The 72,089-nt window shown below is 42.2% G+C and overlaps 1 protein-coding gene and 1 pseudogene across 1 annotated transcript; one reads left to right on the forward strand and one right to left on the reverse strand.

Moving 5' to 3' along the window:
* Nucleotides 1–19,029: 19,029 nt before the first annotated feature.
* On the reverse strand, nt 19,030–33,432 carry SPINK2 (serine peptidase inhibitor Kazal type 2). Its single transcript, XM_036241312.1, has 4 exons — nt 33,324–33,432; nt 32,496–32,539; nt 20,597–20,706; nt 19,030–19,342 (listed from the first exon to the last, which is right to left on the reverse strand). Exons 1-4 carry the CDS (start codon nt 33,376–33,378, stop codon nt 19,297–19,299), a joined length of 255 nt encoding a protein of 84 aa, XP_036097205.1. The 5' UTR covers nt 33,379–33,432; the 3' UTR covers nt 19,030–19,296.
* Nucleotides 33,433–34,787: 1,355 nt separating this feature from the next.
* On the forward strand, nt 34,788–57,185 carry LOC118624480 (annotated as a pseudogene).
* Nucleotides 57,186–72,089: the final 14,904 nt, after the last annotated feature.

Genomic DNA, 72,089 nt, shown 5'->3' on the forward strand with positions numbered 1-72,089 from the left:
TTCCCATAAAATTATCCATTTATTCTGATTCTATTTTCAACAAGTCACCTCCAAATTGGTCATTCTTGGTCCAATAAATCTTTTGTTGTTGTTGTTAATCCTCACCAGAGGATATTTTTCCATTGATTTTTAGAGAGCATAGAAGGGGTGGGGGAGAAGAGAGAGAAACATTGATGTGAGAGAGACACATTGATTGGTTGCCTCCCACACAACCCTGGCTGGGGCTGGGGATCAAACCTACAACCCAGGTATGTGCCCTTGACCGGGAATTGAACCCACGACCCTTCGGTACGAAGGCTGACACTCTAAACACTGAGCCACACTGGCCAGGGCCAGCTGCTACTCCCTTAAAATAACTTCTCTCTTTCTATATGATTTTTCTCTGCTTTTCTATTATGTCATTTCAACTGACTTTTGTTAGGAAGAGAGCAATTCTAGGTAGTTCTTCAAACAACACCAAAGAATCTGAATAGTCTCCCCCACTGGCAGGATATATTGACGTAATAGTTATTTTCTGGGTGACACTATCAAACCCCACCTTGGCAGTAGCTGCTCAACATTTTCCATTAATGATTTCAAACCCATCATGTGTGGGCTTCCTTTGGCTTAGGGATAGGAGAATAACTGTATCCAAGTCTTGATGAATGAGCTACTTGGAGATGAGTAGTCACACATTTAGAGAGATCTGAAAATATTCCACTATTGTAAAGTAAATGTTGCTAAAAGTATTATTTTGTAGATCAGCCACCCTGATTTCTTACTTCTGCCATTAAAATAGTACTGGGCAAAGAGCCTGAGGTGAAAATGTGACGTCAAACAAGCTTGCCAATAGCTCCTCTCCTTATGACCAGATCATCCACAGATTTCTGGTTTGTAGAAGCCTAACCAAAGGGTTATTATCAACTCATTCAGATTATACTGCCAAGACAGAGATGCCACAGGGGCTTTAACGCATGTGGTAACATTGATCAACCTGTATAGACTGCCAGCCACACAAGGTCATCTAACTGATTTCAGACTGTTTCCTAAACCATAAAATAGGGACCGAAGAGCCTCCCACTTTATAACCGAATCATTTTTGGTCGACAGTCTGAAGAGAAGCCATCATAAATTGACCCTTGATCTCCTATAAGGACAATGGTATTTCAAAAATTCAATGTTACAAATATTATAACATTGATCACAAAAAGTAGAACTAAAAAATTTCAAATATATTTAAAAGCAGTATGTATGTAAAATCACACAACCCTTAAAACAATGTAGTAAATGCTCCTTTTGAAAAATGTTTCTGCTTGGCTGAGCCTTGTTGCACTTATCAAAATATATGGCTTATGAGGACAACTTTTCCTAATGAATCACCCTCTGGCTAACACAGGATTTCTTTATTCCTCCAAGACTAACATACCACATTGGAAATCAGGGGCATCCATCTCACAAGTGTTCATTGCCAATATCATGTGCAGGGATGCCTCCGAAAGCATCTGGGTGGTAAGTGCTTCCCCAGTGCCGCCTTGCTTTCCCTTTTCACATAGGAACTCATCGCTGAGCTGGATAGCCGGGATTCGAAAACTTCCATTCTGCCCACATCAGGACCTTTAACCAGCAGCTTGGTCTGTGTTGCCTGGCCAATGCGATGTCCTTGGCACTTGGTCCCAGTCATTCACTGGTTTATCATATTAGCTTCGGTTTCTATGGTAGAGTTCTTATTTTCAGTCATAATTGTCTTTAGAGTCACGCGGGGTGTTAGCCTGGCCAGTGTGGCTCAGTTGGTTGAGCATTGTCCCACGTACTGAAAGGTGGAAGGTTCAATTCCCAGTCAGAGCACATGCCCAGGTTTCAGGTTCAATCCCCAGTAGGTGGTATGAGGGAGGCAGCCAATCAATATTTCTCTCTCACTGATGTTTCTCTCTCTCTCTCCTTCTCCTTTCCTCTCTCTCTAAAATCAATATATATATTTTAAAGTATGTGGGGAGGTTAAATGTCAAAGTATTTTAAAACCATGGATACAAAATATACATGAAAGTGATTTATAAAGCATAAAAAACTTTTTGAACTGTAAATAGCCAAGCAAATAGTGGCTATCGTGCGTTATCTGAAGTAATGCATGATTTCACCAGGGCAGAAGTTTTAGGGTGAAAAGCAATGAACCAGAGGGAAATAGGAGGCAGAAAATCTGGACAGGGAAAGTTGGAAGCTTCCTCATAAACTTGCCCACTACATAGAAGCGTTCTTTCCTTAGGCTGGTCGTTGGTCCCTGCATCAGAACTGTTTGCTCAGGTCAGCAAAGCTCGAACCCTCTCTCTAGCAGCTTTTCGAATTCTAGTTTTTCCAGCCACAACAAAAGAGCATTTACCTAATCCCCACTCCAGAGGGTCAAATTGTTTCTATTTCTTCATTTCCCATTTGTTCACCTACATCCTTTCCCCCATATTAACTCCAGCTGGGCCATTCGTTCAGTTTTATTCATAGAAATAGTGTCTTCAAAGAATCGAAGCATAAGAGCCTTTATTTAAGAAGCAGTTCACAAGTGAAATGGGACTCTCCCAGGTTTGGGACAGTGCCCATGAATTAGAGACATGTCACTTAGCTGGTTTCAGGCTGAGTCAAGTTCCCAGGGAGCCACTGCCCCCTTGTGTCTCAGACTTGGCCAAGAACTCTCCCATGACAGGGAAGAACATTTGGCACCAGTCTGTAAAAGATTATTGGTGGGCTATTTCTGGCTCTTAGATTTGTTGGTTCAAATAAGATTTTGTTTCATCTCAAGGCTTTTTAAATTATAACTATTCTTCCCACTGATTTCTAAAAAGGCATATTTTATTATAATTATCAAATCAATGTATAGTTCTTGAAGAAAAACTTGTGTTCAATTTTTTAGTTTTGTTAATGTATTGATGTATTTCCTCCCTAATTTTTTTCTTTCTCCTTATAAGGAAACATAATTTTACTTGGAGTCAGGACAAAAAAGCCACACGAACTATGAAATCTAATTTTATCATAAATGTCATGTAAACATAATCTCTTCTCCACAATAGGAAAATTAACTTTTGAATTTGCTAGCGAACTAACAAAGTGGCCTTTCTCTCTTAAAAAATATAAAACAAAGGATAGCACTTTAGAGCATAGAACCTCATAAAATTTGCCTGTAACTTCAATTCTGGAGAGCAAGAATACTGTAGTGAATGCAACTATTAGACAAATTTAGTTGAGTATCTCATTTTCAAGACAGAAAAATAAAACTTCCTGCTCTAAAGATGGCCTGTGGAAGTTAGGAAATTGGGTAGTCTCATGATACAGTTATTGGCAACTGCTTTCAAATGTGATTAGTCCTATTTCTAAATGTTGTGTAGATAAGTCGCCCCCCACCCCCAACTATGGAGAATATAAAAACAAAGGCTTAGATCTGGGCTTTATTTTATTTTATTTTTTTATTAATTAATTTTTGTTACAGATGTTTCTCCTTTTTCCCCCACTTATTCCCCCCTCCCCCTCCCTCCCTGCCCTGTCCCCAATCAATATTTCTCTCCATGTCCACTGTTCATGCATACATGAATATAAGTTCTGTGGTTTATCTCTCCCCCACCACCCCCTCTTCTGGGGATTGTCAGTCTGTACCCCATTTCCATGTCTCTGAGACTACCCCATTCCTCAGACTGTTATGTTCATTATATTCCACAAATAAGTGAGATCATATGATACTTGTCTTTCTCTGTTTGGCTTGTTTCACTTCGGATGATACTTTCCAGGTCCCTCCATGTCGTCTCAAAGGATAAGAGATCTTTCTTTCTTACAGCTGCGTAGTACTCCATTGTGTATATGTACCACTGCTTTTTTATCCATTCGTCTACTGATGGACACTTGGGCTGTTTCCAGATCTTAGCTATTGTAAATAGTGCTGCTACAAACATGGGGGTACATATATTCTTCCTGATTGGTGTTTCAGGCTTCTTAGGGTATATTCCTAGAAGTGGGATCACTGGGTCAAGTGGCAGTTCAATTTTTAATTTTTTGAGGTAACACCATATTGTTTTCCATAGTGGCTGTACCAGTCTGCATTCCCACCAGCAGTGTACTAGAGTCCCCTTTTCTCCACACCCTCACCAACACTTGTTGTTTGATGATTTGTTGATGGTGGCCATTCTGACAGGTGTGAGGTGATACCTCATTGTTGTTTTAATTGCATTAGATCTGGGCATTTTAGGAAGAGCTGAGAAGGAATCATTTATTTATCCAAGTTCCTTTTCTTCTATATCTTGTTGGTTGTCTGTGCCATCTATATGCGTTTTATAATACAGTATAAATATGGATGTACGGTGTCAAAGAGGGTCTGTGGATAAAAACTGGAATGGGCTGGAAGAAAGTTGAATGTAGCATTAGCTGCTTTATCTGAGCTGTTATTTTCTTGCAAAACCTTATGACTAAGAGGTTATTTCAGTGTGAGCCAGGATCTGATTCTGACCGGGGATTTGGGGAGCAACAGGTAAAAGGAGCTCTCAACTGTTTTGATCCTCAAAATCACTTAATTCTCCATGAAAAAAGTTCCATAGACCACCTACTTCCTGTATATCACTTTTTAAAAATGTATATAGAGACATGGCTGGTATGGCTCAGTTGTTGGAGTGTTGTCCCATGAACCGAGAAGTCACAGGTTCAATCCCCTGGTCTCCTGGGTTTCTCTCAGTCCCCACCCATTAAGGGGGTGCAGGAGGCAGCCGGGGACCAACCGATGTCTTTCCCTCCCGTTTTAAAATCCATAAAAACAGCCCTGGCCAGTTTGGCTCAGTGGTTGAGCGTCGGCCTGCAGACCAGAGAGTCCCGGGTTCGGTTCCCACTAGGGGCACATATCACCAAAAAAAAAAAAATCCATAAAAACACATTTTTTAAAAAACTGTGTATGGACATTTTACCATTTTCAACACAGAAAAATAAAACTTCCTACTATAAAGATGGCCTATGGGAATTACATAATTTAGTCATTTAAGTAATCAAGTTATTGGCCTGGCTGGGAAGCTCAGCTGGTTAGAGCATCATCTGGACATGGCAAGGTTTGGGGTTTGATCCCTGGTCAGGGCACATACAAGAATCAACCAGCGACTTCCAATCAAGATGGCAGCATAGGTAAACGCGGTATCACCTCCTCCCACAACCACATCAAAGTTACAACTAAACTACAGAACAACCATCATTCAAAACCACCGGAAATCAAGCTGAATGGAAGCCCTACAACTACGGAATTAAAGAAGCCACATTGAGACTGGTAGGAGGGGCGGAGGCGCGACGTGTGGCGGATAAAATCAGGAGGATACCTCGGCTGGGAAGGTCCTCCCTGAGGACTGAGGGGTCCTCATTTCACACCAGGAGCCCAGCTCAGGGTTCCAGTGCCAGGAAGAGAAGTCCCCATAACTTCTGGCTGAAAAAACCAGCGGGAACGGAGACTGAGGCGGCTGGAGCCACTGGCAGCTCCTCTTAAAAGGCCTGCGCACGACTTACTCAGACTTGCTCCCTCCAGGCTCCAGTGTGGTGGAGGCAGCTCGAGGGGCACCAGAGACATATGGAGAAGAACTGACTTGTTTGGCACTGGAGCAAGGGCTGGAGAGGCAGCTTTCTCCTGGATAGACGTGCTGTCAGAGGCCTTTGTTCCTTTGGTGAGCCCTTCCCTAAGGTGGCAGACAGCCGCCATATCTGGGACTCCAGCAGCCTGGCTCATACTATTTGCCCAGCCCTGGAGATTCCTTGAGGTCCCGCCCCACCCAACTTTCAGACCCACCCAAGCTGTTGCCAGTTGCTTAACCATAGGATTGGCCTGTCTTAGATCCTGCTTCAGGTTTTCCTAAATTCTTTCAAACAAGCAGCATCTGGTCTCAGCTAGCCCCATACCTCTCTTTAAGTAATACATAGAAACAAACACAGGGAGGCAGTCAAAATGAGGAGACAAAGAAACAAGTTCCAAATGAAAGAACAGAACAAAACCCCAAGAAAAGAACTAAGTGAATGGAGATAAGCAACCTAACAGATACAGAGTTGAAAACACTGCTTATAAGGATGCTCAGTGAACTTAGTGAGGGTCTCAAGAGCATAAAAAAGGAGCAGTCAGAAATGAAGGATGCACAGTCAGAAATGAAAGAGGCACTAACTGTAATAAAGAATAATTTACACAGATTCAATAGTAGAGTAGGTAAAACCAAGAAATAAATCATCAATTTGGAATGTAAGGTAGCAAAAAACACCCAATCAGAACAGCAAAAAGAAAAAGGAATCCAAAAACATGAGGATAGTGTAAGGAGCCTCTGGGACAACTTCAAGCATGCCAACATTTGCATCTTGGGGGTGCCAGAAGGAGAAGAGAGAGAACAAGAAGTTGAAAACCTATTTGAAACAATAATGGCAGAAAACTTCCCTAACTTGGTGAAGGAAACAGACATACAAGTCCAGGAAGTACAGAGTCACAAATAAGATGAACCCCAAGAGGCCCAAAACAAGACACATCATCATCAAAATGCAAAAGGTTCAAGACAAAGAGAGAATCTTAAAAGCAGCAAGAGAAAAGCAGTTAGTTACCTACAAGGGAGTTCCCATTAGGCTGTCAGCTGATTTCTCAAAAGAAACTTTGCAGCCCAGAAGGGAGTGGCAAGAAATATTCAGAGTGATCAAAAGCAAGAACCTACAACCAAGATTACTCTATCCTGCAAAGCTGTCATTTAAAATCGATGGCCACATAAAGAGTTTCCCAGACAAGAAAAAGCTAAAGGAGTTCTTCACCAAAACAATATTATATGAAATGATGAAGGGTCTTTTTGAAGAAAAAGATAAAAAATATGAACAAACAAAATGGCAATGAATACATATCTCTTGACAACTGAATCAACAAACAAAATGAACAAGTAGAACAGAAACATTCTCATAGATACAGAGAACATTTTGTTGGCTGCCAGATGGGAGGGGGGTTGAGGGAATGAGTGAAAAAGGTGAAGGGATTAAGAAGTACAAATTGGTTGTTAGACTGACAAACCTCAAAGGGAAGGGGAATTGGGGGGTGGGAAGAAATAAACCAAAGAACTTATATGTATATATGCATAACCAATGGACACAGACAACAGTGTGGGGAAAGGCAGGAGGGGAGCGAGAATAGGGAGAAGGGGGTCAATGGGGAAAATGAGGAACATCTGTAATACATTCAACAATAAAGATAAATTTAAAAAAGAAGAATCAACCAATGAACCCTGGCCAGTTTGGCTCAGCAGTTAGAGCATTGGCCTGCAGACCAGAGAGACCCAGGTTCAATTCCCACTTGGGGCATGTACCTCAGTTGCAGTTTTTTCCTGGCCCCGGTTGAGGTTGTGTGGGTGGCAACCAGTCAATGTGTCTCTCTCACATCAATGTTTCTCTCTCTCTTCCTCCCTCTCTCCCTCCCGCTCTGTCTGAAGATGAATGCAAAAATGTCCTCTGGTGAGGATTAAAAAAGAAAGAAGAAGAATCAACCAATGAATGCCTGAACGAGTGAAACAACAAATCAGTGTTTCTCTCTCTCTCTCTCAAAAAATCAATAAAATAAAATAAATGTTTAAATAAGTTATTGGCAATTGTAAATGACCATTATTATATATGCATTCAAAATAATGCTGTATAAACTTAAACAACTTTACCCCACAAAAATCTATTGAATATTAAACTATTAATTATAATACCTCAAATTCTCCTATCATTATTACACATTTCCGTATATTATTTTTTGTGCTCTATTTTATTAATCCATTTTTATTCTTTGAAATATATAAGATTTAATCTATGTCATGGTAGAAAATATATATCCCACATATTTAGTGGGATTTTATTTTAGACCAGTCTATGAAGGTGACCTGAAGGGTCCAGAGAAATCAGCCCTTGGACCAAAGAATCACGGGTTTGATTCCAGTCAAGGGCATGAACCTTGGTTGTAGTTTGGTCCCCAGCTCTGGATGGGGTCATATGGAAGGCAACCAGTTGATGTGTCCCTCTCACATTGATGTTTCTCTCTCTCTCTCTCTCTCTCTCTCTCTCTCTCTCTCTCTCTCTCTCTTCCTCTCCCTCCCTCCCTCTCTCCCTCCCACTCTAGCTGAAGATAAATAAAAAAATATCCTCGGGTGAGGGTTAAAAAAAAAAAAGTAACATAGAGCGCTCTACTCTAGGGCATTTGAGGACAGAGGAAAAGATGGACCCACATTTCTCAACAGACAGCTCAGCAGAGCTGAGCATACAGAAAGCCAACCCAGGCCACTGGTACCTGCATCGGGTTTACAGTTCTAGTTGTTCTGAGCTGTGGTTTCTCTTGCCGTCTCAGCTGAGTACCTCCACACTGAGAGATTGTTAGAAAGAATGCCTCATGCCCCAAGACTTTCATAAAAATAGTAGGCTCCCATAGGCCTCCTCGAGCTCTCTACCATCTTTGCCTGTTTCTAAACAGGGATAGAGGGAATTTAAAAGCTGAAAGCTAAAGCCAAGACAGTGATTAGCAATAATTATCATCTAGATTGTTGCCAATCAGACCCAGAGACACAGTGTAATTTGGGGCAAGTCTCAACCCAATTGTTCCTTACTCAGTTCACTCATCTGTAGAATGATATTAGACTAGTTAACTTCAGTCTGTCCCAATTCAAACACTAGGAGTCTGTATGTATGTTATAATTGGTCTCATAAACAGAAAAGATGCCTGGTCTAGCCAAGATAAAGAGAAAAAAAACCACCCTGGACAGTGTGGTTCAGTTGGTTGGAGCATCATCCCATAGACCACAAGGTCTTGGGATCAATTCCAGTGAGGGCACATACCCAGGTTGCAGGTTCTATCACTGGTCAGGGCAAGTATGGGAGGCAATCATCAGTGATCATCAGTTTCTCTCTCATATGGCTGTTTCTCTCTCTCCCTCTGTCTCCCTCTCCCTGCCTCTCTCTCTAAAATCAATAAAAATATATCCTCGTGTAAGGATTTTAGAAAATCTAGTCTGTCAAAATAATTTTATACCTTAATAAAAATAAAAAACAAAACATAGTGCTTCCTTAAAAAGCAGATATTATTCAACAACTATTCCAATAAACTAGATCCCCTTATTCCAAGATGCGTGGCCTGGATGAACCACCTCCATAACCCTGTGAGAAAGGAGCTGTGCCTGGAGGCTGAATGAGAACAATTTATATCTAACTGTTCAACCTGCTTCTCTGCCTGGATTTTAGATCCTCCTGTTCAAAATACACTTGACATCCTATATCTGGCATAGGATAAGAAGCCAACAGAATGGAACTGACTTCAGCTAGCCAGCCCACAAATATTTATTAAGCACCTACTGTTTGCCAGGCTGGGACCACAATATAGTTCTATATCATATGTATACCATATTTACATTATATAGCAGACATCTGGCTCCTGGTTTCCAGAAATGAGAGTTGTTCTGATTTTCAGAGAAACTTAAAAGAATGATCTTTTAAGTTCTGCATGGACAGATCTGTGCTGCACTCATCACTGTATGACTAATGCTCAGCACATAGTAAGGTATCCACGTATGTTCACAGCATAAATGAATGAATGATCAGATATAAAGTGGATACTTAATAAAAAATCTAAACCAAGTGTAAAGCATGCTCCTAGAGTTGTTTAAGATCACATAGGCTTTCAGCTTTGTTCTCTTTTTCAGAGTAACATAGAAAAAAAGGAAATTCACTGCTGGGCAAGAGTCAAAACCTTATTTCCCTTGTGGTGTGTGGGCTGGGTGTCTGAGTTAGCTTGCCTGTTTTGGAGAAGGAAAAAAATTCAGGGAAGTTGGTGGTTTTGCCATTCTTTTATGAGGCTTAGGCATCGCTTCAATCAACAAAGATGTACTGAGCCCTGGCCAGTTTGGCTCAGCGGTTAGAGCGTCGGCCTGCGGTCCGGAGAGACCCGGGTTCGGTTCCCGCTAAGGGCACATACCTTGGTTGCAGTTTGTCCCCAGCCCTGGTTGGGTTGTGTGGGTGGCAACCACTCGATGTGTCGCTTTCACGTCGATGTTTCTCTCTCTCTCTCTCTCTCTCCCTCTCACTCTATCTGAACAAAAATATCAAAAAATGTCCTCGGGTGAGGATAAAAAAAAACCCACAAACATGTACTGGGCTAAGCACTGTCCCAGGCATTGAAGATGCCATGATGAGTAAGTCTGGCAAGATCTCTATCCTATGAGAACTTCTATTCTAGAACTCTCCATAGAACATTGAACTATTATTTTTACCATTTACTTTGGGTGATTATAATTACTACATATTGCCTTGGCCGGTTTTGCTCAGTGGTTAGTTCATCAGCCTGTAGATCGAAGGGTCTTGGGTTTGATTCCCAGTCAAGAGCACGTACCTGGGTTACAGGTTTGATCCCTGGCCCTGGTCAGAGTCATATTGGAGGCAACCAATTAATGCATCTCTCTCACATCAATGTTTCTTTGTCTCTCTCTCCCTTCCTCCCTGCCTTCCACTCTCTCTAAAAATCAATGGAAAGCCAGACTGGTGTGGCTCAGTGATTGAGCCTTGACCCATGCACCAAGAGGTTGGTGGTTTGATTCCCAGTCAGGGCACATGCCCAGGTTGTGGGCTCAGTTCCCAGTGGGAATCATGCAGGTGTCAGCCTACTGATGTTCTTCTTGCATCAATGTTTCTATCTCTCCCTCTCCCTTCCTTTCTCTCTAAAAAAATAAAAATAAAAACATATTTTTAAAAATATTTTTAAATTTTAAAATAAAGTAAAAAAGCAATGGGAATATCCTAGAGTGAGGATTAAGAAGTAATAATAATAATAATTACTACATATCACTTTTATAATGAGAATATTTTTAAGAAGGGAGAAACATGGAATTCTTTAATAAAGGGTGGAAATCTGAGTTTGCCATACAGCCCTGAGTGAGCAGATAGTTTTGCCCCTATTACACAGCAATGTAGTAAAAAGACCAGGTACTCATTTACCAGAGAGTACATAAATAGATAAAACCTTTTCAGAAAGAATTTTTTTAGTCCTTTTTAACATTTTAAATATGTTTCTCTTCTAACCTAGTAGTTCCAATCTTATGAATGTATCCTACAGAATGCTTACACAAATAAAGAATATATGTACAAAGATGTTATTTAACATTATTTGTGATAGAGGAAAATGAGAAATAAACTAAATGAGCATCACTAGAGAATTGCATAAATAAATTGTTATGTTTATATAATAGAATACAATGCAGTTCTTTTTCAAATGAAATAAGTCTGTATGTACTGACAAGGAAAAATATTCATGATATATTGTTATAGGGTCAGGGATAAGTAAAAAAAGCACATTATTTTATTTCATTTATTTTATCCTCACCTGAGGACATTTTTGCATTTATCTTCAGATAGAGCAGGAGGGAGAGAGGGAGGAAGAGAGAGAGAAACATCAATGTGAGAGACACATCGAGTGGTTGCCACCCACACGACCCCAACCAGGGCCAGGCATGAACTGCAGCTGAGGTATGTTCCCTTAGTGGGAACCGAACACGAGACTCTCCGGTCCATGGGCTGATGCTCTAACTGCTGAGCCAAACCGGCCAGGGCAAGGCAGGTTATTATTATTTTTTAATGCATTTTATTATAATTCCTTATGAAGTTAAAACAGAGGCAGACTCTTCTAAATAAAGGTTTGTAAAACAACAAAGGTCCATTCCACTGAAAATCAAATCATCTAAAATATTTAAAAATTTAAGGTAATAAACAGGATTCTGAGACAGCATTCCAGCTTCTGGCATGCAATCCTCCTACAATCACAGCTATAGGGATTATATCAGCTTCTGAATTCTCAGGTGGAGAAAGATGAGCCAAGTGATTTCTTAAAGTAGCAAAACTAATCATTACTCTTAACTTTCTGGTTAATTGTCTCTCCAATGTATAAATTTGCTATTTTTAGTTTTGGGGGGGCTACCTTGTTTATTTGCATCATTTTCTATGCTTATTCTTACAGGAGTTGGATGTTGGGGGACAACACAGGCCACAGGTATTGAAGCTTCAAGAATGGAAAATATTGACTTAAAGATGATTTCAGATATAAAAAGGAGACGATCCCCCGGAGGACCTCAACCCTAATGTTACAATCAGTGGGATGGTATCGAAACTCATAAAATCCTTGATACGCCAAAGTTACAGGACACTGATCTCCTAGAAACACTTCTTCAGGGGCCATAGGTAGATTATTATCAAATGCAGTTGACTTGACTCTGACCAGGAACAGAGAGGGGCTGCATCGTACATACACTGATTGTTCTCCAGAGCAAGTCCAAAATCAGTGAAAAAAAGGAGGTGCATGGCCTGTTTGGCTCAGCGGTTAGAGCATCAGCCTGCGGTCTGGAGAGACCCAGGTTTGGTTCCTGCTAAGAGCGCGTACCTCGGTTGCAGTTTGTCCCCGGCCCTGGTTGGGTCGTGTGAGTCACAACCACTCAATGTGTCCCTTGCACGTCGATGTTTCTCTCTCTCTCTCTCTCCCTCCCATTCTATCTGAACAAAATATCGAAAAAAATGTCTTCGGGTGTGGATAAAAAATAAATAAAAATAGAGGTGCAGCCCTCTAAACACCAGAAAAACCTTCATCTGGCCAGATCTCAAGGCAACATCCATTCAGAAAACAGGAAGTTCACAGGTTTTGTTTATTTTTTTGTTAATCCTCACCCGAGGACATTTTTCCATTTTTTGTTCAGATAGAGTGAGAGGGAGAGAGAGAGAAACATCGACGTGAAAGGAACACATCGAGTGGCTGCCACCCACGCGACCCAACCAGGGCCAGGGACAAACTGCAACCGAGGTACATGCCCTTAGTGGGAACCGAACCTGGGTCTCTCTGGACTGTAGGCCGATGCTCTAACCGGTGAGCAAAACTGGCCAGGGCGCAGGTTATTATTATTATTTTTTTTTTATCCTCACCCGAGGACATTTTTTGTTCAGGTAGAGTGGGAGGGAGAGAGAGAGAGAGAAACATCGACGTGAAAGGGACACATCGAGTGGCTGCCACCCGCACAACCGACCAGGGCCGGGGACAAACTGCAACCAAGGTACATGCCCTTAGCAGGAACCGAACCCGGGTCTCTCGGGACCGCAGGCTGATGCTCTAACCGCTGAGCCAAACCGGCCAGGGCAAGGGCGCAAGTTATTTTTTTAAAGGTAGAGTTTTCTATTGATAAAGCCAACATTTCAAGTGTTCTAAGCCCCTTATATGTGTTACCTCATTTACTCCTGACAAGAACCCTAGGAAATAGGTATTATCATCATCCTTACTTTATAGTTGAGGAAACTGAGTCAAATCCTAACTTGCTCAATTAATACATAGATGTGACTTTGAGCTCATGTGCTTAGTTACTCTGTATAATCAGGAAGCAATTAACTCTCCCTTTAGCTTAGACTAGTTTGACTTGGGATTTTCCCACTTTCAGCTAAGAGAACCCTAACAATGCAAATATATATCAATAGAGACTAAATAACTTACAGCATAATAATACTGAGTAGGTTTTTAAAAGAAACTACATCTCAGGGGATCAAAAACTGGCAGCAGAGTTAATGAAAGTTACACAGACCATCTCCCAAGACCAAACTGGAATTACAACTAAAATAAAGACAAATCATCAGGAAAAAACAACAGAAAGGCAGCTGAAAAGAATCCGTATAACCAGAGATGGAAAGAGGACACTTAATCTAGCCTGGCAGACACTGTGGAGGCCCAAGAGGGTGGGCTGGGAGCCTACGGTCATCAGCTGACGGCTGTTGTAGCTGTGAGCAGTTCCCTCAGGGTTAGAACCCCAAGCTGGCTCCACAGCATAGAGTGTTGGGACAGGGAAAGACACCCACATAAAACCTGGCTTCAGTCACCAGAGTGGAGGTTTTAACTGGCAAGAGAGGTACAAGGGGGAAAATGGCAGTGCACTAAATTAGCTACAGCCACTCACCTTGGGCTCCAGCAGAGGGAGGGTGGACTGGACTGGTACTGTGTGGAGAGACCCAGAAGTTTGGAGAGCTGGGAGTGCTCCAGGAGTTTTATGTTGAATCTCTCCCTCATAGAACAGTAGCCATATTACTCAAAGAGCCCCTTCCCAGAGCCCTGGAAGAAGCAACTTCCCCTCCCTCAGGAACTTAATACGACCAGGCCAGGCCAGAGAAGTGCAAATTGAGGCTCATTAACAGCCAGAGATAACCAGCAAGCATCCACCCCACCCTTTGGAAATCCTCTTAGCCTGAACACCTGAGGGATTTTTTCATTCAGCTGAGGGCTCATCAAATAACTGAGACTAAAAACCAGCAGGCAAAAGCTAGAGGAAAACTGAACCTTTGATTGGCCTGCAAATCTACCCAGGAAAGTAAGACTTGATGGTGGTATTTAACGTGGGGCCTCCCACACTCATCCAAACCCAGTAGAGGAAGCCACAATTTTCAGAAGACCAACATCCACAGGGGAAATTTGACAGACTCCAAAACCCACTGAGACAGCCAAAATGATGAACCAAAGAAACAAATCCCAAGTGAAAGAACAAGAGAATTCTATAGAAGAGATAAATGAAATGCAATTAAGCAAGTTTTCAGAGGTAGAGTTCAGAGTAATGATCATGTGAAAGTTCAACAGCAAGAGTAAAGGTATAGAAATATTGGAAGTCAACCAATTGGAAGTGAAAAACCACCAAGCGGAAATGAAGAATAACATAGCAGAAATAAAGAACACATTGGAAGAAATAACCAGCAGAGTAGAGAAAGCCAAGGATCGGATCAGTGAATTAGAAGACAGGGTAGAAAAAAATCACCCAAACAGAGAACCAAAAAGAAAAAACAGGAAGACAGCCCTGTATTTGGCTCAGCAGTTAGAGCATCGGCCCATAGATCAAAGAGTCTTGGGTTCGAATCTGGTCAAGGGATGTACCTGGGTTGCAGGTTCGGTCCCCAGCCCCTGTTGGGGTAGTGCAACCAATAGATGTATCTCTCTTACATCAGTATTTCCCTGTCTGTCTCTCTCTTCCTCCCTTCCACTCTATCTGAAAATAAATGGAAAAATATCCTAGGGTGAGGATTTTTTTTTTAATTATTTTTTTAAACAGGAAGACAGCTTAAGAGAACTGTGGGACAACTGCAAACATGACAACATCCGCATGATAGGAGTTCCAGAAGAAGAAAATGAACAAGGGTTAGAGAATATATTTGAAGGAATACTGACAGAAAACTTCCTTAACTTGGTGGGGGGAAAAAAAAAGCATACAAGTTCGAGAAGCACAGAGAGCCCCAAGTAAGAAGAACCCAAACATGATTCATATATATATTGTTTACAAGAGACCCATCTCACAACAAAAGACTCACATCAGCCTGGCTGGTTTGGCTTAGTGGTTAGAGCATCAGTTCATAGAACAATGAGATGTGGGTTCAATTCCAGTCAAGGGCACATACCTCAGTTGCAATTACTCCCCAGCCCCAGTCAGGGTCACGTGGGAAGCAACCAGTCAATGTGTCCTTTGGTTGATGTTTCTTTCTCTCTCCCTCTCCCTCTCTCCCTCCCTCCCTCTCTATCTGAAGATAAATGGAAAAATATTCTCAGGTGAGGATTAAAAAACAAAGACTCACATAAGTTGAAAGTCAAGGGATGGAAAAAAATTTTTCCAAGCAAATAGAAAGGGAAAAAAAACTAGGGTAGCAATACTCATATGCAATAAAACAGAATTCAAACTGAAGGCCATAACTGGAGACAAAGAAGGCCATTACATAATATTGAAAGTATCTATCCAACAGGAGAATATAACCTTGGTAAACATATATGCACCCAATATAGGAGCACCAAATACATTTAAAAACTTCTGGAGGACTTCAAAGGAGAAATTGACAGCAATACAATTATAGCAGGAGACTTTAACACCCTGCCAACATCACTGGATAGATTCTCTAGACAAAAAATTAAAAAGGCAACAGAGACTCTAAACGATGCACTAGATCAAATGAATTTAATGGATATCCACAAAGAATTACATCCCCAAACTGCAGATTTCATATTCTTCTCCACTGCACGTGGGACATTCTCAAAGATAGACCACATGTTAGAACAGAAAGTAAGTCTCTACAAGTTCAAGAAGACTGAAATCACATCAAGCATCTTCTCAGATCACAATGGCATGAAATCTAGAAATCAATTACAATAAAAACATTCAAAAATATTCAAACACATGGAGGCTAAATAGCATGTTATTAAACAATGAATGGGTTACAAGGAGATCAAGGAAGAAATTAAAAACTTTCTGGAAACCAAGGAAAACAAACACACAACACAAAATTTATGGGAAGTAGCAAAAGCAGTCCTGAGAGGGAAGTTCATAGCACTGCAGGCCTATCTCAAGAAACAAGAAAAATTTCTAATTGACTATCTAACCTCACAACTTAAAAAACTAGAAAGCAGCCCTGGCCAGTTTGGCTCAGCGGTTAGAGCATCGGCCTGCGGTCCGGAGAGACCCGGGTTTGGTTCCCGCTAAGGGCACGTACTTCGGTTGCAGTTTGTCCCCGGCCCTGGTTGGTCGTGCAGGTGGCAGCCACTCGATGTGTCCCTTCATGTCGATGTTTCTCTCTCTCTCTCCCTTCCTCTCTTTCCCTCCCATTCTATCTGTATAAAAAATGGAAAAATATCCTCGGGTGAGGATAAAAAAAAAAAAAAAAACTAGAAAGCAAACAAAAAGAAAAACCCAGAGCAAGTGGAAGAAAAGAAATAGAAAAGGTCAGAGCAGAAATAAATGACATAGAGACCAAAAAAACAATTCTAAAGATCAATGAAATAAAGAGCTGGTTCTTTGAAAAGAGAAACAAGATTGATGGACCCTTAGCTAGACTCACCAAGAAACAAAAAGAGAGGACCCAAATAAACAAAATCAGAAATAAAAGAGAAGTAACAACTGACACCACAGAAATACAAAAGATTGTTAAAGATACTATGAACAATTATATGCCAACAAAATTGGACAATCTAAGTGAAATGGACAAATTTCTAGAATCACATAGTCTCCCAAAACTGAACCTGGAAGAGACAGAAAATTTGAACAGACCAATAACAACTAAGGAAATTGAAGATGTAATCAAGAATCTCCCAGCAAACAAAAGCCCAGGCCCAGACTGCTTCATAGGGGAGTTTTACTGAAAATTCCATCAATATAGATGAGTGGATAAAAAAGCTGTGGTACATATACTGAATGGAATACTATGCAGCTGTAAGAAAGAAAGATCTCTTATCCTTTGAGACAACAGGGAAGGATCTGGAGAGTATTATCCTAAGAGAAACAAGCCAAGCAGAAAAAGATAAATACCACATGATCTCACTTATTTGTGGAATATAATGAACAAAATAAGCTGATGAACAAAATAGACACAGAGACATCAAAAGTAGTAGGATTGAGACTGATAAACCTTAAAGGAGGGGCGCAGGGACGAGGAAAGAGATAAACCAAAGAACTTATATGCATATATGCATAACCAATGGACATAGACAACAATGATGGGGGTGCAGAATCAGGAGGAGGATGTCTAGGGGGTAAAAAGGAGAAACATCTGTAACATAAAGAAAGAAACTACATCTCTTCATGTGAAAACCCAAGTACAGGAAGAAAAGTAAGTTTACAAGGCAGGTGAGAGAGAGAGAGAGAGAGAGAGAGAGAGAGAGAGTTTTTATACACACACACATTCTAAGGAAGAGCGAAAAAGAGACTATGCTCCAAAAGCTTACTATTGGTCACCTCTGGAGGCCAGAAGGGGCAAGACTTTCACCTTTTATTTTTGTATACTTCTGTTTATTTTTTAATTTTCCAAAAAAGCATATCCTACTTTGTAAAACTTTTAAGCCAAAAACAACTACAGGAACCTGAAACCAATATAAAATAATATTGACAGTAAACTATAATTGAAAAATAAAAATAAATAACTGCAGGACATTAATTTGACACATTTATGTTATACAACTTCCTACTTCATTGCCTCTATTCCCTGTAAGAACAGAGGTCTGGGAATTTGGAGACCCAGGCTCTAGTCCAGGCTACTTCAAATGTGTTCCATAAGCTTGGGGGAGTTGGTTTGTCTCTGTGGGCTTCAGCTTCTTTCTAAGAAGGGTGCATAAAATCACAGTAGGTACTATTTCAGTGATTTCTATGTGCTAAGCACTGTGCTAAGCAGTTTCTTCACGACAGCTCCATGAGTTGAGTATTATCCCCATTTTCCAGAGAAGAAAACTGAAACACAAGTGTTGGAATCAGAATTCGAACTCAAGTTTAGGTGACCCCCAAAGCCATGTTGTTTCCACTGCACACTCTCCCAGACACCTCTTACCTCCTGTCTCATGGTTTCCTGGGGCTATAATACACTCAAACCCAGGACTGGACTCAAAATCCTCTACCTGAAACACATTAGTATTAATCCCTGGTTACTTCTATTATTGTTTTGTTTATTCTCTATGTTGTATCGAGCTCTATAACAGGGTGTCTCAACCTCAGCACTACTGACACTTTAGACAGAAAAGTGCGTTTGGAGCAGTCCCGTATGTTGTGGGATGTCTGGCAGTGTCAGCGGCCTCCACCCACTAGACGCCAGTGGCATCCACCCTCCAGATGTGACACCAAAAAGGCCTCCAGACACACTGCCAAATGTCCCCTGGGGGCAAGGTCACCCTGGGGTTAAGAAGCACTGCTCTAAAGAGGACAAGCCAAATGCCTGCAATAGCCCAGAAGGGACGCTGTATGGAAAGGAGATATTGAATCTGGTAAATATTTTTACTTGCATAGTTCTCTGACTTGACCAGCTCAGGCTAAAGTCACCTCCAAGTATTTCACAGTCATTCGCCATATGCAGAACACTGCACTGGTTACATATACCTGTCCAAGATCCAGGGAAATAGTGGATTAGAATAAGTCTTGGCTCTTAATAATGACTCCACTTCTCCCAAAGTGAAATTCACCTTTGCCTGAGAGGAAAAAAGCCATCCAGAGGCTGCTGAGTGAGGATGGATATTTAACAGAGAACAGCAGTAATTGAACAATGCTTGTTTTATTCCAACTAAATAAAGTAATGCACAAGTCATCTGGGCAATAAGCTTAACTCAAGGGGCAAAAGCCAAGAAATAAGAATTTTGTTTTGTTTTTTGTTTTAATCATCAGTTACTGCACATGGTTGTCTTCCACATCTTCTCTCAGAAAAAGTGGATTAACAAATCTCATGCAAACAAACATTGGAAAAGAGAAAAAGGGAAAGTTAAATTCATCTAGTGTGTAGTTGAAGGTGGTTTCTCCAATTTCTCTTCTGTAAACTGCACAATCAGCACGGTCCATCTCGGATTATTTTTATATCATGCCCATCTTCCCTGCAAATTGAACAAAGACAAAAACACATTTATTACCCACCATACTGACACTGTCCCAGTATTTGTATCAAAAAGAGCCATGTCATTGTATATTACATTCCTTCTTGAGTGATGTTTATTTAATCATTTTTAAAGCTAAATGAAGAGCCTGGCTGGTGTGGCTCAGTGGTTGAGCATCAACCCATGCACCAAGAGGCTGCCAGTTCGATTCCCGGTCAGGGCACATGCCCAGGTTGTGGGCCAAATTCCTACTGGGGGGCGTGCAGGAGGTGGCCAATCGAAGTTGTCTTTCATCGATGTTTCTCTCTCTCCTCTCCCTTCCTCTCTCTCTAAAATCAATAAAGAAAAAAAAAAAAGCTAAATGAAGAAAACAATGACGGTGAAGGCCCCAACTCTGCCACATTTTCTCTAACCATAGGGCACAGGGCGCTAGCCCCAAAGAATCACTTGAGAAGATCTAGGTAGCTCACTGAACACTGAGGTCCGAGAATGGACCCTGGAATACAAGACAGCATACCTGGATGAGGAGTCACAATCACTTAGCCAGGTGTGGCATATGAAAGGCATCAGGTGTAATACATTTATTATTTAGCATCCTCTAGGTAGAGTTATTACGATGTAGTTCCCAACTAATGCTGCAGAGTATACAGGCCACCACCAGCACATGCCCTCTGAATTTAAAACATTTAATATTTCACAGAGTTTAACTATTAAATATACTTTTTTGTTGTTGTTAATCCTGAGGATATTTTTTTCATTAATTTTTAGAGAGAGTGGAAGGGAGGGAAGAAGGGTGTGAGAGAGAGAGAGAGAGAGAGAAAACCATCGATGTGTTCCCACATTGATTGGTTGCCTCCCATGCTCACCCCAACCGGGGCCAGGGATTGAACCTGCAACCCAGGTACATGCCCTTGACCGGGAATCAAGCCTGTGACCCTTCAGTGCATAGGCAGACACTCTAACTACTGAGCCACATGGGCCAGGGCTAAATATACTCTTAATTTCAGATAACTGCCCATCCATGGAGAATAACAAAACTCAATTATGTGGTCCACAGTTGCACACGTCATTCTTCAACTTTAACCTGAAAAATGCATTGAAGGATTCTGTGCATTCTTAAATGTCAGTCTGAAAACAGAACTATTTGTATCGTATGTGATTCTTATATGCAAGAAAAGAGCCACTACTTCTTAAATAATCAAAATTCAAGGACTAAAGGAAATGTGGCTATTCTACACTGTAAAAATCTGTTACCTGATTTTCATGCACAGAGTACACTCGTTGGGATAAGTGGACATGTCGCTTCCACATACAGGGCTAAAGTCTCTTGGACATCCTGGTAATTTATATTGATCACACTTTGGCTAGAAAGGGAAAAGGAAGGCAGAAATTAGAGAACAACTTGAAACACCTAGATTTCCTAGAAACGCCCTAGAAAAATGTTTCCATTTTACACACACACAGATGATTTTTCTAATGCAAAAAAATCAGATGCAATGTTAAAACAGTGGTTCAATACTTACTGTGTAAGAAAAGGTTCTCCGAGGAAGATTCGTTCTGCTGATTTTTAAATGAAAGTCCACCTTGTCTACTTTATTATCCTCTGGCTTCATAATTTTCACTTCAAACTACCTCCATGTGGATGTTTATTACATTCCACCTTAATCCCTTGGCATAACGCTGAGACACTCTCAGGAATCAAATCTTTTAGTCCAGACTTTTTTAGAAACTGGCGTTTAACCACCAGCACTAAAGAAAGCATCAGGTTCAAAACTGGACCTTAGGAGTTATTATGGTTGAATTGTGTCCTCCCCAAAAAGATACATTAAAGTTCTAACGCCAGTACCTCAGAATGTGACCTTATTTGGAAATAGGGTCTTTATCCAGTAATCAACTTAAAATGAGGTCATTAGAGTGGCCCAATCCAACATGATGATGCCCTTATAAAAAGGGAAAATTTGGACAGAGTCACGAACCAAGGGAAAATCACGTGAAGCCTGAGAGGACACCATTTACAAGCAAAGGGATGCCTGAGGCTACAGATACTGGGAGAGACGTGGAACAGATTCTCCCTCACAGCCCTTGGAAGGAACCAACCCTGCCAACACCTTGATTTTGGACTTCTAGCCTCTAGAACCCTGAGACAAGCCATTTCTGTTGTTTAAACCACCCCAGTTTGTGGTACTTGATCACAGCGGCCTGAAGAAATTGATATAGGATCATGAACTCAAGCCTCTGATTTGATGGAATTGAGGCCAGAAAGGTGATATGTCTTGCTTTTAGCAACTAGTGTCCAGCAAGGTCAGGACTAGAACTGGTCACAGTGATCTGAGTATAGTGTGCAGAATCCCACTTTAACAAAAGGTTGAATATATGGCCTGCTGCATTTCTGTTTTATAGTCATACAGGTATATACACAGTTGACCCTTGGACAATGCACGGGGGTTAGGGTCACAAACCCTGCATGCAGTAAAACATCCACATAAAACTTCTGATTCCCCAAAACTTAAGGTATTTTGTTTGTTTAGTAAATGATGGGATCACTTTTTCTTACTTCAGAGTAAAATAAATCACCCATTTTAACACTGAATAAATGACATGTACCTTTCTATTGATGCTATCTGGATTTATAAAGACCTAAGCAGGGCTGGCCATGGGCCAAACTTTGAAGTCCAAGAGGTTTCGTTGGCCTTTTCTATCCCCTGTTCAGCATGTCATGCTTCACTGAGGAACATGCTGTGTTCTTGCTGTGCCCAGCTCACTAAGATGATGCCGTCTGAGCTGCTCTCATAGGCAGAGCAGATGCCCTTTTGTCCAATGAGATTGGCACAAGGGGTAGCTGGTCATTTAATTGAAAAAGTAAATTATAGCAAGGAAGCAATAACAAAAAACAATACATACTCTAAACATTGTATCCTAAAACCTAAATGGAAACAAAACCGCCCATCTTTTGATGTAAAACAATAAATAGCAATGCATTTGGTCATCTGTAATGCTAGGTATGGCCATATGATTAAGGTCAGGCCAATAGGATATTTGTGAAATTATTGTGCAGTAGCTGCTGGGAACCTCAGTAGTATGTATGTATGTATTTTTATCCTCATCCAAGGACATTTTTGCATTTATCTTCAGATAGAGCAGGAGGGAGAGAGGGAGGATGAGAGAGAAACATCAATGTGAGAGAGACACATCGAGTGACTGCCACCCACACGACCCCAACCGGGGCCAGGGACAAACTGCAACCGAGGTACGTGCCCTTAGCAGGAACCAAACCCGGGTCTCTGGTTCGTGGGCCGACGCTCAAACTGCTGAGCCAAACCGGCCAGGGCAGAAACCTTAGGTTTTTTTTAAAAAAACTGTTACCTGTCTTCTGCTCCCCCCACCCCAATTTGTATTCTTCTTTGTCCATTCCTTCATCCTGCTCCTGAGCACACGGAGCACTAACCTTCAGACCAGGACAAAGGCCACATCCCAGGAAGGCAGCACTAGGCACTGTTATTTTGAGTCTTCGTTACTTGTAGCTGAATCTAACCTTAATACAAGAGATAAGACCTTTTCTTTGAAAGTTTCAACTAATTAGAATTCTGTGGGTTATTACTGCAAAACTCATAAATAAATCTCCTGGGATTTCCTGTGATGGTTTCTTTAAAGTAGGATTTTTCAACCTCTATTTACATTTGGGACCAGATCATTCTTTGCTATTGTCTGTAGGATGTTTAGCAGCATCCATATTATCTCTCCATTGGCCAAAAATGACAGTCTAAATGTCTTCTGGGGGGCAAAACCACGCCCAGTTGAGAACCACTGTTTTTAAATACACTGAGAATTTAAAGACACTTGCAAAAACAACATAATATACAATGTTAAAAACATTTTTTCGCCCTGGCTGGTTTGGCTCAGCAGTTAGAGTGTCGGCCTGCGGTCCCAAGAGACCTTGGTTCAGTCCCCACTACGGGCATGTACCTCGGTTGCAGTTTGTCCCCAGCCCTGCTTGGGTCGTGCAGGTGGCAGCCACTTGATGTGTCCCTTTCACATCAATGTTTCTCTCCCTCTCTCTCCCTCCCACTCTGTCTGAACAAAAAAAAAGGGGGGAAAAATGTCCTCAGGTAAGGATAAAAAAATTTTTTAAATAAAGATAAAAACAAACAAAAAACTTTTTTTCCAGTTGTTTTGCCTACACCTAATTCAACAGCAACGTTTTATTTTATTTTTAGCAATTTGTCTTTTAGCAAGTCTTTCAAAAGCATTCAACACAGTTCTCATTTGAACTACAATTTTATTTCTTTACACTCATGTTTATGTTGTCTGCACATTTTTAATTAAAATAAAACTGGTGACTGGCCTAACAGGCTTGTGAACACACACACTTGAGTCTTGGTACTACAACTCCACTGGTGGGAAATGAGGTCTACCGGCACACAGAGCACGGTCTATCTGCAACCAGGGAGTGATCGGCATGCTGTGGGAACTGTTCAGAGAGAGGAGAGGATCATCTATTTGTGAGGTACTTAAATGGAGGGTGCTTGAGTGAGTTTTCAATTGTTCACAAGTAGCCCTCGGTGGATCCACACAGGGCTGCCCATGCATGCAACCTTGGAAGCATGTTAAAAATACAGATTTGGGACCACACCCCAAGGTACTCAATCAGAATCGCCAGGGGTAGGATCTGTGTGTTTAAAGGCCCCTGAATTCTGATTCAGCTAAGACTGGGTTAAGGAACCGCTGTTCCCAGCCATCTTGACATTCAGCCCACTCTGACTGCTTGGTGAAAGCTAAGGAAAATGCACAAAGACATGCAATTTGATGCACAATTTCAGAGAACTTGCGCGAGACCAGTGGTTCTCAACCTTCCTAATGCTGCAAACCTTTAATACAGTTACTCATGTTGTGGTGACCCCCAACTATAAAATTGTTTTCATTGCTACTTCATAACTGTAATTTTGCTACCGTTATGAATCGCCATTGGAAATATGTGTTTTCCGATAGTCTTAGGTGACCCCTGTGAAAAGGTCATTCGACCCCCAAAGGGGTCACGGCCCACAGGTTGAGAACCGCTGCTCTAGACCTTTCCTGCTTCCTCTTTATAATCAAAACACATATTGCCTATGTCCCACTGTCTCAGAGATGACCACGTGAACAACTAGCTAATCAAAATGAATCTATGCCTGAAAGACTTAGGTTTTTTAAAAATGTTCAACAGGAGTTATTAAATACTTAGATTTTTGATGTTCCTCAGATCTTTGAGGAACCTGCCCAGCGGGAAAGTAGTGTTGGTGTTCCAGTCTGTTTCCAGTCTGCCTGATTCTCCTGACTTCAAAGCTAGGTTTGGCTCCCTACCATGTAACTTTATAACATTTGGGTTACTCTCTTCCTAGATTTTCTCTGATCTGAGACATAAGGCTGTATGAACAAACACTTTTCACCCTCATCAATGAGGTCAAATAATTCCATTAATAAATTATTCCCCCAATAAACCCTTAGTTTATTCACTGACCCAAACTTGTGCCAAAGGAAAAAAATTCAGAATAGGTTTGTCATCTAGAGAGGCTCTACATTATACCCACAAAGTGCCAACTATAGGACGTTGTCCCTGGCAAATAGGAAGTTGCCTCTGGTAGACTATTCCTCAGAGCTTCAGAAGGTTCTCTCTCTCTCTCTCTCTCTCTCTCTCTCTCTCTCTGAAAGAGGGCCACCTGGCAAATCAATTTATTCCTTAGAATCATTTTAATTTTTATAGAAGGATGTGATATGCTTTTAAGTAATTCTCTGAGCTTTACACTCTGAAGCTTCTCTTCTGAAAGGTTGTTATATACTTTACCAAGTACATTCCCTTATTTATTCATTCAATAAATGAATACTCTAAGATTTGAAGATAGATGTTATAAGAAATACAAAGACAAACTGAGTCCTTCTTATAAGAATTTTAGCATCTAGCCCGGCTAGTATGGCTTAGTGGATTGAGTGTCGTCCAGTGGTTCTATTCCTGATCAGGGCACATGCCCAGGTTTCAAGCTCAATCCCCAGTGGGGGACATGCAGGAGACAGCTGGTTGATGTATCTCTCTCACATCAATTTTTTTTGTTATTTAATTAAATTAATTAATTAAATTTTGTTACAGATGTTTCTCCTTTTTCCCTCACCGATTCCCCCCTCCTCCTACCTCCCCGCCCTGTCCCCAGCTTTGTTGTCCATGTCCATTGTTCATGCACACATGCATATAAGTTCTGTGGTTTATCTGTCCCCCACCACCCTCTTCACATCGATGTTTCAATCTCTCTCTCCCTTCCTCTCTCTCAAAAAAAATCAATAAAAACATATTTAAAAAGAAATACACATGGTGGTCTTACCGGATAGGCAGAATTTAGAGAGTTTTGGGAGAATGTCCTCAAGGAAATAGAACAGACTAAGAAAAGGCACAGTGGTGAAGGAAGTGTCTGGCCTGAGAGCAAAGCAGTTTAATTTAAAGGAGCATCTCACACCCATTCATTATGAAAACACTCAACAAACTAGAAACAGAAAAGAATTTCTTCAAGGTTTCATAAAGGAAACCTAAAAAAAACCCACAGCTAACATTATACTTAATGGTGAATGACTCAATACTTTTACCTAGAATCAGGAACAAACAAGAATGTCCACTTTCATTTTTTCTATTCAACATTATATGGAAGGTTCTAGCGAAGGCAATTAGGAAAATAAAATAAATAAAAGCCACCCAGATTGGAAAGGAAGAAATAAAGCTTTCTCTAATCAAAGATGATGTAATCTTTTTATATAGAAAGTCCTAAGGAATCCAGACACACACACACACACAAACTATTAGAACTAAAAAACAAATTCAACAAGATTAGAGGATACAAGATCAATGTATAAAAATTAGTTGTATTTCTATACACTTGAAATGAACAATCTAAAAATAAAATTTAAAAATAATTCCACTTACAATACTATCAAAAAGAATAAAATACATCTCTTCCGGTCAAGATGGCAGCGTAGGTAAACACGTTATCGCCACCTCTAACAACCACATCAAAATTACAACTAAACTACAGAACAACGATCATTCAGAACCACCTGACATCGAGCTGAATGGAAGTCCTACAACTACGGAATTAAAGCAGCAGCCACATCAACACTGGTAGGAGGGGAAGCAGCTCTGACAGGCTGGTCCCACACGCACCTGTGGCGGATAAAAATCAGGAGAACACCTCAGCTGGGAAGCCCTCCCTGAGGAGTGAGGGGTCCCCATCCCACACCAGTCGCCCAGCTCAGGGTTCCAGTGCCAGGAAGAGAATCCCCATAACTTCTGGCTGGAAAATCCAGTGGGAACTGAGGCTGAGGGAGCCTGCAGTTGTGGAAGCCCCAAGCAGATCCTCTTAAAGGGCCCGTGCACAAACTTACTCAGACTTGCTTCCTCTAAGCTTGGAGGGGAGGCAGCTTGAGGGGCGCCAGAGACATACAAGGAAGAACTAAGCTGTTAGCCTCTGGATGAGGGCTGGAGAAGCAGCTTTCTCCTGAACAGGCATGCTGGCGGAGGCTGCTGTTTCTTTGGTGAGCCCTTCCCTGGGGCAGCAGACAGCTGCCACATCTGGGATTCCAGCAACCTGGCTCACACTGTTTGTGACTCCCTGAGGCCCTGCCCCACCCAACTTTCAGACCCACCCAAGCTGTTTCCAGTGGCTTTACATTGGATTGGCCTGTCTTGGATCCTGCTTCAGACTTTCCTAAAATCTCTCAAACAAGCAGCATCTGGTCTCAGCAAGCCCCATACCTCTCGTTAAGTGGCCCCAGGCCTGGCACTAGAAGCAGCAAGCCTTGGTTCAAAACTTTTCTAGGCACCTCCAAGCCCAGCACAAGAAGCAGCCATCTGCAGATCACTTTATAGCTTATGCCTGGTGGCCCTGGGTAGAACACAGGCAGAGGCTGACCTTGCCCCAGAGCCAGCACACCCAGTGGACAGCTTCAGACAATGTCAAAGCACCACCACCCAACCACCTCCACAAGTGACACATTCAAAGAGCGGACTCAGTGGATACCAGAGCCCTGCTAAAGTAAGTCTTGCTCTGTGTGGTGGGCCCCGACACAGCTGATCCTCCAAGGTAGTCAGAGGCCAGTGGTCAGTGGGCACAGCCAGTCCTCGCAACTGATCAACCTGAGTAAATTCCTCCCATTGATGTGCCAACAGCAATCAAGACTCAATTACAACAGAAAGGTGTACAGTCCACACTTGAGTGCACCATGAGCACCCAGATGGGGAGATCAGGGAGGCTGTGCCACTGGATCCTACAGGACACCTACAACAATAGGCCACCCTACGATGCCTCGAAGACATAGCAACTCTACCTAATACATAGAAACAATCACAGGAAGCAGCCAAAATGAGGAGACAAAGAAACATTCTGAATAAAAGAAAAGAACAACACTCCAGGAAAATAATTAAACAAAATGGAGATAAGCAATCAATCAGATGCAGAATTCAAAACACTGGTTATAAGGCTGCTCAAAGAACTTGGTGAGACCTTGAAGGAACTTAGGAGACCTCCAAGGAACTTATTGAAAACATCAACAACATCAAAAAGGACCAGTCAGAAATGAAGGATGCACTAACTGAAATAAAGAATAATTTACACAGAATCAATAGTAAAATAGGTAAAACCAAGAAGCAAACCATAAATTTGGAATATAAGGAAGCAAAAAATGCCCAATCAGAACAGCAAAAAGAAATAGGAATGCAAAAAAATGAGGATAGGGTAAGGAGCCTCTGGGACAACTTCAAGCATGCCAACATTCACATCATAGGGGTGCCAGAAGCAGAAAAGAGAGAACAAGAAATTGAAAACCATCTGAAAAAATGACAGAAAACTTCCCTAATTTGGTGAAGGAAACAGACACAAGTCCAGGAAGCACAGAGAGTCTCAAACAAGATGAACCCAAAGCGGTCCCCACCAAGACACATCATTATCAAAATGCCAAAGGTTAAATGCAGAGAGAGAATCTTAAAAGAAGCAAGAGAAAAGTAGTTCATTACCTACAAAGGAGCTCCCATAAGACTGTCAGCTGATTTCTCAAAAGAAACTTTGCAGGCCAGAAAGGAGTGCCAAGAGATATTCAAGGTGATGAAAAGCAATGACCTACAACCACAATTACTCTATCCAGCAAAGCTATCATTTGGAATCAATGACCATATAAAGAGTTTCCCAGACAAGAAAAAGCTAAAGGAGTTCATCAGCACCAAACCAGGATTATAGGAAATGTTAAAGGGTCTTCTTGAAGGAGAATAGAAACAAAATATGAACAATAAAATGGTAATTAATATCTATCAACAATTGAATCTACAAACAAAATGAGCAAGCAGAACAGAAACAGACTCCTAGATACAGAGAACTTTTTGGTTTTTTTTCAAATGTGTGAGGGCTGGAGGGATGGGTGAAAAAGATGAAGAAATTAAGAAGTACAAATTGGTTGTTAGATTGATGAACCTCAAAGGGAAGGGGGGAGAGAGGGTGAGATGAGATAAACCAAAGAACTTCTATGCACATACGCATAACCACTGGACACCGACAATAGTGTGGGGAAGGCAGGAGGGGGGCAGGATTGGGGAGGAGGAGGTCAACAATAAAGATGAGTTAAAATAAAAAATAAAAATAAATTTTAAAAAATGAATAAAATATTTAGAACTAAAATTTAACAAAAGAAGTTTAAGAATTATAGATTGAAAAATACAAAATATTATTCAAAGAAATTAAAGACCTAAATAAATAAAAACACATCCCATACTCATGGATCTAAAGACTTAACTTTTTAAAGATGGCAATATTCCTCAAATTGATCTATAGGTTCAATGCAATCCCTATCAAGATTTCAATTGCCTTTTTTCTTTTTTTTTTTTAGAGCAGAAATTGGCAAACTGGTCTTAAAATTCATATAGGAATGCAAGAGTCCCAGAAGAGCCAAAACAATCATGAAGAAAAAGTTGGAGGATTCACATTTCGCCATTTCAGAACTGACTACAAAGTTACAGTGATTAAAACGGTGTGGCACTAGCATAAGAATAGAGGGGCATAAGCTATGGGAAAGCAGAGAAAGGTCCAGGTAGAAAGGTGGTTGCAATAAGGACATGAAACATTCTCTAGGGACACTGGGAAGTCTCTAGATTTAGCACAGAGACACACTGTACTCAGAGTAAAGATTCTGAAGAGTAATTGCAGCAGCAGTGTGTAACAGGAGCTACAAAATGGAGCTGCTAAAGGTTAAATAAAATCGCTAGGGGCTATTATGCTAGTCTGTGTAAGAGGTAATGGGGGCCCTAAACTGGAGCAGTGGCAGGGAAAATAGGAAAGAAAAAACAAAGATCTCTTGCATGATTCAACCTTTTTTTTTATCCTCACCTGAGGACACTTTTCCATCTTTTGTTCAGATAGAGTGGGGAGGGAGGGAGAGAGAGAAAGAGAAACATTGACGTGAAAGGGACACATAGAGTGGTTGCCACCCGCATGACCCAACCAGGGCTGGGGACAAACTGCAACCAAGGTACATGCCCTTAGCAGGAACCGAACCCGGGTCTCTCTGGACTGCAGGTCGATGCTCTACCACTGAGCCAAACCGGCCAGGGCTGATTCATCCTTTTTTTTTTTTTTTTTTTTTAATCCTCACCCGAGGACATTTTTCCAATTTTTTGTTCAGGTAGAGTGGGAGGGAGAGAGAGGAACAGAGAGAGAGAAACATCGATGTGAAAGGAACACATCGAGTGGCTGCCACCCGCACAACTGACCAGGGCCGGGGACAAACTGCAACCGAGGTACGCGCCCTTAGCGGGAACCAAACCTGGGCCTCTCAGGACCGCAGGCCAACGCTCTAACCGCTGAGCCAAACCGGCCAGGGCTGATTCATCCTTTTAATAATCCTGTACAAATAAGAGCAGGGTCCTGTGTCATTTGCCTCCTGAGAGTGAGTGCCTCCTTACATTTTACACCCTAGGCACCTCACTTCCTTACCCTAATCCCAGCCCTCAGACGGAGGTGAAATTATCCTAATTTTCTGAAAGAAAATCAAACCAAGAAAATTGAATCCTCTGATCAAGTAATATTAATGGGCACCCACTAAGTGCTTAAGATTGGGCACTAAGTAACAAGACATTATCCTTGACTACAGGAGTGTACAGTTTACGGGGGGGGGGGGGGCAGGCAATTACAATTCAAAGCTATGATCAGGTAATTAAGAGTGCTGGATCTGGAGTCAGACTGTTTGGGTTGGAACCATAGTTCCACCATTTCCATGTGATCATGGCCAAAGGGATAATAATGACACCTACTTCATAGTGTTATAAAAGGTAGAGTTATTATATATATATAACACTAAGAGCAGTGCTTGGCACATAGTAAGTGGTATCTAAGCATTTCCTGTTGAAGGAACCCAGAATATGTTACCTCCAAAATATGACTCTTTGACATAAAAATTATTTTGACCTTAAGGCAGTTTAAAAAACCTCAAACCCAGAAGTTCTTTGTACCCTTTCTCCCTTTCTGCCTAAAGGCAGAATAAAAATTCTCCTTAACTTGATAGGCTCTAGACTCTTATCAGTCCAGAAATGTCACCAGAGAGATCTGCAAACAAACCTTACCCCATTAGTTTCCTCCCATACATTTACTGTCCCATTGTTTGCCACTGTTGGAAGCTTAAACCATTTCTCTTACTGTTCTTTGTCAAAGAAGATACATGAGCTGAAGTTCGAAGCCACCTCTTCGAGTCTCTCTCTAATTGCTCCTAGGTGTATGTGCAAACGCACATGTTAATAAACTTCTGTCTGTTTTTCTCTTGGTAATTTGTCTTTTGTTATAAGGACCCAAATGAGAACTTAGAAGGGTAGAGGAGAAATTTTTTTCCTCCCCTGCACTATCATAGTGATGATGATGAAGTATAGGTTGAAAGGAAGCATAAAGTACATTTATATCTGCTTTGAAGGAAGCAAATAGGGTGGGAAGGCTTCCTTTGAATACTTGAGTTTACTTAGCCCAAGAGGTCAATATCCTCCATATGTAAAACAATAACATCTCTCTTACAAGGTCATTGTGAGAATTAGCTGAACATACAAATGAACAATGTCAGACCAGATATTAAAATAGAAATCTGTCCCAGTGGAAGTGGCTCAGTGGTTGAGCATCAACCCATGCACCAAGAGGTCTCTGGTTCGATTCCCAGTAAAGGCACATGCCTAGGTTGTGGGCCAAATCCCCAGTAGGGGGCATGCAGGAGGCGGCCAATTGATGTTCTCTCTCAGTGATGTTTCTATCTCTCTCTCCCTCTCCCTTCCTCTCTCTCTAAAATCAATAGAGAAAAAAAATTTAATAAAATAGAAATCTCACCCATAGCCTGCAGCTACCTTCTATGAAACCAACTCATTATGTAGAATAACCAACCCAGGAAGCCAGCCTGCTATAAATTAGACTAGTAAAACGTCAGATGGTTATCTATAGTGACAGTCCAGGAAGCTAAACAGTAATCTCTGTAACTATTGGCCCCAAATGGCCAGGATTTGATTAATAACTGACAGCTTCCTTAATTTTTGTTCCCGCTTCCAACTTAGGACCAATCAGAGAAAGCCAAATATGCACTCCTAACCAATCACTTGTCCAAACCATGCACTACTAGCTTCTAGTTGTCCAGTCTCCAGCTTTCCCATGCCAACAGCCTCGAATCAGGGCACACCTGAAGCCTTCCTTTCTCCTACCATAAGGCTTTCCCACTTCTCCACCTGTATTTGAGTCTCTGCCAAAATACGAGAGACATGGCTGACTCCCTTGTTACAGCAAGTTCTGAACAAACAGCTTTATTTTTATCTCATTTGTCTGGTCTTTGTTTACTTCCACAGAATTTAATTTGATAATGTACTGTACAAAAAATGTCCAATACAAGGTATAACTATTAAGCCAAGGGCTTTCTGAATCATTAAAGGAATCAAAGCCCCAAGGCCTTCAGAAACTGACATATTTTCAACCAAAATTTACATTTTTTTTATCTGAAAGCTTCCCCGAAGCTCTGGTTTCCAAAGCAGGCAACAGTTTCCAAAGTGGCAAGGTCAGAACTGAAAACTAGCCTCCAACTCAAACTGTTGTGGGCTTCACTATATTAGAAACAGTACAAGTGGTTTCCTACTTACTGTTATATAATCTGCATGTGCACCAAATTGATTGTTCACAGAGACTGAAAGAAAAAACAACAACAGACATTTTAAAGTATGTGATTAAGGTCAATTCTTGTTCATAAGGGCTTTTTAAATCCAGCTTGTGATTTATCCAGGCCACACCTCCCTTTCCCTTGGATGTCTAACTTCTCTGAACCACCCTCTGACGCGCACCCACCTCCAGAGGACTTTGAGTGGTTTCCTGACACCTCTCCCAGCAGGCACACACTAAGAACACTTGGTACAGGTTCCACAACTGACCACCCTAATAGGTTTGCTTGAGAAAGGACTATGGAGCTATGGAATAAAAGTCAGAGAAGTAACTCCTAATAATTCACAATATTCTGTTCCTCTGCCGCTCAGGGTAATGAACGCAAAACTTAGGTGCTACCATTTTAACTCCATTTCAAAAAGGGCGTCACGTCTGGCTGAACTGAAGCCCCTTTCTCATAAACCCCAGAGTTCCCGATGCACTTGGCATTCACCATTCCTAATTCCCATACATCTGCTGAGATTCAGCAGAGCCACTGTATACATATAATCCCAGCTCCTTATCTTGGGCTCCAGAAATCAGCTTTAAGGGAGAAGGAGCTGGGAATGAGGCCCAAGCAAGAACTAAAGGCTCCCCGGTTCCTCCGCCACCCCCCACGCCGACGTTCCTCAAGGACCGAAGCGGGCCCAGGAACCGCCAGTAACGGGTGCAGAGGACACCAGGGCCGCGGGGATCCGGGCAATCGGCCAACGAGACTCTCTTCATTACTGCTCCACGGTTCCTGGGCCGACCAGCTTGCTGGTGAGCGTTACCTGCCAAGTCCATGGCCAGGAGCAACAGCAGCCAGCTCATCGCCGCGAGCGCCATCCTTCGCCACCTCCCGCGGTCCCGTGTCTGCGCACTTTAGTGCCCGCGAGACGCAGGGCGTGCCCAGGTCGGACCTGCCGCGGAGAGGGGTGAGGGAGGGGCCGGAGAGGATGGGTAGACGGGGGAGCCGCGGAGGAATGGGGGAGGGGAAGTAGAGGATGCGCATATGCTAGCCCTCTCCACCCCACTCCCCACCCTGCTGAGCATGGGAGTAAATGGTTAAAGGACGATCTCTCCCTGCCGCAAACAAGACCCTTGTAATAGCCCTGGGAAACAACTTTGTGGGCTCCATCAGTCACCCCCATTTCTTCAGCATCTACTCTGACCCAGGCAGTGTTTTGGAGGCTGAACTCAGCAAAAGAATCCCTGCTCTCAGGAAGCTTTCTAGTGTAGGTATTGGGAATGGGGTGACACAGGGAACTCCAAAACAACGAAATAAATGCAATAATTTCGAAAATGGGGTGGCTTTCCATTGGGAGGTCAGGAATGGCCTTTCAGAGGTGAAATTCCAGGCTGAAAGAAAGCACGTGTGGAGATCCCAGGCAGGAGCCAGGTCAGTGTTTCAGCTGGAGCCCTGCGTGGAGGGGCAAAGGGAGCAGGAGAGGGAACTGCAAGGCTGGGTAGGCGGTGATAACGTCTTTGGATTTTTCCTGGTTGTAATAATAAGCCAGCGGAGCACTTTAAGCTAGGGAATGCCCTGATCTGACGTATGTTTTAATAGATTGGATAACGAATGGGCAGGAGATAGATTTGTCAGGGAGCGGTGGCTTTTGCTATGATCAGACAAGAGATGAGGACGTGTAAAGAGGGCAGTTATTCTGTTCCTAAGCAACTAGGCACTTGCTGCTAACTGAGGTCACACTAGCCCTTGTATTGTCACAGAGCTCAAGGTCTCCACCCTATAGGCAGTAGCATTGTCTATTTCTCTGACTTCTGTGTCATGGGTGCCTAGCACTGTGCCTGACACAAGCTCAATAACTGCTGGCTGAATAAGCAAATCCGTAAGATGATAAATTGACATCACAGTAAGGAAGTAGACCAAAAGAGGAAGACATGGGATTCGGGAAATAGGAACTCCAAACCAAGGGAGAAGCAAAGGGAATTAGTAGGCAGCAGTACAACAGTCCCAGAGTTCAGCTGATCCAGATTGGAACAAGCAAGAGACCCCAGGAGAGTGTCTAGAGGATGACATAGAATATGAAGTGTGTCTTACAGTAACTGAGATGAGACTTACACCAAAAGAGTTGATTAGTAACAAGTACAAAGAAAACTATGTAGGCTGGGGGCATCTGCACTGACAAATGGAAGCGTAGATGATGGTCTGAGACTTCACCACCAAGCTGGGAACCAAGGAGATGGCTGAGACTGAGGCAGGATCTCACCCTCGGTGGTGCAGACATGCCTGCAACATGCAAGATAAATTTCAGACCATGTCCGACCAGATCATTGGAAGAATTGATGACATGAGTCGTTGCATTGATGATCTGGAGAAAAATATTGCAGATCTCATGACACAGGCTGGGGTAGAACAACTGGTAGGTGAAACAAGATACCTGCTACACAAGAGTAGAAGGTTGCCAATTTACACTGAAATCTGGAACATGGTTTTTACAAGCCAAGAGAAGACCAAATGGCTTTTTGCAACTAACTACTATGTACAGACAGGCTTTATTCTATAAAATGTTCATTCTTATCATATACTATATAGTCAGTTTATAGAGTGATTTTCCCCACAGTTTCTTTCTCTGGCAGGGGGAGGGGAGTTAATCCTCACCCAAGAATATTTTTTCACTGATTTTTATTTTTTTTAAATATGTTTTTATTGATTTGAGAAAGAGAGGAAGGGTGAGGGAGAGAGATCCATCAGCTACCTCCTGATTCCACCAGGGTCTTAAAATTCCTTATTCCAGCCCTGGCCCGTTCGGCTAAGCGGTTAGAGTGTCGGCCTGCAGTCCGAAGAGACCCGGGTTCAGTTCCCGCTAAGGGCATGTACCTCGGTTGCAGTTTGTCCCTGGCCCTGGTTGGGTAGTGTGGGTGGCAACTACTCAATGTGTCCCTTTCACGTCGATGTTTCTCTTTCTCTCTCCCTCCCACTCTATCTGAACAAAATATCAAAAAATGTCCTCGGGTGAGGATAAAAATAAATAAAATAAAATAAAATAAAATAAAATAAAATAAAATAAAATAAAATTCCTTATTCCAAAATACCTGGCACTACTATGTTGCAAAAACTCAGACTTGAACAGCAATTTTATGTCTAAGTCCCCTGAGGTCAGATGATAAAGTAGTGAAGAGTAATCACTGCCACTTCAGTGTGAGAATTTTTAAGTACAGAAGATGACAGAATTGCCTAATGTAATGAGGCATTCATTAGAGTTTTGCATGAGCTCTGAATACTTCAATAGGACTCTACATTGTTCATCTAAAATAATTACCATAGAAAATCTGGCAGGATTTTAAAACTCAATTACTCCATCTTTTCTTTGAGCAGTTGATTGAGAAAAGAAACAGAAGAGACCATATTAAGTCTGTGCCAATTGCTTCGCTCAAAAATAATTAGTGACCTGTAGTAGGCTCAAGTTTTTAGAAATTCTGTTTCTTTAAACTATTTCTTACCCAAATTCTTGCAGAGTAATGGTTTTATAATTGATTATAGAAGACAAGGATAATAACTCTTGCCACTCAAAAATGCAGTGTCAGGAGTGCTAAGGATTGAGTATGAAGGAGGAGAGCCGCCCTGGCCCGTTTTGCTCAGCGGTTAGAGCGTTGGCCTGCGGTCCGGAGAGACCCGGGTTTGGTTCCCGCTAAGGGCACGTGCTTCGGTTGCAGTTTGTCCCCGGCCCTGGTTGGTCGTGCGGGTGGCAGCCACTCGATGTGTCCCTTCACGTCGATGTTTCTCTCTCTCTCTCCCTTCCTCTCTCTCCCTCCCACTCTATCTGTACAAAAAAATGGAAAAATATCCTTAGGTGAGGATAAAAAAAAAATTAAATAAATAAAATAAAAAAAATAAAAAAAAAAGAAGGAGGAGAGCCATGTGAGTACCACAGCAAAGTGACTTTGTATGGAAACAAATGAAAACATAAAGGATTGGTATTGGGCTTCATAGAGAAAAACACTTAATAAACACAGCATGTTTTTTATATAAATCCTCTATATCACCAATCTTGATTATTTGTATTGCAAATATATAATAATATTAAGGGGGAAAAGAAAACTAAGAAAAAATTAAAAAGACAGTTATTGGCTTCAGGAAAAACAAAGTTGTTTAATAATGTAAATATCAATCACTGAACTAACCAAAATTAGGATTAATTATTTGAGAAGAATGGGAGAGGAGACGCTCATATGGGTGGTGGGACAAGTGAAAGAGTTTAATCTTTCTTAGTGAAAACTAAGGGATGAAAATCTAACCTGAACAACCAAGAAGAGGCATTAATACATGTTATTTAGAGATGTGAGGATAAATATCCAAATAATCAAAACAGTGCAAATTGGTTTCTTCCAGAAATTGGGGAATGAGACAGGAGGGCGAGAGTAGGAACAGCCCACTACTTTTCTTCTTAACAAACTTTGCATGTATTAGGGGCTGAATTGTGTCTCTCACCAAAGTCATGTTGAAGTCCTAACCCCCAGTACCTCAGAATATAACTACATTTTGAGATAGGGCCTTTAAAGAGGTAATTAAATTAAAATGGAGTCAGACAAAATGGCCATCTGCAACCCAAGGATAAAGGCCTCGGGGAAGAAAACAAAACAAAACATAAAACAGCTGACACATTAACCTTGGATTTCTAGACTCTATAACTGTGAGGAAAATACATTTCTGTTGCTTAAGCCACCTGGTCTGTGGTATTTTGTTATAGCAGTGCTAGCAAACTAATAGAGCATGTACAAGTTTGGGGGGGGCTCTTTAGAGAGAGAGGTAGAGAGAGATAGAAACATCGATGAGAGAGAACATCCATTGACCACCTCCTGCATGCCCCCCATGGGGATTGGGCCCACAACCTGGGCATGGGCCCTGACTAGGAATCGAACCAGCGACCTCTTGGTGCATGGGTCGACGCTCAACCACTGAGCCACACCGGCTGGGCTGTACAAGTGATTTTTTAAAATTAAGGTTATATCTATGTATCATTTTTTATTAAAATAATTGAATTTTAAGAAATTTTTTTTTTTTTTTTTTTTTATCCTCACCCGAGGACATTTTTCCATTTTTTTGTACAGATAGAGTGGGAGGGAGAGAGAGAGAGAAACATCGACGTGAAGGGACACATCGAGTGGCTGCCACCCGCACAACCGACCAGGGCCGGGGACAAACTGCAACCGAAGTACGTGCCCTTAGCGGGAACCGAACCCGGGTCTCTCCGGACCACAGGCCGACGCTCTAACCACTGAGCCAAACCGGCCAGGGCGAATTTTAAGAAATTTAACAAAAGTTATTTCAAGATACTACATCAGTGCCCTCTGACAGTACCTCATATTGTATTTGAGAATATCTATTCACTGATTTTTTTTTTCCCTCTTAAGAAGCTCCCTTTGCCCTGGCCGGTTTGGCTCAGCGGTTAGAGCGTCAGCCTGCGGTCCAGAGAGACCCGGGTTCAGTTCCCACTAAGGGCACGTACCTTGGTTGCAGTTTGTCCCCGGTCCTGATTGCTCGTGCGGGTGGCAACCACTCGATGTGTCCCTTTCACGTCGATGTTTCTCTCTCTCTCTCTCTCCCTCCCACTCTATCTGAACAAAAATGGAAAAATGTCCTTGGGTGAGGATAAAAAAAAAAAGAAAAAGAAGCTCCCTTTGACATATTTATTAATTCTGAATACAAGTTTTGGTAACTATTCAGCAAACTTTAATGAGAGGGTTAGAGAAGAGAAACAATTTTGTCCAAGACGCACAGAAAGTTAGTGCACTGGTGGATCCACTTTCTTTCTGCCTCTTATGCCAATGTGTCTGTCAAACGCTGATTCTGTGACTCCTCCCTGTATGAGTCAGGGTCTAGTCTGGAAAACAAAAGACTCTCTAGGTATTGCACCAAAGAGAATTTAATATAAGAAATTGGTCAAATCAGTATTGGAGAACTGAAAAGCAAAAAGGGAACAGTAAGGTAACACAGAGATGGTAACTTCAGGATGTAGGTATCACCCCTAGGTCAGGGAGAACAAAGGACCAGCATGGTCAGAACCTAGTAGTTGGGAGGAAAGGCCCTGGAAAACTGGGGCTCAAACCTCTGAGCAGGAGTGGCGCCCAGCTGGTGCTGGTGGGTCTGAGGGTGCACAACGGGGCAGTTCTGAGAAAGTGTGACAAAGTGGAGACTGACACCTCCTGCTGCTGACAGGTGAGGAGATATTGGTGGGGCACTGCTGGAAGGAACAGCAGGCAACCAGGAGCAGGTCCCTCCTCCATGTTCCCGCCTTGCAGTGTCTTCTTAACACATCTCATTGGCAGAACCTTCAGGAAGCCAGCTGGCAAAGTAGAAATGAGTTTCAGCATCACAGAGTCTGGAAGGCTAGCCTCAGAGCTGACTAGCATGGTCACATACCCCACCCCTTGACTTTAGCAACCTCAAAAACTAGGGCAAGACCACATACAGTTTTCGACTCCAGCTGGCACCATGCACAGCTGAGTTCTGGCTAGTGTCCTATTTGAGGCCAAAGGGTACGTTTGGAATGAGTGTTAATACTTTTCTGAGTCATGTAATGGAAGTTCTTTGAACAAAGGTCATAAAGTACTGATGGCTTATTTTGCTGAAGACTTTCATCAAGGATTGATCTATAGATATACACAAAAATATTTCCTCAACTTTGTTAGATTTCTGTTACCGAATAACCTACACACTTGCTTGTAAACATCTTCACCTCTGATGCTTCAGAAACACGAACTAGCCCTGGCCGTTTTGGCTCAGCGGTTAGAGTGTCGGCCTGCGGTCCGGAGAGACCCGGATTCGGTTCCCGCTAAGGGCATGTACTTCGGTTGCAGTTTGTCCCCGGCCCTGGTTGGTCGTGCGGGTGGCAGCCACTCGATGTGTCCCTTCAAGTCGATGTTTCTGTCTCTCTCTCCCTTCCTCTCTCTCCCTCCCACTCTATCTGTACAAAAAAAAAAAAAAAAAGGAAAAATATCCTCGGGTGAGGATTAGAAACACGAACTAAAATCTGACACAGACTCAGGGACAATGCTTAGAGTTGGGTTCATAGGAATTGCAGCTTAGAAAAGAAAGCCATTTCTGCCCTGGCCTGTGGGGCTCAGTTAGTTGGGTGTGTCCTATACACTGAAAGGTTGCCGATTCCGCTCAGGGCACATGCCCAGGTTGTGGGCTAGTTCCCCAGTAGGGGACGTGCAGGGGGCAGCTGACTGATGTTTCTCTCTCTATCTCTCCCTCTTCTCTCTAAAAAAAGAAATCAATAAAAAAATTTTTAGAAAGAGAAAAAGAAAAAGCCATTTACTCCACAAGATATATTTGCTGTAAGTATATGTGGGTGGATGTTGCTGCCTTTGTATTATTTTGTTCCAAACAGTTAATATTACACCGTAGAAATGTTTTGTACCATGTTGCTTTCCCAGCAGTTGTCTCAGCATTTGTCAGCCATGTAGAACAAGGATGAACAAATGTTTTCTGTAAAGGGCCAGAGAGTCATATAGTCTGTCACTGTCATGCAAAAATGGCACAGACCACCAGTCTATGAATGGGCATGGCTGTGTTCTAGGACAACTCTACAAACAGGCAGTGGGCCACATTTAGACTAGTTTACTGACCCCTGGCCAAACATGCCAAACAAAATGACCAGTGCTGATCATCGGCATGTTTGCTAAAGGGAACACCAAGAGCTAGCTGGAAGATATGTTCCTGCGGTTAGTCCCATGGTTGTGTTTTCAGTCCTTTTATAGGTACATACTGCTGCCTTAGGTCTCCACAGATCAAAATGAATGAAAATTTCATAACATGTCCAGGCATTTTAGGCAAAATAAAATTTTTTTGACCCTATTATCTGGTCACTTCATTCAAAATCATTGTCCTTTTATGCTAAATTATCTTACTGATTGTGCCTATAGAGGTCTGAATTTTTTTTTAATGTTTTTATTGATTTTTAGGTGGGGGTGGGGGAGAGACATCGATGTGAAAGAGAAACATCAAACATCTGCCTCCTGCACGCCCCCTCCTGAGGATCGAGCCTGAAACCCAGGCACGTGCCCTGACAGAGTATCTAACTGGTGACCTTTGGTGCATGGAATGACATTCAACCAACTGAGACACACCAGCCAGGGCTAGAGGTCTGACTTTTAACTTCCGTTTTCTGTCACTTGCTGCTGGTCTGCCTGTGATTACAGGTGCCAGTGAATCTTTATAAATTTCCAGAGATAACTATTATCTGAATGAGCAGGGCAAACATCTAATTACCAAACATCTGCTTTTCTTGTTGTCCTGTGAACTTCCCTCCTCCCCTTGGAAGCCCCATGCCCCTGTCCCATTCTTCACAATAGCATATAAGCCTAAACTGGCCAACTTACTCTTGGGCCTCATATTTTTTATGGGGCTCCTGTGTATATGTAATTAAATTTGTTTTTCTCCTGTTAATCTGCTTATGTCAATTTAATTATTAGACAAGCCAAAAGAACTAAAAGGTTAGAGGAGTCCAGCTGGTGTGGATCAGTGGTTGAGAGTCCACCCATGCACCAAGAGGTTTCCGGTTCAATTCCTGGTTGGGACACATGCCCAGGTTGTGGGCCCGAACCCCAGTGGGGAACATGCAGGAGGTTACCGATCAATGTTCTCGCTCATCAGTGTTTCTATCTCTCCCTCTCACTTCCTCTCTCTCTCAAATCAATAAAGGAAAAAAAAATTTTTTTAATAAAAAAATAGAAGGGTAGAGGAAAATTTTTCTTACCCAACAGAACTCTCTTTGAAATATCAGTAGGTACTTTTCAGGGTCACAATTTAAAAGTTAATGGTGGAAAAAAAATTAAAAGAAAAGCAAAAAAAAAAAAAAAATGCCCTGGCCAGTTTGGCTCAGCAGTTGGAGCATTGGCCTGTGGTCCAGAGAGACCCGGGTTCGGTTCCCGCTAAGGGCACGTACCTCGGTTGCAGTTTGTCCCCGGCCCTGGTCGGTTGTGTGGGTGGCAGCCACTCGATGTGTTCCTTTCACATCGATGTTTCTCTCTCTCCCTCCCACTCTACCTGAACAAAAAATGGAAAAATGTCTTCGGGTGAGGAAAAAAAAGAAAGAAAAGAAAAGCAGTTATTTTATTTTATTTTATTTTATTTTTTATCCTCACCCAAGGACATTTTTCTATTTATCTAAAAGTAGAAAGAGAGGGAGAGAAAGGAAGAGAGAGAAATATCAACATGAGAGGGACACAATGACTGGTTGCCTCCCGCATGACTCTGAGCAGGGCCTGGGATGAACCAAAACAAAGGTACGTGCCCTTGGCTGGAATTGAACCCGGACTCATTGGTCGGCGGGCTGACGTTCTACTGCTAAGCCAAACCGGCCAGGGTGATGTTATTTTATTTTATTTATTTATATTTTTTTATCCTTACCTGAGGACATTTTTGCCTTTTTTTTTTTTTTTTTATCTTGAGAGAGAGCTGGAGGGAGAGAGGGAGGAAGGAAGAGAGAGAAACATCAACATGAGAGAGACACATCAAGTGGTTGCCACCTACACTACCTCAACCGGGGCCAGGGATATACAACAATCGAACCCGAGACTCTCTGGTCAGTGGGCTGATGCTGTAACCGCTGAGCCAAACTGGCCAGGACAGTTATTATTTTTTAATCATCCTTACTCTCCAGAAGGATCTATGATCCAATAAATTTTATTTATTCATCTGTTCCACAAATAATTATAAAATGTTATATATACACTGTCCTAGGAATTAGATTTAACAGGGAACAAACATAGTAAAACTCCCTGTCCTCAAGTTTACATACTAGTGATATTACTATAATAAAAAGCCCAATTGCAACAACTAGTACAAAGTATTCAGATTATGGTCACAATCAGTATAAAACCTACTGTTAATTGATTACATAAGACTGATGGACAAACAATTATTTTCCTAAATCAGTATAGTAAATCAGGCCATACATATGTATGTTGTCACTCCTAGGCTCATCTTAGCTCAGCACGTTATCAAATCTCATCTAGATGGAAGTTACAGAAGCGTCAAGACACTATGGAAAACTTTAACTGGGTCCTGAATCAAAGCCAGCCTTTGTGCAGTTTTGGAAAATATAGTTTCTTTCCATAAAAATTACGATAATAAGTAATGAGTTTTTTTAATATTATTTAATGAGTTAATATTTTCTAAATTCTCGGTTTTAATTTCTTCTATTAAATACTGATGGACATAACAGAAAACACTCTTTAGGGGATCTTCAGTAATTCATAGGAGCATAAAAATTTGGTCCTAAAATAAAATAAATGTTATTCCCATGTTATGGCTAGTGTAGTGGGGCTCAAAGAAGCTCAGGAAGATATCTTTGAAAGACAAGCCTCGGACTTCCGGTCAAGATGGCGGCGTACGTAAACGCGGTATCGCGTCCTCCCACAACCACATCAAAGTTACAACTAAACTATAGAACAACCATCACTCAAAACCACCTGAAATCAAGCTGAATGGAAGTCCTACAACTACGGAATTAACGCAGCAGCCACATCCAGACTGGTAGGAGGGCAGAGGCACAGGGGCTGGTCCCACACCCACGTGTGGCAGATAAAAATCAGGAGGGCCCTGGCCGGTTTGGCTCAGCGGTTAGAGCATTGGCCTGTGGTCCTGTGAGACCCAGGTTCGGTTCCTGCTAAGGGCGCATACCTCAGTTGCAGTTTGTCCCCAGCCCTGGTCGGTTGTGCGGGTGGCAGCCACTCGATGTGTTCCTTTCACATCGATGTTTCTCTCTCTCTCTCTGTTCCTCTCTCTCCCTCCCAATCTACCTGAACAAAAAATGGAAAAATGTCCTCAGGTGAGGATAAAAAAAAAAAAATCAGGAAGACACCTCGGCTGGGAAGGTCCTCCCTGAGGACTGAGGGGTCCCCGTCCCACACCAGGTGTTCCGCTCAGGGTTCCAGTGCCAGGAAGAGAAGTCCCCATAACTTCTGGCTGGAAAAACCAGCGGGAACTGAGACTCAGGAAGGCCTAGGTGGCTGGAGCCCCAGGCAGCTCCTTAAAGGACCCACACATGGATTTATCGAACTCACTCCCTCTAAGCTTGGAGGGGAGGCAGCTCGTGGGGCACCAGAGACATACAGGGAAGAACTGAGCTGTTCGGCATTGGAGCGAGGGCTGGAATGGAGGCTTTCTCAGGGACAGACATGCTGTCAGAGGCCTTTCTTCCTCTGGTGAGCCCTTCCCTGGGGCGGCAGACAGTCGCCATATCTGGGACTCCAGCAACCTGGCTCACACTGGTAGCCCCGCCCTGGTGATTCCCTGAGGCTTCGCCCCACCCAGCTTTCAGGCCCACCCAAGCTGTTGCCAGTTGCTTAACCATAGGATTGGCCTGTCTTGGATCCTGCTTCAGGTTTTCCTAAATTCTTTCAAACAAGCAGCATCTGGTCTCAGCTAGCCCCATACCTCTCATTAAGTAATACATAGAAACAAACACAGGGAGGCAGCCAAAATGAGGAGACAAAGAAACAGGTCCCAGATGGAAAGTACAGAAAAAAATCTCCAGAAAAAGAACTAAGTGAAATGGAGATAAGCAACCTAACAGATGGTGAGTTCAAAATACTGCTTATAAGGATGCTCAATGAACTTAGTGAGAACCTCAGCGAACTTAGTGAGGGCCTCAAGAGCATAAAAAGGGACCAGTCAGAAATGAAGGATGCACAGTCAGAAATGAAGGAGGCACTAATTGAAATAAAGAATAATTTACACAGATTCAATAGTAGAGTAGGTAAAGCCAAGAAGTAAATCATCAATTTGGAATGTAAGGTAGCAAAAAACACCCAATCAGAACAGCTAAAAGAAAAAAGAATCCAAAAAAATGAGGATAGTGTAAGGAGCCTCTGGGACAACTTCAAGTGTGCCAACATTCGCATCTGGGGGGTGCCAGAAGGAGAAGAGAGAGAACAAGAAGTTGAAAACCTATTTGAAACAATAATGGCAGAAAACTTCCCTAACTTGGTGAAGGAAACAGACATACAAGTTCAGGAAGCACAGAGAGTCCCAAACGAGATGAACCCCAAGAAGCCCACACCAAGATACATCATCATCAAAATGCAAAAGGTTCAAGACAAAGAGAGAATCTTAAAAGCAGCAAGAGAAAAGCAGTTAGTTACCTACAAGGGAGTTCCCATAGGACTGTCAGCTGATTTCTCAAAAGAAACTTTGCAGGCCAGAAGGGAGTGGCAAGAAATATTCAGAGTGATGAAACGCAAGAACCTACAACCAAGATTACTCTATCCTGCAAAGCTGTCATTTAGAATCAATGGACATATAAAGACTTTCCCAGACAAGAAAAAGTTAAAGGAGTTCATCACCACCAAACTGTTATTATGTGAAATGTTTAAGGGTCTTTTTGAAGAAAAAGATAAAATATGTGAACAAACAAAATGGCAATGAATACATATCTATTGACAATGGAATCTACAAACAAAATGAACAGGCAGAACAGAAACATTCTCATAGATACAGAGAACATTTTGTTGGTTGCCAGATGGGAGGGGTTTAGGGGAATGGGTAAAAAAGATGAAGGGATTAAGGAGTACAGATTGCTTTCTGGACTGACAGACCTCAGAGAGAAAGGCGTTGGTGGTTGGGAAGAAATAAACCAAAGAACTTATATGCATAACCAATGGACACAGACAACAATGTGGGAAAAGGTAGGAGTGGGACGGGAGTGGGGAGGAGGAGGTCAATGGGGGGGGGGAAATGAAGTACATCTGTAATACATTAAACAATAAAGATAAAAAAGAAAAAAGAAAAGACAAGCCTCATCTGGCAGGTGTGGTTCAGTGGACTGAGCGTCATCCCATGGACTGAGAGGTCCCGGTTCGATTCCTGGTCAGGGCACATGCCTGGATTTCTGGCTCGATCCCCAGTAGGAAGTGTGCAGGAGGCAGCCCATCAACGTTTCTATCTCTCTCTCACTTCCTCTCTCTCTGAAAAATCAATAAAAACATATTTTATTTTATTTTTCCTCACCTGAGGACATTTTTGCAATTTTTTTTTTTTTAATCTTGAGAGAGAGCAGGAGGGAGAGAAGAAGGAAGGGAGAGAGAGAAACATCAACATGAGAGAGACACATCAAGTGGTTGCCACCCACATGACCCTAACCGGGGCCAGGGACATACAGCAACCAAGGTACGTGCCCTTAGTGGCAATCGAACCTGAGACTCTCTGGTTCGTGGGCTGATGCTGTAACCGCTGAACCAAACCGGCCAGGACAGTTATTATTTTTTAATCATCCTTACTCTCCAGAAGGATCTATGGTCCAATAAATTTTATTTATTCATCTATTCCACAAATAATTATAAAATGTTACATGTACACTGTCCTAGGAACTAGATTTAACAGTGAAAAACATAGTAAAACTCCCTGTCCTCAAGTTTACATTCTAGTGATATTACTATAATAAAAAGCCCAATTGCAACAAAAAGCCCAAAAGTATTCAGATTATGGTCACAATCAGTATAAAACCTACTGTTAATTGATTACATAAGACTGATGGACAAACAATTATTTTCCTAAATCAGTATAGTAAATCAGGCCATACATATGTATGTTGTCACTCCTGGGCTCATCTTAGCTCAGCACGTTATCAAATCTCATCTAGATGGAAGTTACAGAAGCGTCAAGACACTATGGAAAACTTTAACTGGGTCCTGAATCAAAGCCAGCCTTTGTGGGGTTTTGGAAAATATAGTTTCTTTCCATAAAAATTACGATAATAAGTAATGAGGTTTTTTAAATATTATTTAATGAGTTAATATTTTCTAAATTCTCGGTTTTAATTTCTAATAATAAATACTAATAGACATTTTAGAAAACACTCTTTAGGGGATCTTCAGTAATTCATAGGAGTATAAAAATTTGGTCCTGGAATAAAATAAATGTTACTCCCATGTTATGGCTAGGGTAGTGGGGCTCAAAGAAGCTCAGGAAGATATCTTTGAAAGACAAGCCTCACCTGGCGGGTGTGGTTCAGTGGACTGAGCGTTGTCCCATTGACTGAGAGGTCCCAGTTCGATTCCTGGTCAGGGCACATGCCTGGGTTTCTGGCTCCATCCCCAGTAGGGGGCGTGCAGGAGGCAGCCCGATGGATGTTTCTATCTCTCTCTCCCTTCCTCTCTCTCTAAAAAATCAATAAAAGCATATTTTATTTATTTTTTCCTCACCCAGGGACATTTTTGCATTTTTTTATCTTGAGAGAGAGCAGGAGGGAGAGAGAGAGAAAGGGAGAGAGAGAAACATCAACGTGAGAGAGACACATCGAGTGGTTGCCACCCACTCGACCCCAACCGGGGCCAGGGACATACTGCAACCAAGGTACGTGCCTTTAGAGGAAATCAAACCCGAGACTCTCTGTCTGCGGGCCGACGCTCTAATCGCTGAGCCAAACCGGCCAGGGCAAAAAGATATTTTAAATAAATAAATAAATAAATAAATAAATAAATAAATAAATAAAAGACAAGTCTCATTTGATCTTGTTATCCTTTCCATTCAGCTCTGTGAAATAGATATTCACTTCATCCTCTGAAACGAACATAATTGGAATTCTGTATAAAGTATAATTTAGCAACCCAACATGTATGTTCCTTATTGCTTCTGTCATCGAGTTTAAACTTTTAAGAAAAATTATCCCAAACTTGGAAATACGGCAAAATATTACTGTGTGCCTTTTCAAAGTCATACTAGACAGAGCTCTAAAAAGCCTGCGTGGGGGTTCACCCGATTCTAGGGAGGTCATCTCATTTGGTCTATCATTTACTGTTGATAAGGCTCAGAGTCTGTAAAATTAGATACTAACTTATAGAAGAAAAGTCACAAATGACTTTGTCAGGTAGAAAAGATCACTCCAAAAGTTACTGCTTTATTGCTCTGTCAATATAAAGCGGTGTTACATTTAATTTTGCAGTCTTATTCCATCATTCTTTTACCATAGAGTATATTCGCCATCTCCTCTATTCGCCTCTGAGCTGGGTTGACGTCCCTGGTTCCCTCCTCTTCACTGTTCAGAAGGGTAAATCAGAGGCCAGTTTGCCTGGCTGCTGGGGAGGGTGTGTCTGGTATGGGAAGACCCGCCTGTGCAGAGGCCAGCATGGCTCCTTTCGGGAATTCCCGGAGGCTCCAGGCGGCTGAAGCACTGCTTCTCGAACTCTGATAAGCATGTGGATCCCTTCGATTCAGTGAAGCTAGGGTGAGGCCCAAGATTCTGCGTTTCTCCAAGCTCCTAGGTGTAGCGGATGCTGCTGGGCCGTGGACCACACTTGGAGTAACAGTGGGCTGGGCCAGAGCACAGGGGCATGTGGGAATGAACAGAGATGAGGATGGAAATTCAAGCAAATAAACGCGGAACTGGAAAAGACTCTCTAATAAAAAATAACCATTTTTTACACTCTATGTCAAACAAAAAGATTCTTAAGCCCAAGCAGGTGGTTCACTCATTAAAATAACATATGCACTCTCACCACACGTCAGTGTAGTCACAGAAGGAGACAAGGCAGTATTTCATGAAAACTGTCCTGTTTTCTCTCTTTTCTCTTGTGTTTAGTTGAGCTCAATTGTATTTGGTGGTGTCTACTGCCATCCAGTGGAAATGAACTGACATTATTAGGACTGCCTCCTTTATATAGTAGTTTTCAAAGTGCTCTTATTTTATATTCACAGTAGCCTATGAAATAGACATTATTATTCCAGTTTTAATTTTTACGAAAAACTTCATATCATTATCTTACTATGATCTAGGCACTATGCACAATCTAACTTATTCCCCATAACACTCTTATGTGATACATATGTATTGCCTGTGAAGTTATTACATTTACAGATGAGGAAGCTAAGGCTAAGAGAATTTAAGAAATATATTCAGACTCCAACAGCTTATAAGCAGGAGCATAAGATTCAAACCCAGGCATGCATCACTAATATAAATCATCATCATCATCTTCTTCGTTATCGTCTTCACTATAACAAAGCATTATGATTATATGCCAGGCATTTTACCAAGTCCTTTACAGGTTTTATAATAATTTAATCCTCATAACAACTCCTATATTGTTATTATAGTCACCATGCTGTCCATTAGATCCCCAGAACTTGTTCATCTTATAAGTGCGAGTTTGTACCCTTTGACCAACATCTCCCCATTTCCCCCATCCCCACCCCCTGACAAACACCATTCTATTCTTTGTTTCTATGAATTTGACATTTTTCAGATTCCATATTTAAGTGAACTCATATGGTATTTGTCTTTTTCTGTGTTGTTGAAGCCATGATGGAAACATGTCGAGGCAAAAAAATCAATAGGAGTACACGTTAAGAGACTAAACCAGGCCCAGCTGGTTTCTCGGTGAAGAGGCTACCAATGAGAGTACAGTTTCTGTGAGTAATGGAAACTGAAAGCAGATTTCATAATGTGGGGAAATAGAAGTGGAACTAGCCATTCTTTTTTTTCTAGAAAGACCGAGGGAAAACAGTAGCTAAGGCCGATGGCAGAGGCAAGTGAGAGAAAGTGAGGCAAAGAAGGGGTTGGATGACGGGACACTTGTTTGGTTTGGTTTTGCATGGGCGACACCCAAGTCAATGATTTATGCAGAAAGGGAAGGGCGTGAAGGGCAAGTTGGCCCAGAGAATACATGTAACTTCTCTTCTAAATACACAAACGTGTGGTGAAATGTCAACCATGTGGCTGCTATAGGAATAAATATGACAGTCTCCAGCTTCAAGGATTCCACAGTCCTGAATACTAAGGGACCTGTGTACCTCTCTCTTCTGAAGCCTGGAGGAGGTAGTAAACAGCATGGATTAGTGACGAGCAATCTTCTCTACGTGAGGCTCAATTTAGGAAAGACATATATATGGTCCCCAGATTTCTTTGCAGTTGTGTTTAAACATTCTTTTTTTCTTTTACTTTTTTAACTTATTAATTGATTTTAGAGAGAGAGAAGGAGAGAGACATCAATTTGTTGCTCCACCCACTCATGCATTCATTGGTTGATTCTTGTATGTGCCCTGACCAGAGATCAAACCCACAACCTTGGCGTATCAGGACGACCCTCTAACCAACTGAGCTACCTGGCCAGGGCTTGTGTAAGCTTTCTTTATTTCTGTCACTAGAGGGCTCTGTTTTTCGACTAACGTTCCACAAACAACCTCACTACTGGCACCACTGCAGCATAACACCCAGGCTTGGAAGAGAAGTTTAACGAGATGACACCATCTGGGCTTGGTGAAGGTTAAGACAGAGGCGGAGAAGAGATCTGGCATCAGAATGCCGTCACCGACCAGGAACAACCACAAAAACTCTGGCCCTTCAAGAAATTCTAAGTCTGGTGGCAACTGGAGAAGGAGGGCTACCGACTCGGTGGGAGCGCAGAGCCGGAGCAGAGGGGAGCAGGGATGCCGATTCAAAAGAGAAATTTCATGCCCCGCCCCATCTCCTCTCAGCCTAAAAACAATGAATAGAGAATAAAGTATTTGAGCCCCACCCAGCCCATCTTCTGAATGAAGTCAGGCAATCTGTTAAATTGCTGTAGAGATTTCTGGAAGAGTTGAAGGTCAATCCTCTTCCAGTTCTGGTCCTGAAAGGTAACTATTATCCCCTTGTGTTTCATTCATATGCAAATATCCTGAAGCACAGCAATCAAAGAACCAGCCCTGGGGAGTAAACAAGCTTGAGAAAAGCAACGAAGATGCTCTCTCCCCTTCCAGCTTTTTCTTTTTAATTTTATTTTCCTTTATTGATTTGAGAGAGAGAGGACGTGAAAAGGAGAGAAAGATAGAAACATCGATGAGAGAACATCAATTAGCCACCTCCTGCATGCCCCCAACTGGGGATCGGGCCCACAACCTGGGCATGTGTCCTGGCCCGGAATCGAACTGGCGACCTCAACCACTGAGCCACCCCTGCTGGACTCGCCCCTTCCAGCTTTAAAAGGGCCTACAAGCACGCAGAATCATGGGGCTCTAGGAGATTCAGGAGTCCCTCCAGCCACTTGGCTTTCTGAAGGCTCACCGCCACCTACACCTGGGCCAGTGCCTCCTCTGCTCTCAGTGCCCTCCTCCCCCCTGGTGCAGCTGAGCCGTGTTCCAGCAGCCTGGCCCAATAAAGGAAGCACCATTCCACTTGCTCCCATTACGGATGAGTGTTTAGGAAGGCAAAGGTGGTGTGTTCAGAAGCGGCTCTACTGGAGAATGACCTTCTAATATGAGAAGTCCAACTACTTACTTAACTTCAAGAGATTTCTGACACCTTAATAATTAAAGCTCATGCACCTCAGCAAGGTGGTTTTCACATTTTTTCTGTTTTCTTGAAATTTTCCTGCCCGCAGCCATTGCCTCAGCTGGGGTAATCTTCCTTCCCTCGGCCTCCTCCCCAGCCTCCTAAATTCACCTTCACCTCCAAAACCTGCTTGCCAACATGCAAAACCCCTGCCAAGTCTTGGCCCTTCCAAGAAGCATGTCTGTAATGTCACATTCTCCAAAGGGCACACCTAGCCCTCATGAATGACTTCTTTCTCTTCTCTTCTCTGGTTATATTTGTTAAATGTCCTCACACCCTCATTTAGAAAATATTTATGGAAGCTTACTGGGTGCCAGGAGATTTTGTAAGGTGCATCAACAATTTCAGAATAGATAAAGTGAACAATCCTATTCCCCAGGAGCTCAGAGTTCAGTGAGGGGAGACACCATGTGAACACATTACTATGTGATAAGTACTGAGAAGGCAAGCCGGTACAGAGGATCCCCTTATCTCACAGTGCAAAGACCCCTGCCCTTGGCTCTTAGGAGAAGGCAAGCCAGGTGCAGCCCCTTATGCAATGCAGCGACCCCGCCCTTGGCTTTTGTAGCGTAATTCCCATACGTCCCCCAAGGCCTACACTGCAGTGGAACTAGAAGGCCCCCAAATGCCCGGAGGCTTATCATGTATAAAAGGTGCCTGGAACACAGGCTCGGGGCTCAGCCTGTGGAGGTGACTCCGCTGGGACAGCACCGTTGTGCACTAAACAGTCATTTTCTAATCCTCCGAGTGTGTTGCAGTCTGTCTCTTCCCGCCGATTGAATTTCTGTCACAACAGTACTATGTTTAAGATGGTCCCTAGGTACCATGGAAAATCAACCCAGACTTGAGGGTCCTGGAAAGGCTTTCTGGAGGAGGAACAGGGAGAGGAATTTCAGGCAGGTAAGTACATAGGCAAAGGCGTGGAGAAGGGCCCTGGCCTAGGTAAGGAACACCAGTGAGCCAGTTGGGCTGGAGGGCAAGGTCAGGCAGGGCATGGGAAAGGTGGGATGAAGCTGGAGTGGAGAGCAGGGACCGGAGCACCAAGGCTCTTTTGAGCCACGCTGAGGGGTTTGTCTTTGATCTCAGGCAGCCAGGCCTGAGTGTGGTGAAGGCAGTGCAGAGCATGTTTGGGGATTGTAAGAATGAAGGTGCCTCACACAGGGTCTGACGTACACAGAAGGTGGATGAGGATTTCTTTCATGAGGAGGGAAGCTAGAAGTTACCTAGGCTGTGAGGTTACCCAGGTGAGAGATGACAGCCAGAAACAAAACAGGTGACTGTCTTCAGAGTATCTATGTCTTCCTTTGTGTGTGTCTGGTCTCCTTCCTTCGTTGGAATGGAAACCACAAGATGTAAATGTTGTCTTGTATACTGCTTAGTATAAGCCCAGGACTTATAGTATTGCTTAGATCCTAAGCGCCACTCAATAAATCTGAATGAAGGAAGGAGAGCGGCACTAGGGTGGAGGCAGGGTCTAAGGAGGCAGACTTTGCCTGCAGTCGCTGCCCTCAGGCTATGACCCCTGAGATGCTGCACCCTCAGAAATGGTGACTGTATTAGTTCCCTATTGCTGCAGTAACACATTACCACTCGGTGGCTTAAAACAACTCAAATTTTTCTCTCATACTTCTGGAGGTCAGAATCCCCAAATCAGTCACTGAGCTAAAGGCAAGGTGTCTGCAGGGCTGGGTCTTTCTGGGAACATAGGAGTGAATCCATCTTGGCTCCTGACTCCTTTCTCAAGTCACTCCAACCTCTTCCTTCTCAGGTCTCCTATATGCTGCTTTGTACTCAAATCACCCTCGGCCTCTCACTTACAAGGACACTTGTGATTACATTTAGTGCCCACTTGGATAATCCAGATAATCTCTGCCTTTCAAAATCTTCTATTTATATTGAATGTCAGCCCTGGCTCAGCGGCCTGCAGACCAGAGTCCCAGGTTCAGTTCCCACTAAGGGCACATACCTCGGTTGCAGTTTATCCCCAACCCGGTTGGGGTCATGTGGGTGGCAACCAGTCGATGTGTCTCTTTCACATTGATGTTTCTCTCTCCCTCCTGCTCTATTGGAAGATAAATGCAAAAAAATAATAATATATATATATTGAATGTCAATGGTAATTGAAATAATGTTTTTTAATTTTTTACTTAATCACATCTGCAAAGTCCCTTTTGCCAAATAAGATAACATTTACAGGTTCTGGATATTAGGACATGGGTATCTGTGGGGACCATTACTCGGCCCAACACAGTGACCAGCACATGAGGTGGTCCTGGGCACTTGAGTGAGCCTGCTATAAGGTTGGTAGGACTGAACCTCTTTACCTGAGAAGCAGGAGAAGAGTGTTAGGAGCTCAATTTGGAGCCAGACTGCCCAAATTCAAAGTTCTGCTCCTCACTAGTTGTGTGACCTTAGATAAATTACTTAAGCTCTCGGTCTCAGTTTTCCTTATCTTTGAAAATGGAGATAATAATAACTTGGGGGATGGATGAGATAAACAAAAGAACTTCTATGCATGTATAACCAATGGACATAGACAACAATGCTGGGGCAGGAGGCAGGATGGGGAGGAGGGTGTCTAGGGGGAGAAAAGGAGAAACATCTATAACAAAAATAAATTAATAAAAGTTGGGGGAAAAAATAGTAACTGCCCCCTGTGGTAGCTGGGATGAGCTAATGCATGAAAGCATGTAGGTAGACTAGTGCCAGGAAGTGTTGACCATTTGGGATAGTTCACAGAAAAAACCTGGGGACACTGGAATCTCACCTCTCAACTGAGGTTGTGTCAGGCACTCAACCCTGAAGAAGCACACTACAGTGGGAATCTGAAGTCTCTCTCATGGTGGTCTTGGCCTCATTCCTTCCCTGTGAACCTGACCTCTCTAGGTCCTGGTCTTAGAGCAAAATTGTAACCCTGTCCCCTCAGCGCCCCCAACTCCCCTCCAACCACCACGAAGTTAAGAGGCCCCTCCCCATCCTCTCCTGGACCAGGAAGTTCATGCTCAGTTTCCCCACAGAGCACCCCATGTCTCAAGCTTCTGCAAGAGAGAATAGGACAAAATAACCTGATCATCTCTTGAGTCGGGTTAACATGGAGCAGAGGTCACTGGATCTGTGCCCTTTAAGAACAAAAACACTTGCCAGTGTCATCATTGCAATGCTAGCGTGGTCAATATTCATTAGGACATACGACCTTTGACACTGGGAGGTCCCGCCCTCCACCCCACCCCTGCATTGGGACGTGAGATTAGCAAATCAGGGCCCTGCAGTCCCAGCCAGCAGGCAGGACTTGGCACAGCCACAGGCCTGGGGTGTTAGAATTCTCAGGTATGTGTTTTATAGGGAGACAATGACTTGGGGTGGGGGTGGGGGAACAGGACTCTGCATTGCTACTCAAACTCTCCCATTGAATCTCTGTCTTCAGTATCAACATCACCCAATTTTAGGTCATCTTTCTACAAGTTCCCTAAAAGCAAAGGGAACTTTTCATATTTCCCTTCTCGATTTTTAGTTAAGAATTTTCTAATCCTGGCAAATTACTTCTCTGAGCCCTAGTTTCCTCGTGTATAAAATAATTTTTTAAAAAGTTAATACTGCCCTGGCCGGTTTGGCTCAGCGGTTAGAGCGTCGGCCTGCGGTCCGGAGAGACCCGGGTTCGGTTCCCGCTAAGGGCACGTACCTTGGTTGCAGTTTGTCCCCGGCCCTGGTTGGATCGTGTGGATGGCAACCACTCGATGTGTCGCTTTCACGTCGATGTTTCTCTCTCTCTCTCCCTCCCACTCTATCTGAACAAAATATCGAAAAATGTCCTCGGGTGAGAATTAAAAAAAATAATAATAAATAAAAATAAAAAATAAAAAGTTAATACTAAAATAGCACTTACTGTTTGCCAGGGCCTGACCTAAGCACTTTACTTATTTGAATCCATATAATCCTTATGACAACTCTAAATTATAGGAACTATTACCTCCATTTTACAGACAGGAAAATTGAGACCAAGATTCACGGCAGGAACAGCCTAGCTAGAAAGCTGTCATTGGCACCTCTGCTATGGGACACGCAGGACAACCACTGTGAATAGTCATTTCTCAACCATTCGTATATATTTACGTCACTAAATCCCAGACCATTCCTGGATAGGCTGAACCTAGGTCATGGTATTTGTTAAGAATTGAGGACAGATTTCATTGGTTCTTTTCAACACCCATGATGAAGGTAAAGTCATATCTTCAAAGTGCAAACAATAGGTGACTTTCCCCTGTATTAGTTTTCATTGCTGTGTAACAAATTACCCCAACTCATAGCAACTTAAAACAATAAACATTATCTTACAGTTTCTGTGGATCAGGAATCTGGATACAATTTGGCTGGGTCCTTTAGCTCAGGGTCTCAAAAAGAAGCAAGTATGTTGTCAATCAGTATAGTTATTATACTCTGGCCAGTTTGGCTCAGTGATTAGACTGAAGGGTCTCGGATTCAATTCTCATTCAAGGGCATGCACCTGGGTAGCAGTTTCCAGGTCATGCCGGAGGCAACCAGTTGATGTGTCTCTCTCACATCAACTCTCTCTTTCTCTCCATCCCTTCCATTCTATCTAAAAAAATCAATGAAAAGATATCCTCAATGAGGATTAACAAAAAAGTATAATCATCGCAAGGCTCACCTAGGTAGGGTTCATTTCCAAATTCACTCATGTAGCTGTTGTTAGGCCTCGGGTCTTGGCTGACTGTTAGCCAGAATCATTAGTTCCTTGCCACACTAGCCTCTCCATAAGGCTACTTATACCATGGCAGCTGGCTTCCCCCAGACTGGAGAGACAGAGAGAGAAAGAGGAGGAGAAGAGGGAGGAGGAGTTGAGTAAATGTCTTCTCAATGCAATACTTAGGAAGAGAGTAGAAAAGAGCCGAAAGAAGGAATTAAGTTAGGAGGCAAGGGCAACCCAGAGGACTGGTGAAATAGCTTGAACATCAATGTTTTTCTTTTGTTTTTTCATATGTTAGCAGACATATTCCATATGGAAACAAATTATAACTTAAAACTAAAGGAAAAATAGTCAAAGTTCAGGAATCCATCATGTAACAAGAAATGAACAAATTCTCAATATGAAAAACATGCAAGTGTAATTTTAAAATGGATAAAACCAAAGAAGTCTAACAGTTGCCGTGAAATACAAGATCATTGGAACAGATGGAAATCGTCAGTGATATTATGCAGGTAGAGAAAGGAAAGTTAACCCCTGGAAAAGATGAAGTCAGAGTCTGAAGCATTTAAGGTTGTGGCATACATTTTACTGGAGAAACGTCATACCTTCCTGTTTTGGAGTTAGGGCTCACAATTAAAAAATTTTTGAACAACCATCTGTGTGTACAGAATTACTTACCATGTACCCTGCTTGCTGTGCACTAGTAGCTTTCAAACCCTTTTGACCTGGGCGAAGAGTAAGAAATACATTTTACACAGTAACTAATGTGCACACACTCAGACACACAAGTATGAGTTTTATGAAAACAGTATTCATCCTTACATGTTATGCACGCAGACTTTTATATTCTTGTGTATGTCATTTTAAAATTCTTGTCAAGATTCACTACACAGATTGCATGAACCATTAATAGGTTGTGACATGCAGGTTAGAAAATACTGTTTTGGAGGAAAAGTTCCAAAAAAGCTGAACAGTCAAGATGTGTGACTTTGCCCTGGCCATTTGGGCTCAGCAGTTAGAGCACTGGCCAGCAGACAAGAGAGGCCCAGGTTCAGTTCCTGCTAAGGGTACGTACCTCGGTGGCAGTTTGTCCCTGGCCCTGGTTGGGGTCGTGTGGGTGGCAACCACTCGATGTGTCTCTCTCATATTGATGTTTCTCTCTCTCCTTTCACTTTCTCTCTCTCTCTCTTTCTCTCTCTCTCTCTCTCTCTCTCTCTCTCTGTCCCTCCCTCAAGATAAATGCAAAAAAAGAAAATGTCCTCGGGTGAGGATAAAAAGATGTGTGACTTCACTGAGGACCAGACTACAGAGTTCAAGAGGCCTTCCAGCTGTTCAGCTGAACAGGGGATGCCAGTGTGGGGACATGAGGAGGGCCCTTGGCCAGAAGCCCACCAACCCTGAGGTGCTCAGGTCCTGGGGACCCCCAAGAGTGATGAAATGAACACAAAGGTGCTGGACTTGGAGCACTTCCTGCCCATGCTGCAGACTGTGGCCAAGAACAAGGACCAGGGCACCGATGAGGACTTTGTCGAAGGCCTTAGAGTGTCTGACAAGGAAGGGAACAGCACTGCCATGGGTGCTGAGATCAGACATGTTCAGGACACGCTGGGTGAGAAGATGACAGGAAGATGCTGGTGGCAGGGCACGAGGACAGCAATGGTTGCATCAACTAGGAAAAGCTCACTTGTATGGTGCTGAAAGGCAGAAGACATTCCCTGTGTGCCCAGAGCCCTGTGCCTCCCCCTGTATGTGACCCAAGGCTTCCTAGGTCCTCTTGTCACACAACTTTCCTTGCTCGTCTCTCTTGGATGATGTCTCACATCAGCATTCACCAAGTAAACTTGCTCTCTGTGGCCTAAAAAACAACAGCTCTGGCCAGTTTGGCTCAGCGGTTAGAGCGTCCGCCCACGGTCCAGAGAGAACTAGGTTCAGTCCCCACTAAGGACATGTGACTCAGTTGCAGTTTGTCCCTGCCCCAGTTGGAGTCATGTGAGTGGCAACCAGTTGATGTGTCTCTCTCACGTCAATGTTTCTCTCTCTCTCTTCCTCCCTCTCTCCCTCCCGCTCTATCTGAAGATGAATGCAAAAATGTCTTCAGGTGAGGATAAAAAAAACCAACAACAAAACAAAACAAAACACTGCTCAGTAAGACTTTTACCCTATTTCAGCCTTAATTACAGAGAGAAGTTAAGATAAAGCCAGCAAGCTCAAATTTACCTCAGCTGACTGCCCTGTAGGGAAAAGGAAGGGAATCGAGTATAAAATGTTTTCTTAAAAATTTTTTTTATTTATTTTTTATTGATTTTTAGAGAGAGGGGAACGGAGAGGGAGAGAGATAGAAACATCAATGAGAGAGAACATCAGCTGGTCACCTCCAGCATGCCCCCCGACTGGGGATTTGACCCACAACCTGGGCATGTGCACTGACCCTGACCGGGAATCAAACTAGAGAGCTCTTGGTGCAGGGGTTGACGCTCAACCACTGAGCCACACTAGCCGGGCTAAAATGTTTTTTTTTTAAAGATTTGAATAATGCATAAAATTCAACCAAGTACTTAAATATTTTTTTCCATATCTGTGCTTGCTTTTCCATTCTCATTTCTTATCTTATGATTTCCTGCTTTCCTCTTTTTTATTTCTTTTTTTTTTTAATTCTTTTTTTTTTTATCCTCACCCAAGGACATTTTTCCATTTTTTGTTCAGATAAAGTGGGAAGGAGAGAGAGGAAGAGAGAGAGAGAGAGAAACATCGATGTGAAAGGGACACATCGAGGGGCTGCCACCAGCACGACAACCAGGGCCTGGGACAAACTGCATTCGAGGTATGTGCCCCTAGCGGGAACCAAACCCAGTTCTCTCTGGACCACAGGCCAACGCTCTAACCGCTGAGCCAAACCAGTCAGGGCCTCTTTTTCATTTCTTAGGTTAGTTATTAGTTTATTCCTTTTTACAGAGTCAGTTCTTGGATTTATTTATTAGTTCTACCATTTTTATTTTTTTTTTTTTTTTTTTTTTTTTTTTATCCTCACCCGAGGACATTTTTCCATTTTTTGTACAGATAGAGTGGGAGGGAGCGAGAGGAAGGGAGAGAGAGAGAGAAACATCGATGTGAAGGGACACATCGAGTGGCTGCCACCCGCACGACCAACCAGGGCCGGGGACAAACTGCAACCGAAGTACGTGCCCTTAGCGGGAACCGAACCCGGGTCTCTGCGGACCGCAGGCTGACGCTCTAACCGCTGAGCCAAACTGGCCAGGGCAGTTCTACCATTTTTAAATCTCTGATTTGTTCATTTTTATAATTGATTTTTACTTTGCTTTCCTTAGATTTATTTTATTTTAATATATGTTTTCATTGATTTTTTTAGAGAGAGAGAGGAAGGCAGAGAGAGAGAAACATTGATCTGCTGCCTCCTATATGCCCCCTCTTGGGGATCGAGCCTGAAACCCAGGCATATGCCCTGACCTGGAATCAAACCAGGACTTCTCAGTCCATAGGATGACGCTCAATCCACTGAGCCACACCCGCCAGGCTATTTTATTTTTCTTTTACATTTTTAAAGTTCAGTGTTAAATTTATATACTTTAAAATTTTTATTGTATTAGTTGTCTATTGCTAATTATTGCTAATAAATTACCCTAAAACTGAGTGACTTAAAACAACATACATTTTAGCCCTGGCCGGTTTGGCTCAGCGGTAGAGTGTCGGCCTGTGGTCCAGAGAGACCCGGGTTCGGTTCCCACTAAGGGCACGTACCTGGGTTGCAGTTTGTCCCCGGCCCTGGTTGGGTTGTGCGGGTGGCAGCCACTCAATGTGTCCCTTTCGCATCGATGTTTCTCTCTCTCTCTCCCTCCCACTCTATCTGAACAAAAAAAATTATTAAAAAACAATAACAACAACATACATTTTAGCTTTGACTGGGTAGCTCAGTTGGTTAGAGTGTCATCCCAATACACAAAGATTATGGGTTTGATCCTGGGTCAGAGCACATACAAGAATCAACCAATAAATACATAAATAAATGGGTCAACAAATCAATGTTTCTCTCTCTCTAAAAATCAATGAAAACAAACATACATATATTTATTATCTCACAGATTCTGTGGGTCAGAAATTCAGGCTTCACTGCTCTTTCGGTCAGGAACTATCATGAGGCATCATTCAAGATGTTGGCCAAGAGCAACTCCAGGTTCAATGTGGCAGAACCACTTTCAAGCTTACTCCGTGGTTGTTGGTAGGATTCAGTTCCTTGCTGGCTGTTGATCCCAGGTTGGCTGTCAGTTCCTAGATAGGTGGACTTCTCGATCAGTGCAGGCATAAGAGAGGAGCTGAGGACAAAAAGTACCAATAAGATCAAAGTCACAGAAAGAAACCAGAATATGCCACCCCAAAATATGTCCCTTTGATATAAAAATTATTTTGAGCTGAAGGCAATTGAGAAGACGCAAATACTAGAAAATCCCGCTGCCCTCTTCCTATTTGCCTAAAAGTAGGACATAAGTATTAAAAGGTGTCCCTCTTTTCCTCTCTATCAGAAGGACAAAAGTTTACCAGAGACAACTTCAGACTTGCATCAGCCTGGAGATGGCACCTACTTGACAAACTTGACTAACTAGTCTTTCTCTGCCATTAGTTTCCTATATATATATTTACCTTCACACCATTTGCTGCCCTGGGAAGTCTAAAATGACTTTCCTTTGTCCTATCATTCCTCTACAAATGTATAGCTCTTCCTTGAAGGTACTATATGGACCAGAGTTCCAAGCCATCTCTTTGATATACTCTTTTCCAGGCCTTCCCTTGGACATATTAGATATTCATGTTAGTAACTCGGTTTGTTTTTCTTTTGTTAATCCGTCCTTTGTGAGAGGCCCCTGTTGAGAACTTAAAAGCAAAAGGCTGTTTTTCTCTCCCCCACAGTAACTTCATGACAGAAGTTTCAATCCATCACTATGGCCATGTTCTGTTCATTAGAAGTGAATGGTTAGGTCCAGCCCACACTAAATGGGAAAAGATTACCTAAGGGTGTGAACAGCAGGCAGCAGAGATCACTGTCTACCACACAGACTTGCACAGAATGGAAAAAAAATGGAGTTGGCTGATGTGCCTATTCCCAACTGAGGTTGAATAAGGGGACAATCTGCCTTCTTACTTTAGCTTTCATACTATAAACAGGTGCCCTTTCCACAGTCTATTTAGTGTGCTTTGTTGATGATTTTTCTGTTGATGCCCCACCAAACTAAGTGCTGAAGTATTGCCTAATGCTCCTAAGTACAAGAAGGTTATGATGAGCCTTAAGGAGAAAATATGTGTGCCAGATGAGCTTCCTTCAGGCATGAGTTTATAGCGTTGTCGGACATAAATTCAATGCTACTCAATCCATGATATATATTAAATAAGATCTCTTTAAACACAAACACCAATAAGACCATGTTATGTATTGATTGACAAAAATATTATGACCAAGCTCCCACGTAGCTAATCCTGCATATTCCATAGGATCAATGGTTCAGTATTCACTAATTTAGTGTTTGAGGCAACTTTATAGACATAACTACTGCAACTACTGTAAAGCAGCTGTATTCTTATTTGTATTTAAGGCTATGACTTCTTCTGAGCTGGGCTTTATATGCACCTCAGAATTCTGATTTGTAGATTGTGCCTGTTGTTAAGCTATATTATCTGTCACCTGCAAACCCAGAAAGAATTGCTTTCTGCCCCAGCCAGAGTGGCTCAATGATTGAGTGTCATCCCAAGGACTTAGAGGCTCCGGTCAGGGCACATGCCCCTGTTTCAGGCTCCATCTCCAGGGCGGGGCGTGCAGGAGGCAGCCAATCAATGTATGTCTCCCACATCAATGTTTTTATCTTTCTCCCTTCCTCTCTCTCTAAAAAATCAATTAAAAAAACAAAAAATTATCCTTTAAAATTTTTAATGTAGTTCAAGACACAAATGATACAAAGAACATACAGTGAAGAGTCTCCATCTTACCAGCTACTCAGTTCTCTGAAGTCATCAATGTTACAAGTTTCTCTGTTCTTCTGGAGATACTTTATGCATATAAAGCAAAAACATATTTATCCCTCACCCCCATACAAATCGACTTTGTCCTGTAATTCCACACTGTTCTGCACTGGGCTTTTTGGTTTAACAAAATATCATGGAGATTATTAAATATCAATACATTAAATATTAGCTTTCTTAGTCATTCTGATGAATGAATAGTATTCCATTGCATATATAAATACTGTGATTTATTCAACTAGTCATTTGTTGACATTTAGGTTGTTTTTGTTCTTTTTTGCCTTTATATAAACTATGGTGCAGAAAAACCATGTTCATATATCAGTACATGTGCAAGTATATCATATAAATTTCTGGATGTGACATTTCTGAGTCAAAAAGTTTATAATTTTGTACTGTCATTTTGATAAATGTTGTCAATATACCCTTAACCAAGATTTCAAAGAGATTGTACCGATTTACTGGGAATGCATTTTAGCACAAATGGTCCTTATCACCTTTGTACTATATGCAATGGCTGTGAGAAAGGAAATTTGAAAATAGTGTTAAGCAAGAAGATTCTAAAGGAGTGGCTTCTCCAAAAATGATACATTTAACATTGCAAAATATAAATTTTAGGATTCAGAAAATATACCTCGTGATAAGGCTGGAATTTTAGTTTAATTCTTGTACTTGTAAAGACTGTTGTTTCTCCCATTCCAAAGTCTTGCTATTTGGCTTAATTTTTTACTTTAATGATATACATATTTCCAGATCTCCTATAAACAACTGAATACAAACTCAGGAAGGTAGCAAATAGTTCAGCTGCTGTACAGACATAAGCCCTGGCAGAGGGGAAGAGGAAAAAGGGCTCTCAGCTGGCTCGCCTGCAGGCTTTTACCGATCTTCAGGCATTTTCCTTGCCCAAATAAGAAGGAAAATTATTTTCCAGTCTTAAATCGAGTGCCAAAATTATTCTTGGAATCGCTCCCTTAATCTGTCAGTTTCATTTTTCCCATGGAGGCGTGATCAGGGTGACCAAACCTTCCCAGTCAGAATCAGGGTTGGAACTTGATTGCTCCCACAGACAGCTAGTTTGGAAAAGCTCCTTGCAAGGCGACTTCAATACTAGACTAGAAACATCAGCTGGCTGGTGCAGGGATCCGAAGCACTAACCGTACATGGGATTTCAGTCGTCATACAGTGCAAGTAGCTAACAGACACCCAGGAATTAATTATCTCCAGGGATTTCTTAGGAATGAGAAAACCGAGTAATCAAATTCCAAGGAACCAATCTCCTTCGTGTTAGTCTCCAGCTCACTTCTGAAGTTCTTTGTTTTCATTCTCTTTTCCAGGCTGGTGTAGTCAAGAGTGTGGATGTTGGAGCACTTTGGTTCACACCCAAGCTTTGTCCCTTGCTGGCTTGTCACAGCAGGTAAGTTAGCCTCCCAGATTGGGATGGTGAACACACACTACAATATACAGATGATGTATTATAGAATTGCACCCTGAAATCTTTATAATTTTATTAACCAATGTAATATATATATATATATATATATATATATATATATATATATATATATATTTAAGTTGCCCTTACTGGGTTGCTCAGTTGGTTAAAGCGTCATCCTGATATGCCAAGGTTGCAGGTTTGATCCAGGTCAGAGCACATACAAGAATCAAACAATGAATGCATAAATAAGTGGAACAACTACAAATTGATGTTTCGCTCTCTCTCACTCTCTAAAAATCAGTAATAATAAAAAGTTAGTCTCCCAGAGATGAAGGGTCCTCACCAATAAAACTGTGGGTCCAAACAAACTGAAACCTGTGCATCATTCTACCTTCCTTGCGGTGCTGATGTGAGGATTACAGGAAGTCAAATGTATGGGCACAGTGCCTAACGCAGTCTTGACAAATAAGCCACAGCACATTAGTTTCTTTCTTTTTTTTTTTTTTTTTTTTTATCCTCACCCGAGGACATTTTTCCAATTTTTGTACAGATAGAGTGGGAGGGAGAGAGAGGAAGAGAGAGAGAGAGAAACATCGACGTGAAAGGGACACATCGAGTGGCTGCCACCCGCACGACCAACCAGGGCCGGGGACAAACTGCAACCGAAGTACGTGCCCTTAGCGGGAACCGAACCCGGGTCTCTCCGGACCGCAGGCTGACGCTCTAACCGCTGAGCCAAACCGGCCAGGGCTTAGTTTCTTTCTTATCATCACCTTTCTATCCCTCTGATGATCAGCCTGAAACTCACTTTTCTATAGCTTATAGTCTCGACCAGTATTAAATGAGAACAAAATCACTATGGTAAGGCAATCTGAGTAGAAACAGGCTTCACCTATGCCTAAATTAGAATTTGGAAACTTAGAAAATATTCACTCTTTTCTAAGTGGTCAAATTTCAAAGTCTCAGAAATGCATTTTGCAGTGTTGACAGCCACACTGTTAGAAAATCCATACCTTTGGGGGCAAGTCTGATAAGTGTTGTAATCAAGTCAAAACTATAGCTTATATTTAAACATTACACAATCTTGCAAAGTGATTTAGATACAAATGGAGTTTTTACAACAATCAAATTGAAGTATCTCCTTCCTTTCCTCTCCCCAGAGCTTATAATAGGCATCTCTCAAGAATAGGGAATGGCTTTAGAAAAAATTTCAGCTCGCCCTGGCCGGTTTGGCTCAGCGGTTGGAGCGTTGGCCTGTGGGACTCGGGTTCGGTTCCCACTAGGGGCACATACCAAAAAAAAAAGAAAGAAAGAAAGAAAGAAAAATTTACAGCTCAACTACAGAACAACCAATTTCAGAACTGCCTGAAATCTCTCTGAACAGAAGTCCTACAACTAAGGAAATATAGAAGAAGCCACATGGAGACTGCATTTTCAGCCACCTGTCTATCTTTGGATCAACCTAGCTTCTAAAGGTGCCACAATCTGATCAACAGGTCCTGTATACTAGCTCAGCTGCTCCCAAACTTCTAGAACCTTCCTTGAACAGCAAGAAGCATTGCTGTAGGCTCTTTTTAAATTGAGCCCGGTTAGCCACCAGGAGACGTTCTTGGTAGTTATCTTCTTCCTCAAAGGTCTACATCTCTGGCCCACTGCTGAAGTCAGCTAGACTTTTAGTTTTGTGCATAATTCCTCAGGGAAGTACTTTGAATGAACAAAGAAGATTTTCATGAAAGTCATTCTTCTTCTTTTTTTTTTATCCTGGATAATCTTAACATATTGCCTGACTGGCAAATCACCTTTAATAAAATATAAACTGAAAATAGGAGAAAAAAAAGAGTAAGGAATGGTTTTATTGTAGATGGACTTTGGAAATTCTCTGAAACTAATGATTTCCAGATTTTATAAATACAAACATACAGTAGTGAATTATTTTACTCTAACCTCTTTATTTATAGATATCCGACAGGTACCAAGTTATTAACCACAATGGCAGAGATTGGCTAGCCGTTCATCAAACCTGTTTTCTTCTCCTTCTAAGCATGCGGCTAGACTATCTTTCCCAACCTTGCCCTTAGGTGTGCCAAGTGGAATGTGGTCAAAAGTGATATGTATCATATCCAGGCCTAGCCCATTAAAATCCCCATTCATCATCCGCCATGCCCTTGAACCTCCCGGCTTACAGGAAAGAAGATGTCTCCTAGGGCAACCTTAAGAGCCACATTTTTATATGGAAGGAGCCTGGATCTTGCAACTACTTGGAGGAGAACTACCCAACCAGAAACATCTGCATTAGACTGCTCTGTGAGTAGTGGTTAGCTTTTTAGTATTAAGTACTGAGATTTGAGGCGGTTTATCTCTTATAGCAGCTAGTATTGCTAATATAGTCTTTTTTTTTTTTAATCCTTACCCGAGGACATTTTTCCATTTTTTGTTCAGATAGAATGGGGGGCGGGGGGGAGAGAGACATCGATGTGAAAGGGACACATCGAGTAGCTGCCTCCTGCATGACCCAACCAGGGCCGGGGACAAACTGCAACTGTGGTACATGCCCTTAATGGGAACTGATCCCGGCTCTCTCTGGACTGCAGGCCGACACTCTAACTGCTGAGCCAAACCAGCCAGGGAGCTAATATAGTCTTAAACACAAAATGCCATCTCAAAGTCCTCAAGTATCTTTTTTTTTTTTTTTTTTTTATCCTCACCCGAGGACATTTTTCCATTTTTTTTGTTCAGGTAGAGTGGGAGGGAGAGAGAGGAACAGAGAGAGAGAGAAACATCGACGTGAAAGGAACACATCGAGTAGCTGCCACCCGCACAACCGACCAGGACCAGGGACAAACTGCAACCGAGGTACGCGCCCTTAGCGGGAACCGAACCCGGGTCTCTCAGGACCGCAGGCCGACGCTCTAACCGCTGAGCCAAACCGGCCAGGGCTCCTCAAGTATCTTTATACAACTCTCCTCCTTCTCCCCTTCTTCCTCCCTCCCTTCCTCCCTCCCATCCTCCTTTCCTTTCTTCCTTCCCCAATAATACATTCCTTCTAGGCCCTACTCTAGGCACTGGGGGCTCTGGGTGAACAAAACAGACAAATCTTTGGGGGCAATAGGCAATAAACAAGTAAACAATATGGTTTCAAGCACCGTTGATTGCTTAGAATAAAATGAAAAAAGAACAAAAGGAGCCCTGGCCAGTTTGGCTCAGCGGTTAGAGCGTTGGCCTGTGGACCAAAGAGTCGTGTGTTCGATTCTGGTCAGGGTCACGTACCTCTGTTGTGGTTCGGTCCCTGGTCGGGGTTGTATGGGAGGCAACCAGTCAATGTGTCTCTCTCACGTTGATGTTTCTCTCTCTCCCCCCCCACCCCATCTGAAGATAGATGGAAAAATATATCCTTAGGTGAGGATTTAAAAGAAAAAAAAAAAGAGCTCAGCCAGTGTGGCGCAGTGGTTGAGCGTTAATCCATGCACCTCTTCACCGGTTCAATCCCCAGTTAGGGCACATGCCCGGGTTGTGGGCCCGGTCCCCAGTGGGGGGCATGCAGAAAGCGGCCAATTGATGTTCTCTCTCATCGATGTTTCTATTTCTCCTTCTCCCTTCCTCTCTCTCTAAAAATCAGTACAGAAAAATTAATTAATTAATTAATTAATTTTAAAAAGAATAAAAGGAGTCAGAGAGTGACAGGGAGGATCTTTTAGACAAGGTGGTTAGAAAAGGGCTTTCTGAGGAGGTGGCTTTTTAACCAGAGATCTGAGTGATAGAAACAAGTTAGTCATAACAAAGATCTCTTAACAATTACTTCTCTAACAATCATTTCTCTAAAAGCAGTGATGTGTAGAAGGAAAACAAACCTAACAACAGTACAAAGAGAAAAACTGAAATGACCCCACTGAGTCAGAGAGATGAAACTCAAACCAGATTTATGTATTCTTACCCTGACTTTGCTCTTGGCCAGGGATCTTTAGCATCGTCAGTAAGCTTTTCCTTCCACTTTTGGCTGACTAGTTCCATACTTCTCAGTTCTTCAATTTGAAGTTCACTCATGTATTCAGGCAACCCAATAAATAGAGTAATATGTCAGGTTCTATCCTTAGATAATTATAAACACTATTTAAATGCACCTAATTGTGGGAACTCCAGCAGGTTATTTAACCTCTCCTGTCCTTAATTTCCTCATCTCTAAGTTGGAGACAGTTCTAGGAACTAAGTTACTGCATAGGTTCTGATGATACATGAGATTGTACACAAAGTGCTAGCACAGTCAGTGCTAAAGAAACATTTTTATTCGGGTTAAATTAATTGGTTTCATGCCATTCAGAGCCCACGTTCATCAAATATCCAAGTCCACATTCTTAAAAAACAGAAAAGAAAAGATATCTCTACCTTTTTTAGGGTCATACTCCAATTGAATACTGATTTGAAGGGGAAGGATAGTCTTCCCATAACTTTGTGTGCAGGGCAGTTGGCTCTGGGAGGCAGCGTGCTTTGTGTTAGGGATGCTCATTCATGAGTAACGGACCTGAACCACCCATCTTGCTGCTGGGGCAAGAGCACCACAGGGCACCATTCTCACAGAACTGTGAGTCATCATCTCTTTGTGGGCTGGGAAATCAATCTGTGTGTCATGGCCAGATCTTTTAAAAATTTTTATTAAAGTATAACCTAAAAACAGAAGAGTGCACACAGCAAAAGTGTATAGCTCTTAAATATTTACAGAAGGAACACACCCATGGAACCAGCCTGACATGAAGAAACAACATTGCTAACATTTCAGAAACCCTCCTCACTAGGAAGTAATGCTCTCCCAGTCACTACCTCCCACCAAAGCACACCATGAGCCTGATTTCTAGTATGAGATAAGTTTTGCCCTTTGGGAATTTTATACAAATAAAATCATATGGCCCTGGCTGATTTGGCTCAGCAGTTAGAGCGTCGGCCTGTGGTTCGGAGAGACCGGGGTTCGGTTCCTGCTAAGGGCGCGTGCCTCGGTTGCAGTTTGTCGCCAGCTCTGGTTGGGTTGTGCGGGTGGCAGCCACTCGATGTGTCCCTTTCACGTCGATGTTTCTCTCTCTCTCTTTCTCTTCCTCTCTCTCCTTCCCACTCTATCTGAACAAAAAATGGAAAAATGTTCTCAGGTGAGGATAAAAAAAAAAATCATATGGTGTGTATTCTTTTGTATTTGCTTTCTTTGGCCCAGCATTATATTTGTAGTTGTGTGTATCAGTAGTTCTCGCTGTCATCAAATATTCCATTAAATGAATCTACTGCAATTTATGCATTCTACTATTAGTGGACATTTGGATTGTTTTCAGTTTGGGGCCATTACAGAGAGTGCTGTAAAAGAACAACTACTTTCTCATGCTCACAGATTCTATGAGTCAGGAATTTGGAAAAGGCACTGTTGAGACGACTTATCTCTACTCTGATGAGGTCTGAGGTCTGGGGCCCTGGCTGAAAAGAGTCAATGAGGAGGAAGGGATGTTCATTGATGATGACACCAGCGCATACTTGGCACTTGAGCTGAGAGCACTCCAAGACTAAATACTGCCAATTGAGTCACCTACATGTGGACTCTCTGGGAATTTGGCTTCTTCCCAGCATCGTAACCTCAGGGCAGCTGGTGTTCTCACATGGTAGCTTGAAGCTGCAAGCATGAGTGTCCCCAGGAACAAGGCAGACGCGCTATGGCCTTTTCTGACGTAAGGGAGTAAAAAACTATTCCCCCTCTACCCACTTCCAGTTCATGGGCTGGGCCCTGCCCATTAGACTGACAAAAAAACAGATTCACAACAGAAAAATATGCAGCATTCTGTACAATAGCCAAGATGTGGAAGCAATCTAGGTGTCCATTGATAAATGAAAGGATAAAGAAGATGTGAGATATATAGAATATAGATATATTTGACTGAAGGAATATTATTCATTAATAAAAAAGAATGAAATCTTGCCATTTGTGACAACGTAGATGGACCTAGTGGGTATTAAGTTAAATGAAATAAGTCAGACAGAAAAAGACAAATACTGTATTATTTCAATTATATGTGGAATCTTAAAAAACAAAAACAAAGTAGAAATAGACTCATAGATACAGAACAAACTGATGATTGCCAGCGGGGAGAGGGATGGGTGGATGGGTAAAAAAAGTGAGGGGAAATAAGAAGTAAAAAATTCCAGTTGTTATAAAATAAAGAAGTCTCAGGAATGTAATATACAGCACAAGAAATATAGTCAATAATATAGTAACTTTGTATGGTGACAGATGGTTATTAGATTTATCATGATAATTACATTGTACTATCACTATGTTTTACACCTAAAACTAATATAGTATTGTATGCCAACTATACTGCAATTAAAAAAAAAAACAAGAAAAAATCAAATAAGTTTATTGATATGTGTATATAGAGCACATACACATGAAAACACTGTGATGAGTAACTCAAGGGGTTGTTAGAACTTGGGTTTATATAACATCTTAACAAAAGAACCATACATTTTTAGAGAAAAGATAAGACAAATAAAAAGGACTTCAAGTTTTTAGGAAGGCAAATTGTGGGAAGGTAAATATATGGGATAACTAATGGGAGGTAAGGGCTATTTTAGCAAGGGCTGTTACGGTGCCATCTCCGTCCTGATAAGGTCTAGAGTTGTCTCTGGTAGTTTATTGCCCTTCTTCCTGATAGAGAGGAGACAAAACACCTTTAAAAAGTGATGTCCTGCATACAAATGGCCAAGAGACATATGAAGAAATACTCATCATCACTAATCATCAGAGAGATGCAAATTAAAACAACAATGAGGTATCACCTCACACCTGTCAGAATGGCCGCCATCAACAAATCATCAAACAACAAGTGTTGGAGAGGGTGTGGAGAAAAGGGGACTCTAGTACACTACTGGTGGGAATGCAGACTGGTACAGCCACTATGGAAAACAATATGGTGTTACCTCAAAAAATTAAAAATCAAATTGCCATTTGTCCCAATGATCCCACTTCTAGGAATATACCCTAAGAAGCCTGAAACACCAATCAGGAAGAATGTATGTACCCCCATGTTCATAGCAGCACTATTTATAATAGCTAAGATCTCGAAACAGCCCAAATGTCCATCGGTAGACGAATGGATAAAACAGCAGTGGTACATATACACAATGGAGTACTATGCAGCTGTAAGAAAGAAAGATCTCTTATCCTTTGAGACAACATGGAGGGACCTGGAGAGTATTATCCTAAGCGAAACAAGCCAAGCAGAGAAAGACAACTATCACATGATCTCATTTGTGGAATATAATGAACATAACAGTCTGAGGAACAGGGTAGACCCAAAGATGTGGAAGTAGGGTACAGACTTGACAATCCTCAGAAGAAGGGATGCGGGGGAGGAAGAGATAAACCACAAAACATATGCATGTACACATAACCAATGGACATGGACAACAAAGTTGGGGACGGGGTGGGGGGGATGGGGAGGAGGGTGTCAATGGGGGAAAAAGGAGAAACATCTATAACAAAAATAAATTAATAAGAAAGAAAGAAATAAAAATAAAAAGTTATGTCCTGCATTTAGCCAAGTAGACAGAAAGCAGAGAGATGTTATTATATCTTCTTTTTTGTCACTTGCCTTCAGCTCAAAAGAATCTTAATGTCAAAGTGGCGGTATATTATTTTGGGGAGGTATATTTTGCTCCCCTCCTTTGACTTGACTTTGAAAGTCACACAGCATCACTTCCACAGCATTTTATTTGGTACAAGTATGTCATAAGCTTGCCTAGCTTCCAAGGATGGACCCATGGATCCTACCTCTCCTAGTAAGGTTGCATTACAGCAAAGCATATCAGACAGGAGAGGTTGTTGCAGCCATTTTTGGAAAAATGCAATCTTCCCAGCTGCTGTTCCATTCTTGGACATTTATTGTGTGGACCATATGTACATTTATGTTGGGTATGTACCTTGGAGTGTAATTGTTGGGTCGAAGAATATATGTTTGCAAATCTTCAATAGGCAATGCTAAATAGTTTTATTTAGCTTGTGCCAATTTATAATCCTGTAATATATGAAAGAAAGTTCCAGTTGCTCCATATTCTTACTAACAATTAGCATTGTTTTTCTTATTTTAGCCATTTGGCTAGGTATACAGTGGTATCGCATTATGATTAGTAAACATTTTTTTATAAAAACCACATAGTAAATATTTTAAGCCTTGCATTCTATATGGTTTCTATTGTAACTACTCAACTCTGTCCCTGTAGCATGAAAGCAACCAACAAGTAAATTAATGAGTATAGCTGTGTTCCAATAAAATATTATGTACAAAAACAGGTGCTCATTTGGATCTATCAGCCACTTGTAATTTGCCAATTCTTGGTCTAAGTCATACAAGACATTGCAGCTTTTGACTTGTACTCTTAAGTCTTTTGGTCTAGGGAAAGTCAACTACCGTGCCATAAAGATATTTGAGTCCTGCGAAGAGGTCACCTTGGTGAAGAACCAGGGCCTCTGCCAACAGCCAGCACTAAGTGGGCCAGTCATATGAGGGGGCCATCTTCTAAGTGTTACAGGCAGGGGACCTATCCCTGAGCAGGTCTGCCTAGGGCCAGCCAGTAGTGTGTGGGCTCTTGACTTTGTGCAGAAAAGTCACATTTCACAACACAAGTCCAGGTGACTATGAGCATACATTTATTAAAACTGGGGACAGCAAAACAAGAGCGGGCTTAGAGTAGAAGCAGCAACAGGAGAGCCTAGGCTGGGCTGCTTTAGTTTACTGAGAAGTCAGAGTAAAAGGAGCCTTGGAGACAGGTTCAGGGTGTTAGCCTGGAATGAGCTGTCACTTCCCATTGCTCCTCTGGTTGCAAGTCTAGTAGGGCCCCTTAGAGTTTTGGTGATTCCTACCTGTAGGAGAAGAGGAGGAGGGGAATGGTGTGGGCATGCTCCCCAGAGAGAGAGTGTGTGCTGGGTTTCTTGTCTTGAGTGTTTTTATTTCTCTCTTACAGGTGGGAATCTTAGGGGAAGTCTCAGGGAAGGGTTTCAACAGACTATTCATCAGTTTTCTAGGTGTGCTCTTTTAGGGTCGTGGTCTCTACTGATTGGTCAGCACCAGGGTAGTGGGAGGTCATTAGTCAT

This window comes from Molossus molossus, unplaced genomic scaffold, assembly GCF_014108415.1.
Source record: "Molossus molossus isolate mMolMol1 unplaced genomic scaffold, mMolMol1.p scaffold_m16_p_1, whole genome shotgun sequence".
NCBI lineage: Eukaryota > Metazoa > Chordata > Mammalia > Chiroptera > Molossidae > Molossus > Molossus molossus.

What these genes read in the sequence shown, in the direction of transcription:
- SPINK2 (XM_036241312.1), bottom strand. Translation starts at nt 33,378, where the DNA reads ATGGCGCTCGCGGCGATGAGCTGGCTGCTGTTGCTCCTGGCCATGGAC. An exon ending in CCTGGCCATGGACTTGGCAG is followed by an intron (nt 32,540 to 33,323) that starts GTAACGCTCACC and finishes TTTTTCTTTCAG; the next exon opens with TCTCTGTGAACAATCAATTT. An exon ending in CACATGCAGATTATATAACA is followed by an intron (nt 20,707 to 32,495) that starts GTAAGTAGGAAA and finishes TTCCCTTTCTAG; the next exon opens with CCAAAGTGTGATCAATATAA.